The 72,089-nt window shown below is 39.6% G+C and overlaps 1 long non-coding RNA gene and 1 pseudogene across 1 annotated transcript; both read left to right on the top strand.

The window, feature by feature from the left end:
- The first annotated feature begins 36,413 nt into the window (after nucleotides 1-36,413).
- On the top strand, nucleotides 36,414-54,889 carry LOC122646761. The gene is made up of 3 exons (XR_006330692.1): nucleotides 36,414-36,521; nucleotides 37,836-37,839; nucleotides 54,879-54,889. It is a non-coding gene; the product is annotated as an uncharacterized LOC122646761 (long non-coding RNA).
- A 3,204-nt stretch (nucleotides 54,890-58,093) lies between these two features.
- LOC122644903 lies at nucleotides 58,094-69,776 on the top strand (annotated as a pseudogene).
- The last annotated feature ends 2,313 nt before the right edge of the window (nucleotides 69,777-72,089 follow it).

Raw genomic sequence — 72,089 nt, 5'->3', positions numbered from 1 at the left:
GGTTGGGAACTTCTCCTTTCTGATGAACCCTGATTGGCTTAACTTCTCGACCTCCTCCTTGATTGCTGCTTGTCAGTCGAGGGTGAAGTTACGTCACTTCTATTGAACGGGCTTCCTGGTTGGGTCGACATGTAGTCGGTGTTCCACTATGGAACGTGGTATTCCCGGCATGTCGGAGGTCGACCATGTGAAGACATCCATGTTCGCTTGGAGGAGGTGTCCAAGCCCTTCTTTCTGTTCCTTGCTTAGCAGCGAGCTGACCTGAACGACCTTGGAGGGGTCGTCCCGACTGAGGGGCCATGGGATGAGGTCTTCCACTGGCCTTCCCCTTCTCTCTGTCAGTTCATCTCTCTGGTCACTGACCATGCTCTCTAGGCAGAGTGCCATTCCACGGGTGTTATTATTGTTCTTTTTCATGAAGGTGGCGTAGCACTCCCTTGCTTTCTTCTGATCTCCTTGGACTTCGCCTACCCCATTCTCGGTGGGGAACTTCATCTTTAGGTGAAGTACCGATATGACTCCTCTAAGGGCTGTCAGTGATGGTCGCCCTAAGAGGCCTTTGAAGGATACCACGGACTTGACTACCATGAAATTCACCATGATGGTTACTTGTTGAGGGTGTACCCCGAAGGTGACGGGTAGTTCTATGGTACCTCTGATGGAGGTGGTGGCACCTGAGAATCCATGGAGGTAAGTGGGCTCTGGTTTGAGCTGATCGTCCCTGAACCTGAACTATCGATAGGCGTCCAAGGAGAGTACATCAACAGATGCCCCTGTGTCTATCAGTACCCTGTGTACAGGCCGATTGGCTACCTCCACCTGTACTACCAGGGCATCTTCATGTGGGAAGTTTAGTCCTTCCAGGTCTTCATCAGAGAAGGAGATCACCGCCTTGGTCTTGGCTATCTTGCTTGGCTTCTCTGCCACTCCCATGAACCTGGCATGAGCTTTAGCTTTTCTGGTGGACTCTTGCCCCAGTCCTCCAAGTATGGTGAGGATAGGAGGTCCCTTGGTGCCACTAGGTTCTGTTGCATCTCTCTGCTCTTCTGGGCGGTTCCTCTCTCGATCTGTTCTTCTTTCTTCTCATCTTTATTCCACTCTGTCTCCGTCGCGACCTCTATCTCCTGGGCCTGAGCGGTTGTCACGTCTCCCCTTCACATACTTGTTCAAGCTTTCTGCTCTTACCAGTTTTTCTATCTCTCTCTTCAATTGATAGCACTCCTCTGTGTCGTGCCCATTCTCTTTGTGGAAGAGACAATATTTGTTAGGGTTTCGCTTCTCTGGTCCTGCTAGCATGGGTCGTGGCCAATGGAGTAGGTCACGGTCTTGGATCTGCATGAGTATCTGGGACCTGGTGGTGTTCAGTGGTGTGAACTTAGGGGTGCTTGCCCTCTCACTTCTCTCTGGGTGGCGGTCTGTCCTTCTAGATGGGCGGTCGCTCTTCTCTTGTCGACGCTCTGTCCTCGACCTCTTACCCTCTTTGCGATCATCAGGTGCTGACCTCTTGTTGTCCTGTGGCTTGGCCTCGATTATTTTCATTCTAGCTCGTAGTACCTTGGCCATATTTACAAACTCGTTACACCGCTCCAGGAGCTCTTTCATAGTCCTGGTCTCATGACGTGCCAGGTCCTTAATCAGGTCCAGATCCCTGATGCCTCCTGCTAGGGCTGCATGTTATGTTTGGTCATCCAAGTCTCGAACCTCTAGGGACTCCTTGGTGAACCTGCTAACGTATTCCCTGAGAGATTCCCCAGGGTTCTGTACCATGTTCAGTAGATTGACAGTGGTCTTCTTCTGCTTGACGCTACTTTGGAAGCGGGTGACGAACTATTCGCATAGCTCTGCGAACAAGCATATAGATCTCGGTCATAGTCTGGAGAACCATGATGTGGCTGCTCCCTTGAGGGATGCAGGGAATGCCCGACAGGAGACCACGTCCGACCCACCATACAGCGTCATCATGCCATTAAAGTAGTTGATGTGGTCATTAGGGTCAGTGGTACCGCTGTAAGGTTCAAAGGTGGGTAGTCAAAACCTGGAAGGTAGCGTGGCTGACATGATCTCCGTCGAGAATGGGTGTTGTCCGGGTATAGAATGTGTCTCGCCTTTGGTCTGCTTCTTCAGCCCTTCCAGCTTCTCATCTAGGTCGCGGAGTCTTTGATCGAGCTCCTCGTCCCGTGACTGTCCCTCACGCCTGGCCGGACGTTCGTTGCAACCCCGTTCACGCTCTCACCTGGATGTCCCCTCCCGCCTTGAGTGTTGGCGGGATGGTAAATGGTCATGCAGTGATGAACCCTGTCGTGAAGGTGAGGGGCTTTCTTCTCTGTAGGTCCGGCTTCGTCGTGGTATGTGACCTTCTTCAAGTCGTCCATCGAACACAGACCTTCGGACCGATCTCTGCGGGCTAGACACCCTCGCCTTGGGTGTTGGCGTCCTCCCACGTTCTGACCGTGGCGAGGGGTTTCCTGTTCTCCTGGGATGCTGGGAAGGCTCCCCCCGCTGCGGAGTGGGGGTTGCCCGTTGCACAAGTCTCTCTTATCTCACGTCCCTAGGAGATGATCTCCTAGGGTTCGGCTCTTGTCGAGGTACGGACTCCACCCTTGCTGATGGTGAAGTCCTTCGACGGTGAGACGTCGCACGCTGTGTCAAGTATTCTCGAAAGAGTCGTTGTTCATCGAGGATCTGTCGTTGTAGGTCGTTGATCTGACCCACAGTGGCTGGAGCATTGGGGTCAGGTATCACCTCCACCACCACATCCTCTGCCTCGTCATTATTGGGCTCGTTGACCATGAACTAGTCATTAAGGAGGATCTCTTCCTCCAGAGGGACATGGTCCTGGTCGTTGGCTCTACGGCGAGAGCACTCTGGGGGTGGTGATCCATTCCTTGCTCCGTTGTTGGTGGTGGACGTCTTCCTTCGTGCCATTGAATGAATATGGAAGCGAGCTAGTAGCTATAATGGCTAGCGTCGTTCCCACAGACAGTGCCAATCTATTGCGTCAAGAAATCGTCGAGCGGTCCTACGAGTGCCGTCACCTGCAAGTGGACCAAGGGGTTAACAGAGAGAACCGGTGTGGTTTTGGCCTAGGGCTCTCCGATGCCAAAGTTAGATCTCCTGGCGCAAACAGATGAATAGTGATTATTCAGTATGAGTTTAGCTGTCCTTGATGGGGTTGTGTACCTTGCCTTTTATAGTAGTGTATGGTAGTGTGGAGAGTCCCAGTTTGATGGCGATTATGCCGTTGAGTGGATAGAGGCCCTAGGTAACGAGGCTCTATCCTGATTGACCATCTCCCCGCGGGAGGGAGTGTCCTGGTGGTATCAAGATCCTTGGTGGATAGATACCCGCGTGTGGTGATAACGTCATTGGTGCTTGAATCCGTCTGGGTGACGTGACTTCTAAGCGGTGGCCTAGAGTCCTGGTGGTGACATGAGTCTGTAGTGATACGATCGGGTCATAGGTGAGTAGTCCCGATGTTCGTGCACCTCACGTCTGTGCCCACGATGTCGTGCCTGGGTGCAGGCCGCGCCTGGGTGAGAGGCCGCGCCTGGGTGTGGCCACGCCTAGGTGAGGCCGCTCCTGGGTAGGGCCACGCCTGGGTGGGGCCGCGCCTGGGTGAGAGGCCGCCCGGGTGTGGCCGCCCCTAGGTAAGGCGGCGCCTGAGTGGTGGCCGCTGGGTGTAGGCTGCTCCTGGGTGAGAGGCCACTCCTGGGTGTGGCCACGCCTAGGTGGGCCGCGCCTGAGTGGTGGCCATGCCTGGGTGAGGCCGCGCCTAAGTGCTGGCCGCACCCGGGTGGTGGGATCCTGGTTCGTTCCCCTTAGTTCTAGAGCGGGTCACCCTGTGACACATGGCGGCTGATGAGCACATTTATGTGTGAAATCTTAGGGCATAAAGCATACATTTTATCACATTGGACAGAGTTACTCGGTGCTTTCTTGTGCTTTTCAGGTTGTAGGTGATTTCTTGTGAAAATGGAGGAGATGATGCTAAGAAAATGTTTTTAAGCTGTTTAAAGGTGTTAATGGCTTGGATGTGTAGCCCATCGAGTCAGCTTCGTAACGGTTCAAACGGCACATGATTCCGAGTTGAAACGAAGAAGTTACGGATGTTTCCGTAACGAAGCACAAAAATGGTCTGTAGGGGTTTATTTATAATTATTGACAGTCGGCTGGGGATAAAGTGAAACGAAAATTCAGATTGCAGGGGTCTTAACGCAATTATTAGAAGTTATATTTCTTGTACCCGAAAGATTCCATTTGGAGGGCTCTGGACAGTCCAACTTCAACTTGAGATATCTTGGGCTCCCGAACTCCAAATTGGACGAAATTTGGGTCTATTTTGGGTGATTCTTTGCAAGGAACACAATGGTGAGGCCTATATAAGCACCCCATGCTCCACGTTTTGAAGGACAGAATGGGTATTTTATTTATTCTTGAAGGAATCCTAGTCATCGCCCTTACTCTCTCTCTCTTCCAACTTCTTAAGGGCACTTCTGAAATTCTACTTGGGATAGATTTATTTTGAAAGATATTCTCTCACCTATGGAAAGTTGAAAAATCAAAGACGTTTTGATTTTATTGCTTGGAGAAGATATCTACAAAGAAAAGGAAGCACTTGTTAGAATTGGAAGTTTACTTTTCTAGAAATAGAAGGTCTATGTAAACAATCTTCTCTTCTTCTTCTTTCTATTTTTTTCTTTTTTCTTAGGATTCAAGGCATTGTAAAAGAGGAAGGAGAAGAGAATATTCTCTTTTCTTAGGGAATATTTCTCCTACACTTCCCTCTTCTCTCTTCTCTTTTCTTCCCCCTATAAATACCCCTTGCCCTTTGGGTTGTAAGAAGTTAGTAGTTTTTTAGTTCAGTTTTTAGTTAGTTTCTAGTTCAATTTTAATTCAGTTTTTTAGTGTAATTTTTATTTCATTCACTTAATGAAATTTTCTCTTTTTTTCCTATTTTTGGCTTAAGTTCTTAGTTTTGATTTCAAGTTCTTAGTTTTGATTTCATAAGTCTAGTTTAATGGTTGTAATAGTTTTAGTTTAAAGCTTCCTAGTCTAAGTTCCTATGTTGATGACAAGACATGGAGATTTAGAAGAGGAAGCCATGGTGAGTTTATTCAAGTATTCAAGCACATCAAGGTATCTCATTCTCTAAACCCTTAATCTCATTCTCCCTTTCCTCTATCTCTCTCTATCTTCTTCTTCTTCTCCCTCTATTTCTTTTATTTTTTTTATATGATTGTGGTATGTGGATGCACTTTTATTCCCTTATTTCTTTTTATGTGATTATGAAGTGTGGCTGCGTTTTTATTATTCCTTTCAATTCGCTTTAGTTTGATAGGTTAGATGCTCATGCGTTAGGACGCCAATTTAATCCATTAATTTTGTTAGATGCTTATGAGTTAGGATGCATTAATTTTCATTAGTTTAATTAGTTTAATTTAACATTTTAATTTGGTCCACTTTGCATTACTTTTAAGTTAATTAAATAGAGTGGCGTATATCTCCTCGTGTTCGACCCGTAGCTACGATTGACCCGTACGCTTGCGGTATTATTTTAACTCAAACAAGTTTTTGGCGCCGTTGCCGGGGAGATTATTGACCACTTTATTTTTTTTTATTTTTAAGTAATTCGAAGTGCTTTAGTTTCTTCTCTTTCTCCTCTTTCTTTTTTTTTTTTTTAAAAAAAATTTTGAAAACCTCCTCTTGTTTTTTTTTTGTTTCAATAGTGTGCGTCCAATCTAAAGTCCTTCATATGCCCAAACCCAACCAATCTTGGTGCCCCTTGATTCGTTCGGTGGTTTGGATTGGCATGTGACTTATCTTTGGAGGTGACCACTCTTGATAACAGGAAAGCGACATAGTGAGAGCGTTGGAAACATAAACGTATAGTAGTCCTCCACCCTACATCAGAATCCATTTGGAATCGCCCGTAGGTGGCTCGTGAAGACTATACGGGTTCCCTTGCTGTCAACCTATATGGCAACCTTACAGCTTTGGAACCATTATTTCGATTTCTGAGGGATAGATGCACTATCTACCTTGGGCTCCCTCTTATTTTTAGTAATTTTTTTTTCTAGTCTTTTATTTTTCTTTAAATTTTTTTTTATGGGAGACCTCAATTTGGGATAGGTGGTTAATTTAGAATAATGGGAGATACACTTCCAAATAAGACTTTGGGGGAAAGATGGACCTATGCTAAGGCAACCATGATTTTGGAGGAAATGTTTAAACAGGTTAGGGAAGCCAAAAGTAGTGAGAGAGAGAACAATTTTGCACCACCCCAGTACAATTTTGCTCCCCAACCCAACTATGGGCTTTCGGAAAATTTTGATTGGTCACTTCCCCAGACAATCCATGTTATGGAAGGATGCCCTAATCTTTATGGGGGTAGCTATGGTGATGAGAATGTGAGTCCTCAATTTCAATACAATTCTTTTGGCACTTACAATCAGGGGTGGAGTGATCATCCCGATTTTTTGTGGGATCAATGGAATAACCAAGCTGGACCACCCAATTTCCTATATCATGGTCAGCTTGGTCCTCCAATGCCCAACCCTCCATTAAATCTCAATGGGCCACCTCTCCTTGAACCATATCACCAACCCCTTGAGTTTCAGAACATGGGTGAGGAGGCCAGACTGAATGAGCTTGAGAAATACATAGACCTTCTCACAACAAGCCAAAATACCATGGAGAAGCAACTCTCTCAACTGATAACCATGGTACAAGAGGAGGAAACGGGTACATTACCTAGTCAGCCTAAACCGCCCCATCCCCAGTTTAATGATATTGAAATTCCACCACCCCAGTTTGAGGTTAATGAGAGTCATTCCCAACAAGCTGCTTTTCATGATGATTTATTTGTTGAGATTGAGTCTCCTCAGGACATTAGTGAAGCGAGATTTGATGAGCTACCTGGGGAAGTCCAACTTTTTCCTAAAATTTCTGATTTTAGTGAGCCTAGTGTTTTTATTGATTTAGAATCAGATTTTCATGATAACATAGAAACCCAGGAAATTCGATCTCCCCCTCTCTCTTTGGAAAACTTAGATAATTGTCATTTTGAGGATTTCATTGTCTCACATGTTGATTTGTCCAAACCTCCTAGGTTTGACGATTTTATTGAGGAGGACAATGTTAGTCATAATGCCTTTCAAGCATATTTTCATGATCCTTATTTGGCAAACCAAGTTATGCAAAGAGCGGATAGTTGTATTGCCAGGATTGATTTGAGTAAACCTCCAATTTTTGATGATTATTTAGATGAGGTTATTCATAATCCTTTTTATGCTTATTGTGATCCGTTTTTGATTGGTTTTTCAAAGAATGATAGGTGTTCTACATTGCAAACGGGAGAGGAGGGACGAATTTATGGCCTGAGTTTTAATGCCTTCATTTTCCACTGTCCCATGAGGATAGATTTTTCTATTGAATATTTCTCAGTTGTTCTTAACTTCCATATTATTTCTCGCTTTACTAAAATTCATGGTCGAGTGTTTTCGGTCTAAGCTATTTCTCCATTTACTGGCCATGGATTGAGATTTCTGTTGCTGCTCCTAGCACTTTTTGTAAAGCTCATGACTCTTCATGATTCTCTTTGTTGATTATATCCGGCAAGCCCCTTCATCTCCTCCCTTGTCCTTATTCTTTCTTTTATGCATGCATTGAGGACACTGCATGAATTAAGTGTGGGGGGGATGTTGGGCTTAATTGGTGAATTTTGATTGTGACAATAGTTTGATTTTGTGCATATGTCTCTTTGATTGCAAAGCGAGAGAAAGAGAGAATTAGGTATCCTAGCATGCGAAATAATAAAAAATTCATTTTCAAGGACGGTAATTGGTTTGTATCCGGTGAGAGGGATTGAATTGAAAAATATGAGCGTTATTTCATTTGATGGCTAGATTCCTCTATGTGTTTTATGGACCCTTTGATCTTTTGGCTAGTAGTTGAGACCAATTTGTTTGTGGCAAGGCAAGGCATGAAAGTGAAAGTGAATGAAAAAAAGAAAAAGAAAAAAAACAAGGAATAGAAAAGAAAGTGGAATTCCTTGGGACTAGACAGGGCACTGTGCCTCATGAAGCAGGGTGACTTGATCGAAATTCCTTGGAAGGAAACTCAAAAAAAAAAAAAAAAAAAAAACAAAAACTCTTGCATCAATGTCTCAAAGTCTCTATGGATATATGCAAAAAGCGAAGCTACCAAGTATTTGGGTGTCTGGTGTATGCTCCACCATGTCATTCAGAGAACAGTAGTGGAGTAGAAATAGAGTTTGTGGTTGAGAAAGAAAAAAACTTTTGCCTTAATGCCTGAAAAAAAAAAAAAGTATGGTCAACAATACTCAATGCCTAAGTCTTTAGTTCCATCGATGCTATGGGGGGGTTTACTTGAAAGTGAGTAGTGTTCAGAAAATATGAGGAGATCCCTTGAACTTGTTGCATGCTTGTTACTTGAATTGATGTGGGATGATAAAATTCAAGTGTGGGGGAACCTTTGGCTCCTTAATCTTTAGTTGAGTATTTCTTTGAGATTGTGTGCCCTATCTTACTTATGCCATGAGAAAAATTTACATCATTCTTTTTGATTTATTGAATTTTGGGTGTATATTCACTGTAAACACCCACGAGACACAACTCGTCCACTAGGGGTAACCTAGGGGTTGAAAGGCTTGTTGCACATGCTAAGTGCAACCGTGATTCCTATGAAAGTGAGTTAGGATTTTCTGCATTCTAGGTTAGTTTTCTTTTGCTTTACTTGAGGACAAGTAACGTTCAAGTGTGGGGGAATCTGATGAGCACATTTATGTGTGAAATCTTAGGGCATAAAGCATACATTTTATCACATTGGACAGAGTTACTCGGTGCTTTCTTGTGCTTTTCAGGTTGTAGGTGATTTCTTGTGAAAATGGAGGAGATGATGCTAAGAAAATGTTTTTAAGCTGTTTAAAGGTGTTAATGGCTTGGATGTGTAGCCCATCGAGTCAGCTTCGTAACGGTTCAAACGGCACATGATTCCGAGTTGAAACGAAGAAGTTACGGATGTTTCCGTAACGAAGCACGAAAATGGTCTATAGGGGTTTATTTGTAATTATTGACAGTCGACTGGGGATAACGTGAAACGAAAGTTCAGATTGCAGGGGCCTTAACGCAATTATTAGAAGTTATATTTCTTGTACCCGAAAGATTCCATTTGGAGGGCTCTGGACAGTCCAACTTCAACTTGAGATATCTTGGGCTCCCGAACTCCAAATTGGACGAAATTTGGGTCTATTTTGGGTGATTCTTCGCAAGGAACACAATGGTGAGGCCTATATAAGCACCCCATGCTCCACGTTTCCTGAAGGACAGAATGGGTATTTTATTTATTCTTGAAGGAATCCTAGTCATCACCCTTACTCTCTCTCTCCTCCAACTTCTCAAGGGCACTTCTGAAATTCTACTTGGGATAGATTTATTTTGAAAGATATTCTCTCACCTATGGAAAGTTGAAAAATCAAAGACGTTTTGATTTTATTGCTTGGAGAAGATATCTACAAAGAAAAGGAAGCACTTGTTAGAATTGGAAGTTTACTTTTCTAGAAATAGAAGGTCTATGTAAACAATCTTCTCTTCTTCTTCTTTCTATTTTTTTCTTTTTTCTTAGGATTCAAGGCATTGTAAAAGAGGAAGGAGAAGAGAATATTCTCTTTTCTTAGGGAATATTTCTCCTACACTTCCCTCTTCTCTCTTCTCTTCTCTTCCCCCTATAAATACCCCTTGCCCTTTGGGTTGTAAGAAGTTAGTAGTTTTTTAGTTCAGTTTTTAGTTAGTTTCTAGTTCAATTTTAATTCAGTTTTTTAGTGTAATTTTTATTTCATTCACTTAATGAAATTTTCTCTTTTTTTCCTATTTTTGGCTTAAGTTCTTAGTTTTGATTTCAAGTTCTTAGTTTTGATTTCATAAGTCTAGTTTAATGGTTGTAATAGTTTTAGTTTAAAGCTTCCTAGTCTAAGTTCCTATGTTGATGACAAGACATGGAGATTTAGAAGAGGAAGCCATGGTGAGTTTATTCAAGTATTCAAGCACATCAAGGTATCTCATTCTCTAAACCCTTAATCTCATTCTCCCTTTCCTCTATCTCTCTCTATCTTCTTCTTCTTCTCCCTCTATTTCTTTTATTTTTTTTATATGGTTGTGGTATGTGGATGCACTTTTATTCCCTTATTTCTTTTTATGTGATTATGAAGTGTGGCTGCGTTTTTATTATTCCTTTCAATTCGCTTTAGTTTGATAGGTTAGATGCTCATGCGTTGGGACGCCAATTTAATCCCTTAATTTTGTTAGATGCTTATGAGTTAGGATGCATTAATTTTCATTAGTTTAATTAGTTTAATTTAACATTTTAATTTGGTCCACTTTGCATTACTTTTAAGTTAATTAAATAGAGTGGCGTATATCTCCTCGTGTTCGACCCGTAGCTACGATTGACCCGTACGCTTGCGGTATTATTTTAACTCAAACAGCGGCCGCTGATTGGTCCGGTGAATATTGGATGTATCAGATACATAGTCTGGATTTTTAAATAGTTGCAACAAGTAAACTGTAAAGGGGTGAGGTCCCATTATCCACAATATAGCCTCATCCTACTTCTAGACATTCATAAATGTCCATGTCTATCTCATTTATAAAAATTGCGATATCTAAGTCAATCCTAAGAAGACTTTATTGTTACTGTCCATGTGTATTCTCTGTCCGGGAGTGTGGCCTATACCAGCACCCTCGTGTCTATTTCTCTCTTTTTCAAAATAAGAGGGCAGAGGTGTCTTTTCAAATGGGGAGGAAAGAGATAGACTCAAGGCAATGCTGGTATAGGCTACACTCCCGGATAGAGAAATTTCTCCTGTTAGCATATTAGCATTCCAAATCCATTAATCACAGAGATTTAGGGATTACCTGAACTGAATGGAATCGCAGCGGAAGGGACGATTGAAGGTGCCTTGCAGTTACGAGCACAACGCAATCTTTACAGGCTTCTCCATAGAGAACTCTAGACCACAAAACCCTAGGCAACGGAATGGAAACCCTAGGAAAACACAGAACTTGAAAGAGGGAGAGATCTAATTAATTAATACACGCCTAGTGTTGATGACTTATATCTATATATAGGCTAAAACCCTGGGATAGGCCAATCAGAGGAGGGATCGGTCACTTAAGTGACCATCCCTCTCTCTCTCTCGTTTTTAGCTCAGCCGACCTACCCCATGTGGGCGGATTAGCTGGGTCTCAGGCCCATCACCGATTTACATCTCCCACTCGCCCACACAGGGCACATATATTATGCATTCAAGTTTCTCTCATTCCACGTTATCCTCCATACAGGTAATGGGGCGTGCGACCTGTCGAGATGATACAAAGTAGGAGTACTATATCAAACTTCCATCTAGCCAACATAGTACATCACTCTCAAAAGTCTCGAAATACCCCAAACGATCCACTTACACCTGATCTAACACTCTCAACCCCTCATGATGAGCAGTGTTAATCCTTGGTATGTAATGTACTCATGACTGCGTCGATCACAAATACGACACGTCGCTCGGGCAATGAGTCACATAACAAAGGTGTAACTCCAATGGTTTTCCCTGAGCCCTTCATGTTAATCCAAATATCCCCAACAGCTTTCCCAATCGCTTCCCGCTGGACCGCATCATCCATGGTCCAAAGGAGAACGTCAAAGTAGCGTCATTGGGTGTCTTTTTCATGACATCGTCTCAGGTAATAAGGGTATTGTGGGATTAATATAATCCACGTGGCTCACACAGTGATGAAGCAGGGATTCATTTGGTCACTCTCACAATCGGTCGTCAGGAGCACATGCAGTATGATATCCATGCTATGGCATAACTCCCACTAGGGTGGGCTTGTCACTCGCAATAAATAAACGCTATACAGATCTTAGTCTAGTCGCTACTCTAAACGCCTAACCTGAGTCTCTAGCGTAGTCATCCTCATGGTTTCTGCTTAGAACCTCACATCTGACTTCTGATAAGCTACTTAGAAGTGTGGTATCTTCCAAGTTAGACCAAGTAAAGGTCTCATCTTAGCTCTAACTAAGGCGCCATAGAGCACACATGCTCATGGGCTCATCTCGCTTGCTACACCCCAGCGCCGAGGCGAATCATCCGTGTGAGTGGGTCGATTCTAAGCCTGGTGACATCTTTACAAACAATGAATGTATACACACAAGATTACTCAAACAAATATATGTTCATCAATAAATGTAAGAGAAATACAGATAAATGTCCATCACAAACAAAGTGTTCCCAAAGCAAATACATATCAGATCCGCCTGAGTCCCAAGTTCCTAACGTGAACTAGGAAAACATCTCTGGCAATGGGCTTAGTCAATGGATCAGCCAACATATTGCCAGTGGAGATATGCTGCAGAACTACTTCACCTCACCCTACCATGTCTCAAATGTAGTGATACCGTATGTCAATGTGCTTGGTTCTACCATGGAACTCGGGGTCCTTCGCAAATCCAAGCGTTGTTGTGCTGTCACAGTGTATAAGCACAGCGTCGTCTGAGTGAGTAGAAACGCTAAATCTCTGCAAGAATCTCCTGAGCCAAATGGCCTCCTATACTGCTGCCAAACATGCGACGTACTCTGACTTCATCATGGACAGGGCGATGCAGGTCTATTTCTTGCTACTCCAAGTGACAGCACCACCTCCCAGGACAAACGCATACCCCGAAGTGGACTTGCACTCATCTCTATCACTAGCCCAATCAGCATCACTGTAGCCTCTCAGTCTCAAGTCTGAACCACTAAAGGTGAGTGAGAGGTCTGCAATGCCACGTAGGTATCAAAGTATCCTCTTTATTGACTGCCAATGAGCTGGCCCTGAGTTACTCTGGTAACGGATCACCATGCCAATGGCAAAGCAAATATCTGGACGCGTGCACATCATCGCATACATCAGACTGCCTACTACCGCTACATAGGGTATTTTGGACATTTGGTTTCTCTCTTCATCACTCTTAGGGCATTGGTCTAGGCTCAAAGTACATGCCTTGTCCATTGGAGTGTCAATGGATTTCGAGTTGCTCATATGGAACCGCTCCAGGACTTTCTTTATGTAAGTCTCTTGAGACAAACTAAGAAGTCTCTTGGTGCGATCCCTCACAATCTTCACGCCCAACACAAAGTTGGCCTCACCCATGTCCTTTATCTCAAAAGTGGAGGACAACCACTCTTTAGTGGCTACAATCATTTCAATGTCATTCCCAGCCAACAAGATGTCATCAACATACATTGATAGGATAAGGAACCCCGCCTTGGACCATTTAACATACACACAGTGATCCTCTTCAATCATGTCAAAAAATCCGTAGTGGTAATAGCATGGTGAAATCTAATGTACCACTGCCTAGACGATTGCTTAAGGCCATAGATGGAACGTTTGAGATGGCATACTTTGCGCTCATGTCCCTTTTTCTCAAAGCCCACAGGCTGAGCCATAAAGATCTCCTCGTCCAGTTCTCCATTGAGAAAATCAGTTTTAACGTCCATTTGGTAGAGCTCCAAATCCAACTTTGCGACAATGGCTAGAATGAGACGTATTGAGGCCATTCTCACCACAAGGGAGAACGTCTCATCATAGTCTATACCCTCCTTTTGGGTATATCCCTTTGCCACAAGACGTGCCTTATACTTGTCAATTGATCCATTTGCCTTTCGCTTGACCTTCAGAACCCACTTGTTCCCGATGGCCTTGTGCCCAGGTGGAAGATCAACTAACTCCCAGACTTGGTTCTTACTCATAGAACTCAACTCATCTTCCATAGCAGCTTGCCAAATTTCCTTAGCTAGAGAAAAGAGTGTCTCACTCACTGAGGCTGGCTCATCCTCATCCCTCAGGGCACAGACGAGGGCAGCATCCCCTTCAATCTCAAAACGACGTCGGAGAACTTGCGCTCTTATGCGCAGAGGGTTCTTGACCCGCGGGTTGTGCGCTTTCATTAGGTAGCGCACTCCCACTGGGTTGATGATCACTCTCACCCTCTTTGGCGATCTCTTGATGAGTGTTTAGTTCCTCACCCTCGCCAAGAGTAGGTGAGACACTTTCATCAGTCTCTATCGCAAAAAGATCAAGGTCTCTGCCAGCGTCACTAATGCTAGGGAAATCGATCTCAAGAAAATCCACATCGCGGGACTCACTCTCTATCATTCCTCCATTTTGATGTTCACCGTACACTACATAGCCTTTCGAGGTACCGAAATATCTTATAAAGATACTCTTTTTAAATCTAGGGCCAAGTTTCCCAAACTTATGGGAGGTACTATGAACATATCCTGCACATCCCCATGGTCGCATGTACCCCAAAGTGGGCTTTGCACCTTTCCACAATTCATAGGGAGTAGAGGGAACTTACGATGATGGCACGTGGTTAAGGACGTAGGTAGCGGTCAACATAGCATCCCCCCATAAAGATATTGGGATGTTGGCTTGCGCCATCATCGATCTAACCATATCTAAAAGCGTCCTATTCCTCCGCTCTGCTACACCATTTTGATGTGGAGTGTGCGGAATAGTCAGCTGCCTAGTGATTCTTTTTTCCTCACACATCTCTTTAAATTGATCAGACAAATAGTTGCATCCTCGGTTAGTGCGTAGAGTTTTTAACCTCTTGCCTTGCTGATTCTCAACCTCTGCTACAAAGTGTTTGAAGCAATCTAGCGCTTCGTAGCTGTGAGCGATCAGATACACATAACCATATCGCAAATAATCATCGATAAAGGTGAGAAAATAGGAAGCACTATGACCTGCCTTCACGTTCATTGGTCCGTAGATGTTCGAATGGACAAGCTCTAAGGTCTAGGTTGCCCGTTTAGCGTTTCCAAAAGGCTTTCGGTGGGCTTTATTCGCTAAATAGGCCTCACATGTCGGGAGGTTGACTTTAGCGAGTGAGCCAAGAAGGCCTTCTCGAGCTAGCCGTCCCATCCTATCTCGACCTATGTGTCCTAGTCTAGCATGCCATGTAACTGAATCTAGGCTAGTATTAGAATCAACTACAAAAGATGAAAAGGAAAACAACAGGAATTATTAAATCTAATTTAACAAATCCATTCTCAAGTCTACAACATCCAAAACTGCTACCATCCAAACGAATCTCAAAAGAGTCACTATAAAAAATAAAGGAATATCCTAAAGTCAATAATGCAGTAACGGAAAGTAGATTATGCTGGATTTCTGGTGCGTATAGCACATCATTAAGTAGCAAGATGCACCCAGTGTGCAAGGTGAGCTGGTAGATACCAACTCCTCGAATTGCTTCACTTGTGCCTTTCCCCATGTATATATTTTGGGCGCCATCCAGAATCTTTCTATAATCTACGAACCCTCTTCAATCTCGCGCTATGTGTCTTGTTGCACCTGTATCCACAATCCAATAAAATTGGGTTTGGGCAACGAAAACATGTGTACATACAAAAGTACAAGGTGAGAGAGGCAGAAATGGTACCTGCTTCGCTTCAGTGCAGTCACGAGTGAAGTGCCCCATCTTCTGGCTGTTATAACACTTGACCTTAGTGATATCTTTATTTCCACCTCGCTTGCCATGTCGGTGCTTGGTGGTCTTACGCCCAGTTGGCGCAGCTTTTTGAGCTTGATCCTGATTCCCAGTGGTCCTTTGTCTCTTGCACTGCCCGGCTTGGGTGACAAGGGCATGTGATTGGGTCGCCTCTAGGCGCTCCGCCTCTAGTTCCACATGAGCGGTAATGTCATTAAATGTCTTGACAGTGTCATTATGTGTCAGAACTATCTTCATTTGCCCCCAGGAATCAGGCAACGTCCTGATGACGGCCTGTACTTGCTGCTCATCGGTAAGGTGTACCCTAGCATCATCCAATTTTCAGATCATGTCTTTCACGACCCTGAGGTGTTCATGTTAAATCCGTGCCCATGGTTTAAATTGTGTAGAATCGGCGGCAGAGTACTCTAGGGAACTATGGGCAATGATACTCAAGCCGTCTCACAAGATCATTAACCGTGATTCGGGGGAGGTCGTCGAGGAGAGGTTCATTGACAGAGACAGGGGGAAGTTTGTCAACAAGGGAGTGTTCTTGGCGTTCCCTCCGCAGACGGACCCACAAGGCCCTACCCGATTCGATGTACCACTTTGGGATGACTGGGGGTAAGTCATTACTCACATGTTCTATTATTATATTAACATTAAGTGGGCCTAGGACTGCAAGATCACCCTACCTAGGAATAAAGTCTGGCCCATGGGCCTAAGTGAACTCTAAAGCCAATAACCCAAAGGGGCCTAAGGGTTAGACCTATCCAAACAAGCCCTAGGTAAATAGACCTAAGTAGTTAGACCTACCCCAAACATACCCTAAGGCACAAATGGGTAAAGTAAATAGGAATCCAAGGATTCACTATTCACTTCACCAAGAGGAAACCTAAAACGAATTTGAGAGGAAGAGAAGGAGAGAAGAAGAAGAGGAAGAAGGAGAAGAAAAAGGTGGGAGGAGCACCCTTTCACCTCACCTCACCATTGAAGGTACACTCTCCTCCATCTCAATTTCTCTCTCTCTTTGTTGTCCTTGGAAGGGATCATGGAAGAGTAATGTCCTTCCATTAATGGAGCTCTACCTGCCAATGGCCTCTTTGTTTCCATCAATGTTAACCTAAGACCATTTAGGTAAACCCTAACCTAAGAACTTGTGATTTAAGGTTTTCCTTTGGGACCTTGAACTATACCTAGATGGCTGTGTGTCAAACAACTCATGGAGATTTGATTTAACATATCTTCCCCTCTTGTGCACCTCCATGTACCAAAAACCCCTCTTTGTGTATGATGATCCATTAAACCCTTGGGTTTGTAGATCCATGTGATTGGAACCTATGAAACCCTAACTTGTGGTGTCCCTCTTAACCAATAGATCATAAAGAGCCATTGGTATAAACCATTTTGGATTAAAAGGCAAAAATCACAAAACTAAAATGGCATTTGAGACTCAGATAGACACCGGAAGATGCCATCGGGCAGACAGGAAGATGGAGCCCAGGTGACCATCTTCCGGTCTGGAGGCCTCCATCTGTTGTTTCCTCTCGGGAAAATACCGAAAGATGACACAGGAAGATGGGTGCAGGAAGTTCATCTTCCTGTGTCCTATTTTGGGTTTTTAAAACCTTATTGATACCCCTCCTCTTTTGAACACCTATGTGTGGGCAATTCATGCATTTTAGTGTAATCTTAGGGCACCCAAGCACGGAGGCCGTACCACGTTCTAGGACGCCAGACCCCTCTTAACGTATATTCGGTCCAGATCTCAAGGTGAGAAAATCAGATACCCGAACCTACTTGCATTTCATTATATGATTGTCATACTCGTACATGTATGTTTTCTTATTGAAAAATCTATTGTTTAATGATGAAAACTCTTCCATGTTGAGTGTAGACACTAGGTTGCACTTTACTTTCAATTACTGTTATGATGTGATACTTGACTAAGAATATGGTGATGTATATTGCGAATGACAATGTTGTGCGATTTAACAATGATGGAATCCATATGTTATAATGTACGTACACCACTAGACAGTAGGTGTTGTGGCTAGGCATTGCGTATCCAGTGCTACGACCCTTGCCAACAAGGGTTTACGTGTTGGATGATCCCCCACGGGGAAATCAGCGATTCCGATTGAGGACTGGGATCGGCAATTCTGATGGAGGACCGGAACCGTGGCAGTGGGGTTAACCTTGAGGGTTTGCTGGGTAAACTAGCGATTCCGATTGAGGTACTAGGTCCGGCGAGTCCGATCGAGGATCTGGACTGGTAGGCTCCCTGCGCAACTCGGGTTTGACATCGCCAGATAAGCCATCCGTGAGAAATGGAGGGCCGGGGATGCTACCTAGGGCGTTGCAATAGTACTATACCTGACTTAGAGGTTAGAGTTAGGTGCACATTGTTATTGTTTATTTTATCATGAATATTGTCATCCATGCATGTAGTAACAAATTGCATGATTCGATTTGCTCATTGGGCTCAAGGGAGCTCATTCCTCGAGGAAAAACCTTTTTTTTTAGATTGTGATGCATGTGTGGAGGAGCCGATTGGCTCTAAGTGCGTGGTCCCTCATGGTGGCAATGGCGAGGATTAGTGGGCCCCTGAGGTAGGGGAGCATGGACCTGACTGCTACTGCGAGTCGTGCTACCTGGGAGAGTAGCGTTATTGGGTTATTTGGGCCGATGGCCCCTTTTTGATACATTATATTTTGCTACATTGATTATGCTACTATTATTTTGATTTTCCGTCATGAGCGATGTATTATCTAACTATTATGTAATACATAAGTCCTGATGGGAATGGTCGGTATCAGCCGATGTTTGGATGAGTTGAAATGTTAAACTTTGATGAACTGTCGCAGTTATATATTAAGTTATAACATAGATTCTGCTACTCTGATTTTGGGTAAATATATATATATCTCATCTTTATCTTTGAATTATCGTGTGTGGTTTGGATGAGTTAGCTTAACTACTGCTTCTATGATCCTGACGGAGGTGTGGGAGCGTAGTTGTACGCTCCGATCATAGATTTCGGTGATTTGAAAATTAGGGTGTGATAGTTCAACCATAATGTGCTTGGGGTCCTTACGGTACATCTCACCAATACATGATTTATTCAATAAAGAAACTGCATAAATAACCATATCATTGACAAACCCCAATGCATGCATAACAAAAATAAAGCATATGCATATAGAACTAGCCAAAAACACATCACATGCATTTTGTTATAACCAAAAAAACACCAAAACTACATATATTTCCAAAAGTATGCATATATGCATATATGCAATATATACTTCCAAAGAAAATGCAATCGGTTATGACAAAAATTTTAAAAAACACAACCAACAACATTAGGTTTTCTTTTTATTGTTTTTCCTTTCCTCTTTCTTTTTTTTCTTTTTCTTCTTATTCTTATTAAACGTGTTGCTGCCTAGGTAGCAACTTCTTTTTTTTTTTTTTTTTTGTTTTGTTTTTTTTGTAAACTGATGCAGCATTGTGCTTGGCATTGCCGAGCATGGCTGCTGCCGTAGCCTGCATCCTCTTTTTTTTTAAATTTTTTTTTAAAACTGCTGCAGCCTTGCTTGGCGCTGCCGAGCATGGCTTCTGCTCCAGCCTGTTGCGCGCACGCGGTCGCGGCAGCCATGGGCTGAGGCCTACTGCTGCCGCTGTCGCATGCGGTTGGCCCCTCCCCTTCTTCCCTTCGGTTTCCTTCTCCTGCGTGCACTTGCACACAACCGCAGTAGCAGCATGCACACAGCCGCAGTAGCAGCCGCATGCTGCTGCCTCGCTGTGCGCCAAGGGCCGCGGCGTCCAAGTGGTTTCATCGTATGGGAACAACAGAAAGGAAGAGGGAAAAAAAAAGGAATAAGAAAGAAAGAGATGCGATTACCCATCTTTCAAAAAGTATTTTTTTTGTGTTGATCACCATTAAAAATATATATATATATCATGTGCAAACCGCAAACCCAACTGGCTCTGATACCACTGTTAGGGAAACATGCATCTAATTCCAGATAAACAAAGAGGTTTGGGGATTACCTGAACCGAATGGAATTTCAGTGGAAGGGATGATCGAAGGCGGCTTGCGGTTACGAGCACAACGCAATCTCTACAGGTTTCTCCACATAGAACTCCACACCACAAAACCCTAGGCAACTGAATGGAAAGCCTAATTAATCAATACACGCCTAGGGTTTATGACTTATATCTATATATAGGCTAAAACCCTGGGATAGGCCAATCAGAGGAAGGATCGATCACTTAAGTGACCATCCCTCTCTCTCTCCCTCTCTCATTTTTGGCTTAGCCGGCCTGCCCCATGTGGGCGGACTAGCTGGGCCTCAGGCCCATCACCGATTTGCATCTCCCATAAATAAAATTGATGATTTGAGTCCTTGAGATTTAGGTTTATCTATCATAGGGCTGCAACAGGGTCGGGTTGGGTCGGACTTTATAAAACCCTAGCCCAACCCGACCCTAACTCAAGGCCTGAAAAATCCAATCTGACCCACCCTCAGGGTTGGGCTGGGCTGACCCTGATTGGCCCTGATCATGGGGAAGGGGAAGGGAGATGCTTGGGCTGGAAGCCTGAAATTGACCGAGAAAAAAATTATCAATTTTTTGTAAAACAACACTATAATAAAATGTATTATATCACTTATTTTCTTCATATAGGGAAAATATCATCCTCCTCTCCTCTAAGTTTCCTAAATATCAACCTAACACTCAAGTTTTGAAAAATGATAATGCCCTCTCCTATTTTTTAAATATTCTATTTACAGTGTCCTAACCGTTAAAAAACACCATTAAGTGATGACGTGGCATGTACAAAATTTCTAAAACTCCAAAATACCCTTAATATATTTTTATTCCAATTGTTGCCCTCCCCTACTTTCCCTTTTGCGTCTTCTTCTTCCATTTCCTCTTCTTCTTCCGCCAGCACCACCATCATCGCCACCACCCCCTCAGCAACCCCTTTCCCCACCATTCCTCCACAACGCCCCAGAGCAGGTTGCAATAGCTGCAACACCCATCTTCCCACAGACAATACACAACAGGATCGTTTAAGAGCATCTTCTCCAGCAATACGGTAAAGAAAAAGAAGAGCGAGAAAGAGGTTTGGAGAACATCAAACAAACGCAAAAATGAGCTGAAAAGTAAAGCATAAAGAAGAACACAATAGATGCCATAGATTTTTAGAAAACTTGAAATATCCCTAAGATTGCAAAACATGAATAGGGTTTTGGTTCTTCTGGTTCTCTGGTCTCGAAGACGCAAAGAGGGTTTCGATTGTTTCAAGGCAAAGAGATTCGGATTCATCGACATCGTCATCTTCGTTGAATCCTTTGACGTGGGTTTCGATTGAATAGGGCTTAGCCACTATGGGTTTCGATTTAAAATAAAATAGAACACCTTTCATCGCAGTATCACACCCTCCCTTCATCACGTTCTTCGTGCTTTTAAGAGTTCTTATTTTTTTCTTCCAAGGGTTTTTTTTCTGGGTTTTGCTCGTCGAACCATAGTCCCTCCGCCCTGTTTTTTCTCTCTCTCTCTCTCTGATCTGTGTTTTTAGTTTGGTTTGGTTTGATTTGTTGCGAAGGATATGCACATCGATCTCTTTGGTTTTGGACGAAGTCGAAGTCTCGAACAGAAATCGAAGGGACTAGAAAATGTTAGAGGTCAGAGATCCTGCCATTAAGCTCTTGGGAAGACTATCCCGTTGCCGGAGAATCAGATTCCAGCTGAACCAGTGGAGAAATCCTCCCACCACCGCCAGCACTACCATCACCACCGAAACCCCTCAGATGAAGTTAGAGAGCAGTTCCATGTTGCTTTAATACATACTTATCAAATAACAGTATAAATTAAACGAAATAAAATCTAATTTAGTAGAAGAAACGAAATCCGAAACAATTCTTCGAAGCTAAAGATTAGGAAAATCAGATTCTTTCTTTTCTCTTTTTTTTTCTTTATATTTTTTTATATTTTTTTTTATACCAGACCTTTTCAGAGAGTCTATGCTTTGTTATAAACTCGTATTCGGTATTGAGATTTGTTTCCATGGAAGGAGGTGGATGAAGGTGAGGAGTTTTCTTAACTTTTCCCCCTTTTGCTCAGCATTTGATTTTTTCTTCGAAAAAAAAAAAGGTTCGTTATTTATTTCTTCTGTGATAAACCAAATCTCTGTTTCTATAAATTTCAGTATGTTTTATGCAATGGAGCTAATGGAATCTATGAATTACGCTGGTTGCAGATCTGCTCATTCTTAAGGAATCAAAGAATTCATCTTTCTCTGTGTCTCTCAGTTTGAAGAACTGAACGAAGAAGAAGAACAGACATCAAAGGTGAGGGTAATGTTGTTTTTTCATATGCTGTTTTAACAGAGGTAATCACTCAGGTCATGGTTGATAGAATATTAAAAAAATAAGAGAAGGCATTATCATTTTTCAAAACAACTTGGGTATTGGGTTGATATTAAAAAAATTTAGAGGGGAGGGGATGATATTTTTCCCTTCATATATAATATATTATAGGGTTAATTTCATGGACACTCCCTGTAAGTATCCAATATATCACGGACATATCAAACTTTGGCAAAATATCACAGACTACCCTTACTTTATGTTTTTATTTCAATTTACTCCACCCCGTTAGGTCTGTGCAGTTAAGTTGCTATTAATTTTTTTATAATGACAAAATTACCCTTACCATAGGGTGAACTTCCCATAATACCCTTAAGGGTAAAACCCAAATTACTTTTTGTTTTTTTGGTAGAAGGTAAAACCCAAATTACAAACCATTCTTTTCATTCGTTGGGTCTAAGGTAGAAGAAGTAAGAACTGGGAAATTTCAAGATGAACTAGAAAAAGAAAGAAAAAGGGAGATACTGTATTTGAGGTTTGAACGAGTAAAGTAAAATCTATTTTCTGCCTGGAGATCGTCATCTATATCTTATTGTTTTGCACACAAAACAAAAATCCAGATCTGGGCTTGATGGCCTGCAGTCAAGAAGTTGCGGATCCTCCAGCTATGCAAATCCTTCTCCATGTCTACCTAACCGGCTTGATCTTTCCCAAATCTAGGTAAAAGTCTTCTTTATCTGAAAAAAAAAAAAAATAGTTTTCAGAATGGGTGAAATCATAACATTGCAACAACTTCACAGTTTTGAGCATGGTGAAATCTTTCCCAAATCTGGGTAGAAGTCTTCTTTTATCTAAAAAAAAAATTTAGTTTTCAATCAGCTTGATCTTTCCCACTAGTCTCTAATCACGAATGGCTTTATTATAAATTGATGCAGAGAGGTTTGGAGTTTGATCAAATTACTGAAGTTATTCATTCCCAATCATAAGCAAATTATTTCATATTCAGGACAGTGCATCACCATATAATCAGCCTAGATCTAGGCATCCAATCCTCTAAATATTACGCTAACCTCCGTTGCAGCAATGATATGTCTGTAGGAACTAGGAACCCTTGCCGCATGGCTGGCCTCGAGAACCCTTGCCACCTGTGGCTGTTTGGCCGTTTGGTCGGCGACTGTTTTTTTCTCTTACCCCTCGCATACCCTGTACCAGCAGCCCAACCCATGGCAACGGCAGTTAAATCCATCGCAACCCACGATCGAGAGGGCTGCTAGCCTGCGGTTGCTTGACAATCGGCCAAGGGCGATTCAGTTTTTTTTGCTATTTGCGATCGGCGGTGACCTGCAAAATCTAAAGTTGATATTTTAAGAATTTGAAAAAAAAAAAAGGAAAATTGAAGAAGATGGGAGGATGGGATTCCATTCTTTATTTTATTTATTTAAATAACTACTTGGGGGTTAAAATGGACATTTTAACTTTAGGTGCTAACTGTGCATAACGCCAGGAGAAGGTTGATATTTTGACATAGTTTTGCATGTCCATGATATTTCATATACTTACAGGGGGTGTTTGTGAAATTTTCCCTATATTATATAACAAATTGTGGGTGATATTTAAAATTTATTATATATAAATGCGATTAATATATATTTAATAGTATAACATAAAACTAGTTCGGGCCGGGCCGAGCCAGGCTTAGGTTGAGACCTCAACCCTGACCCGACCCGACCTTGACTCAGGGCTAGAAATTTTCAGTCTTGACTTGCCCTCAGGGCCAAGATATCTCAGTCCAGGCCCTGTTTAGGCTCAGGGCGGGCCAGGACGGGTTCAAACCGACAGGGCCAAACTTGCACCCCTAATCTGTCATAAAGGCCCGAGTTTCACCGTTGCTGATTCATGTATCTCATCAATGAGAATTCTATCTCCATCTAAACCCCTTAATTATCATAAATTCTAGTGATCTTATGGAAGGTAGCAAAAAGGAATAAAGACTAATTTTCACATAAGAATCTTAATCCGCAAGTGTCAACATTCCTTTGGCCGACATGGGCTCCGGTTCAGGATCACGTCAGGGATTTTTTTATGCCAAAATCCAAATAGACGCCCCTGAGTCAACCTAATGAAATTAAAAAAGTGGGGTCCACAATAAAGACAACAAAAGAAAGAAAGATTTGCTAGCTTCAGCTTATGGTTTCTGCTTTTGTGTCCCCTAAAATTTTATTTGTGATGGCACTTCAGCCAATTCTAGTTTTCATTCTCTTCTTTGGAAGCTCATTCATGAGTCTAGTAGTAGAATCAGTCACTGATGGTAGAAGGATGATCATAGAAGGGAACAACAATGAGATAGATCGACTTGCTTTGTTGGAGTTGAAGAAACAAATAATTGATGACCCGTACGGAACGTTGAGTTCTTGGAACAATTTCATCCATTTCTGCAACTGGGTAGGGATCACATGTGACAATCGTCATCGACAACAAGTTATCAGCTTGGAATTAAAAGGGAAGACTTTAGGATGTTACATATCTCCGTGCATAGGGAATCTAAGTTTTCTTCATTCCCTCAACATTGGAAACAATAGCTTACAAGGAAAAATCCCCCAAGAGACCAGAAATCTGATTCAACTACAGTCCATTGTTTTGGAAATAAACATTTTCGAAGGAGAAATTCCTACCAGCTTGGCCAACTGCACTCGTGTAAGAGATATTTATTTTGACAATAACAATCTTGTCGGGAAGATTTCGGTTGAACTATTGAAGTCTTTATCAAAGTTGGAGCGTGTATAAATTGACATGCATTCTAAGTTCGGGAGCATGGACCCTGCGACAGCATGGGACCAATAAGAATGCGTGTGAAAGCATCAACAGGAGCAAGATTTTCGTGGGTAAGTCATTTCTTTATCAGTTTGGCTCACAAAGAAACCTGTCAATTTTACGTTATGTAATACCAAATCTCTTCTTAATATCCTTCTCATAGTCCAACTCCAATAGCATCAATTTGAGACAATAGCTCACTCTCTGCAAAGTGTACAAGAAATGAAATCTGTTTCGCTTTTGCAAAAAAAAAAAAAAAAAAAAACCAAAACTTAAATGGTGTTATGGCTATGATCCTTTGATTTCTATTCGCTTCCGACTACGTCACGCCAGAAACATGATCGGAGCTTGGATTTGAAAATTTTGTCTTTAATATTTGAAACTTTGATCGGTTTTTACCACCAGATTTGGAATGGAAGAACTTTGAATTCGTCTATTTTTTTTTTTGGTTTGGGGGAGGAGATGACTATTTGTTTGGGCCGATCCAGAGGCCATTACCAATAACTCATTCTATGAAGGCTTCACAGGGATGCAGACGTTATCCATAGAGTTTAAGGCTTTGGGCATGTAATACCCTACACCATTGCCACCACCAACATTCTCGGGGAGAGATGTTCCAAACCAAAACACCGGCATCATCATCCAAGAACTCCTAGCTTTGGAGAAGAACGAGTGGAGTTTTAAGTTTAAACTTATAGGGGATGAACGATCTTTTCATGCATAAAGGAAGTTTCTCGTTTTAAAAGAGAGATTAAAAGAAAAGGAAAAGTAAAGAGAGAAAGAGAGAGTTGTTAAAATGCGTGGGCTACTTCGTTCGTTCTCCCCTGAACCTTCACTTAGTCACAACAAATATTTCTTGATTAGGATTAAAGAAAAAGAAAAAAAAAAAGTATGATTAAAGGCTTACTATCTATAGAGAGCGGTTTTATAGATATTGGTTTCCTCCCATGTCTCAATGTCATCATGCATAACCCTACATTCATAGACTTTCATGATATGCAAATGATAATATTGGGGTATTTATAGGCATCTCATATTAAATGAAGTGAACAAGGATTAATTCTAGGAATGCTTATTTTGTGATGAAAATAAATCATCACTTTGATATGCTCCAATCTCATGCTTGGTAAATGTCTAGTTAGGAGGAGCTGTTCGGCTCTTCCTTCATTCCTTCCCTGAAGGGTTGAAAGATTGAAATAGTGAATCCTTTCTATGTAGGGATGTAAACGGATAGTTAAGAACCTGAATTTGATCCACATCTATATCTGTTTAGATCAAGGTATCCATATCTAATAAGAGGATATCCGGATCCGAATTCAGATTATCCGGAAAATAATATATCCACTTCAAATAGATATCTAACTAACAATACAAATTTAAATAACTAATTATCTTGAGGGTTCTTGAAAATTGGACAGGTTTTAGACAATGAGATAAAGAGCTAACACAACTAAGAGACATGGATTGAGAGCAAATTGTATCCAGCTGGAGAAGGAAGCTCTCGGTTATACAAATCAAGGATGTAAACAGATAGTCGGAAATCTGGATTCAATTTGCATCTGTATCCATTTAGGGGTATCCGTATCCGGTTACAAGATACCTAGATCTAACATATTCGATCCTTTTACATCCCTATAGTTCTATGGTTCCAGAATTTGAATGGGGCATGCATGCCGATCCCGTGATATCTCATTCTCAAATCTAGTCTTTACTAAAATTACCGAAACCAAACACAGGAAAATATCCTACATAGAATCAAATCCATTGCATATGAGAATTATGTTTTCCTAGATTAATTTATCATTTTACTACGTACATTCCTACACATTAACATATGATTCAAAACTTGAGACTTGATTAGTCTAATAACTAGTTTTCCTTATGCAATATTAGCCTCACATGGTGTGAGAAGCCTTGCCCAACAAACAACGGATGAAAAATGTGCCCATATAAAAACCCAAGGTCCCTAGTAAAATAGGGGTGGGATTTTTTCATTTCAAGGTACGGGGCGATCATTTTGCGCGCTCCTATGTCTGGACACAGACCGTGGCAAAGATTTTTTCTCTAAAAAATGTAGGGAAAAATAATGCTGCCCTGGAAGCACTTCCCTACGCCCTCTCATGTGGGACAATGAAATGACTTACCCCGCCCCTCTTGGATGCCCGTGCATACGCTCATGCAGCAAACCTCTTCACTTTTTTATGGGAAAAAGAATGTTGTCTAGTTGCGTTCTCCTGCACTCACACACAAGGGGTGAAATGACCACCCCACTCCTCCTGTTTGGATGCCCCTGTGTGCCTCCTCACTGGCCGCCTTATTGGTGCAGGGACTGGGCAGCAAGCTCTTCCCTTTTTTTAATTTATTGAAAATTGAATGGTGGAGAGGTGACTGACAAAGGGTGATGATAGTAATGCTTGAAGGTGTCTAGTAATAAGGTAGCATCGAGCCAATGATCACGAAATGGAAGAATTGAGAATTTACCAAATTGGTAGAGAGTGGGTCTCATTTTCATTCTCATTGTCTCGTGTTTACAAGAAGATAATGTTTTTGTTCCACATGAGTATTTATGAAGTAAAAGTTTATTTTTATTTTTGAAAAGTACTTCTGTAAGATAAAATATGTTTGGTAACAGTGGGGAGTGGGTATCTCTATCCCATTTTTCCCTCTTCAACTCCGACACTTCTCTTACGTGCTACTTGATCACTCTGTTTGCCCTTTTCCCTCCACAACAATCTATCTGATGAAGGTGAAAGACAAGAGTACACATCGAAAAGCTGCCAAGCCATATCGAAGAGATACAACCATTTGGGTGAGTGTACATCCAATGCCACATTCCAAGACACCTCCCCTTTTTGCTTATGATGAATATCTGGTTTGATATTCGTTGAGGCTCAAGCAATCCCCACTAGAAGGAAGAATTCTGTTACGTATGGTTGTGCAGTGGCTCCACCACCGATTCTCTTGAGGAGACAGTCGGTGGAGTAGCGGTGGCACCGCTTGAGGTCTTCGTCACTAACAAATGAGATTGGGCTTCCGACAATCCAAGGATGAAAGATTGGATGGACCAGAAAGAGAGAGAGTTGTAAGGATCCAAGGCGTGAGGTGTGTGCACAAAATACCCCAAACAACCAAAGTTATGACTTCCATACCCTTGTTATTTCTGCCCCTAATCCCAAAAATTTCCATTTGCTTGAGCATCACTTCTTTGGAAAATCTGGAAGACCAGGAATCAAGCCATTTTTCATCATTTGGGCCTGTTTTTGGTTGGCACGATGGAGGTTTTTAGGCGAACTGTTGAAGCCAATCATATTGGCCTTCTTCCCAAAACTCTTGTTTCTGAGGCTATTCCTCCGCCAGTCACTTCCATTGCCCTTAGAAATTCTTTACCCACCCCTAACCCCACCCCCCCCCCCCCCCAAAAAAAAAAAAAAAAAAAAACCACACAAAAAACAGAAAAAGAAAAAGGGTTAATTATAAAGTAACTGAGTAAAAGGTTTGACTGCCTCTGCAACTCTTTAGTTTTGGGACATGACCATTCACTTTCTCTGTTATAATGCTGTGGACCCCTTACCTTCTTTTTTTTTTTTTTTTTGTGGATGGAAACATACTAATATTACCATTAGAGTGAGAAAAACATATTTACATCATATAGTAAGGGGGGCATAACATTTCTGTTTGTTATAGAGCAGGTGGCTAGGGAGCGTAGTCTACGAGTCCATATGTTATTTTTATGTTTAAACTGTACATTTATAAAGTTTGAAGTTTGTTCAGCTAGTTCAAAAAAATTGGGGATAATTTACCAAGAAATGGTTATGTTTTGCTTGGCAGTCAAAAAGTCATAGAAACGCTGGTTAGTGATCCAAATTTCCTTTAGTTGGATTCCATCCTTCGCAGCATGCTTCCACCCCTGTAAGATTCCAGTTAGTTCTGTCTTCATGTCATCAGTTGAAGATGCAAACCCTGTAGATGTTAAAACACTCTGGTTGCCTAGCAAAATGCAATAAGCCCATCCTACTAGGCCTACAGTTGGTTCAGAAAGACCTGCACAACATAGAATAGGTGAGTTCATAGTATGGCTGATATTAGTAGAGGTGTCTAATTCATTGTGTATATATACAATATTTTCAAAAGTTTGGTTGTGCATCAGTGGTGGTTTTAATTGAAGATCAATAATCCATTTGGTAACAAGTTTGAGTATAGGGGTAGGGTCGGGTGTTTCCAACTTGTGTATTACTTTGTTTCTTACATTCCAAATGAAATAACAGGTAATAATGAAAACTGAAAAAAACCAACTGGCTGTTGGTTTATCAATGGTCTTGGATTGAAGGAGGGTGGCACAAAGTTGTTCTACACTATAACTTCTTAGGTGCTCAGTTCTAAGTCCGAGGGGTCCGCATGCCCAAATACGCTTAGTCCATTCACAAGATAGAAAGAGATGCCAGTGGGATTCATCATGAGCACCACAGAAAACACATGTAGGCTCGATCGATGTCCACTTTGAGAGAGTAGTCTTGACAGGTAAACCTGCATGCAATACACGCCAAAAAAACATTTTAAATTTCGGATGAATATTTAGTTTCCAGAAAAAGCGCCACCACTTGGAAGCAAAGGGCCTTGGTTTATAATGTGGACTTAAAAGGTTTGCAACAGTCCAGGTAGAGAAGCTACCATCTTTTGTTAGAGAGCATCTCCATTTTGCCACCGAGCCTTCTTCACGAGGACAGAGTTGTCATCTCACGGTGCCTTACCTTCTATTTTTGGTTAGTAAGGTCAGCAACAGTAAGAAATTGGATAAAGAGGGACGTTAACTTTTAACCATTCTTCTTTGTTGGCTTTATGTAGTTGAGTTGGTACAAGTAAGATCTAATGGCCCATCATCGAGTTGCTTTGAATTACCATGCCTGTTTTTATGTTGAAGTAAACCCATAATTAGTTTTTCTGTAAGGGTTAAGGATGTCAATTTGGGATCAAAATGGGGAACCGTACCGCTACAACCTAGTACCGAATTGTTCCATTAATAAACGGGACGTTACTGGGATCTGATTTTGGTATCGAATGACAAATGGGATGGGATGATTTAGGGACAGGATTCCCAACAGTACTAGTACCGAAATACCGGTTCCATACCGATTAGGAACCGGATGGTACCAGAACTACTAGTACAGTTTTAAAAGAAATATATAAGATTTACGGCTCATTAGGGTTTCACTCAATTCACTAATTGTCCTTTAAAGCTTAATAGGAAGAGGAACAACCATAGTAAAACTATGATTTCATATTTTAAGTTGCTTTATAAAGCAGAGACAACTTAGATTTCATTATAGTGAAAAAAATCCTCAACACTAACAAACCCGCCTCTCTAGGAACCTTTAAACTACTTCTCCCTTTTTCTACAGTGCCTACAACCGTTTAGGAACCGGTACCGTCTCGTCCCATTAGTAATTGGGGCTGGGATCTAGGTTTGGTCCCGTTAACTAAATTGGACGGTTCTGGGATTGGCATTAATTTTGGTATCAGTACCAGTACGGTCCCATCCCAAATACCGGGAACCATCCCAATTGACACCCTTGGTATGGGCATTTTCTAGGTAAACCCACAATTCTTCCATCATTTGTTAAAAAAAAAAAAAGAAAAAATTATGTTAATCTGATTAATTTAATATTTTCAGCCCCAATGATTCAGATAATGCTTAGTTGCTCTGAATTTTTACTCTTAATTAGTATACAGTAACAAAGGGTTTACCTATTGCATGAGGCTCCCGCCACTCCAGGGTTTGGGGAGGGTCGTAATATGTGCACCTTTACCCCTGCTTCATGTGAAGGTTGTTTCGGGGGTAAGGCTGTGTACATTATGACCCTCCCCAGTAACATAGGCTGTTTATTTTGTGGGAGTTTAATGTGTCCTTTAGATATTCTTTTTTTGGTAAAAATCAATTTATTCAAAGGCAGAAGAACAGCTCCTGGAAGTGGAGGAACAAAGGTCTCTTAACCAGGGATCAGATAAAGGCCATACTGTCGTATGCTGCGTAGACAGGGCCTGCCTGGCTAGGGAATCGGCAACGTGTCATTTAGATATTCATGTTGACTTTTGCAAGGACCATTCAATCTTTATGTGGATCCATTGTCTCTTCACAACAACTCAAGTAAAGAATCAAAGATTGTTGGAATTTTTTCAATAATTGTGTGGACGGTTTTGGATCATTCTTTGGTTCAATGTTGGTCTAGTTTTTTGGCAGTTTTGGGTCATTATTTGGTTCAATGTTGGCCTGATTTTTTGGCTAAGGGACATGTATCTTCAAAGAGACATATCCATTTGTATAGGTGCATTCATAGCACTTGGATTAAAATCTTTTAACCTAATCCATTGATCCAAGAGACACATCTACACCATGGGGTATCTTCAAGAGACACTTACATATAAGTGCTTGGATTAGAATCTTTTAATCCTGTCCACTCATGTCAATGGGCACACCCATTCCATGAGGTGTCTTGAAGGGGTACACCTACCACTATAAATAAACGTGAAATGGACAGTCCAAAGGATTCAATTTTTGTGGTACGATTTCAGTCAGTCAGGTATTAACAAAATCTCTGATAGTTTCAAGTGATTACTGTCTCTGCAAATCAGTAATCAGTCCAGCTTGTTTTATCTTGGGAGGCAGATTTGTTGCAACCCAGTGCAGTAATAGGGTGCAAATACTGTCTTAAGGATAGAGCGTTCTTGTTCGACTCAGGCTATCTTTCTATCCTCTTCCTTTTGATTCCAGTATTTCTAACAATCTTAAGACAATATTTGATCAATGGAGGATCTCGACAAAAAGTACAAAATTGAGGATGCTGGCAACAAGAAGTTTCTTATAAGTAAGTTATTTGATTACAGAATGGTAGGTGATAAGTCTATTATTTCACAAACTTATGAGTTGCAAGATCTCATGAATCAAATAATCTCTGAGGGCCATTCTCTTGATGAGTCTTTCCAAGTATCTACAATTATTTCTAAGTTACCTCTTGTTTGGAAAGACTGTCGAAAAGAGTTGAAACAAAAGAAAGATGCAATGACTATGCAAGAGCTAATAAAGTATATCCAAGTTGAAGAAAATTCTCGCAAATTGGATAAACTTGAATTGGAGGAAAAATCTCCAAAGGTTCATGTTATAGAAAATGCATCTTCTAAGGCCAAAAAGAAAAAGTTTGATGGGAAAGGATCTGTTTCGAAAAAGAAGAAGGATAGTTTTACTAACCCTAAAGCGGCTTGCTGAAAATACGAAAAAGCCGATCATTTCAAGAAACAGTGTAGAGTCTTTCTCAAGGAGAAGCAACAGAAGGACCAAGCCAACATGGTTGAAAATGATTATTGAACTGCTATGATATCTGAGGTATATATAGTGGATGATGATGAGGAATGGTGGATAGATTCTGGTGCAACCAAACACGTTGCCAAGAACAAAAATCTGTTCAAAGTTTATGAACCTATAGCAGATGGACAAGATCTCTTTATGGAAAATTCTTCAACTGCTAAGGTCATAGGTAAAGGCACAGTGGTTCTGAATCTCACCTCCGGAAAGAAGCTTACTTTGAATGATGTACTTCATGTTCCTGATATTAGAAAGAATTTAATGTCTGTAAGCTTGCTTGACAAACATGGATTTAAAATCCTATTTGAGTCAGGGAACATTATCGTGTCCAAAGAAAAAATTTATGTTGGGAAAGGTTATGCATCGAATGGCATGTATAAGTTTAATATAATTAATCCATCTTCTGTTTACATTATTTCTACTTTTGATACATGGCATTCTAGACTTGGGCATGTTAATTATAAGTGCATGAGAAATATGGTTAAATTAGACCTATTACCAGAATGCACATCTTCTAGTCAAGACAAATATTCTATATGCATCAAGTCTAAAATTTCTAGGAAGTCCTTTAAGAAAGTAGAAAGGAATGCACAACTCTTAGAATTGGTACACTCTGATTTGTGTGAGTTAGAAGGTATTCTAACTAGAGGTGGTAATAGATATTTCATCATTTTTATAGATGATTGTTCAAAAGGAGAAATTCAAAATCTACAAAGCCAAAGTTAAAAATAAATTAGATCGTAAGATTAAAATCTTATGAACTGATAGAGGAAGAGAATACTTCTCTACTGATGATTTCTGTGAAGTTTATAGAATTATCCATCAAACAATGACACCCTATAGTCCTTAACAGAATGGACTAGCAGAAAGGAAGAATAGGATTCTAACAGAAATGGTGAATACACTTTTACTTACTTCTGACTTACCAAAGAATTTATGGGGAGAAGCATTAATGACTGCTTGTCATATACTTAATCGTATACCCCATAAAAGGACTAATATTACTCTCTATAAATATTGAATGAAGAAAAAATCTTCTTTTGGATATTTCAAAGTATGGGGATGTAGAGTATTAGTAAGGTTAACTGATCCTAAAAGACCTAAATTAGGTGAAAAGGCAATTGAATGTATTTTCATTGGCTATGCCCAACATAGCAAGGCCTATAGATTCCTAATGATGGAATCTACAGAGACTATTAGCCAAAATACAATTTTGAAATCTAGAGATGCTGAGCTCTTTGAGGATTCATTCTCTAGGAGATGAAAGAATGAAGAGACAAACAAGGAGGATCAAGAAACTGTTCAATCAAACTCTGAGAATAATGAGAGTGTTGAACTAAGAAGAAGTAAAAGAGTTAGAGTAGAAAAATCCTTTAGCCCAGATTTCTATCAATTCTTGGTTGAAGAAAATAGAAATGAAGTTACATATTCTTGTGTGTATAATGTTGAACATGATCCATTGACTTTTCAAGAAGCCATGAATTCTCAAGATTCTGCCTTTTGGCAAGAAGCTATAAATGATGAAATGGATTCTCTCATGGGTAATAAAACATGGATTTTAATAGATTTACCTCCTAGATTTAAACCTATTGGTTGTAAATGGATCTTTAAGCGAAAGCTTAAAGCTGATGGAACCATTGATAAGTTTAAAGCTAGGTTTGTAGCCAAGGGTTTTAAGCAAAAGAAAGGTATTGGCTATTTCGATACATATGCTCCAGTTGCTAGAATTAGTACAATTAGATTGTTAATTGCTTTAGCATCGATTAATAAACTTGTTATACACCAAATAGATGTTAAAATTGTTTTTCTAAATGGAGATTTAGAAGAAGAAGTTTACATGGAACAACCTGAAGGGTTTGTTTTGAAAGGCCAAGAAAGTAAGGTTTGTAAATTAGTCAAATCTTTATATGGTCTAAAACAAGCTCCTAAGCAATGGCATGATAAATTTGACCAAAAGGTTGTAGCAAATGGATTTAGAATAAATGAATCTGATAAATGTGTTTATTCTAAATTCAAGAATGGACATGGTGTTATAATATGTTTATATGTTGATGATATGTTAATCTTTGGTACTAATTCAAGCATTGTTTTGGAGACAAAGACTTTTTTATCTTCATGTTTTGATATGAAAGATATAGGTGAAGCAAACGTAATTTTGGGAATCAAAATTGTTAAATCCTTTGATTCTCTTTCTTTATCACAGTCTCATTACATAAAGAAAATCTTAAAGAAATTCAATCATGAGGATTGTAAACCAGTTGCTACCCCATATGATCATTCTATTAGATTAACTTCTAATGAAGGGAATTGTATATCTCAATTGGAATACTCTAATATCATTGGCAGCTTAATGTATGCCATGCAATGCACTCGTCTTGATATAGCTTTTGTAGTTGGTGTTTTGAGTAGGTTTACTCATAATCCTGAATAAATTCATTGGAATGCGGTGTCTAGAGTACTTAAGTACTTAAAGGGCACAATGAATTATGCATTAAGTTATAAGAAATTTTCCGCAGTACTAGAAGAATACACAGATGCAAATTAGATTATAGGATCCGATGAATCAAAGTCCACAAGTGGTTGGATATTTATTTTGGGTGGAGGATCAATATCTTGGGGATCCAAGAAACAGACTGTGGTTTTACACTCCACTATGAAATCTGAATTTATTGCTTTAGCAATGACAGTAAAGGAAGCAGAATGGCTTAGGGACCTATTAATAGAGATTTCTCTGTGGCCTAAGCCAATGCCTGCTACATCAATATCTTCTGATAATGAAGCAACATTATCAAGAGCTTATAATAAAATTTACAATGGAAAGTCAAAGCATATCAGTTTAAGACATAGCTATGTAAGGGAACAACTCATCAAGGGAGTTGTGACTATTAGTTATGTAAAGTCAAAGAAAAATTTGGCTGATCCATTTATAAAAGGCCTAGGCAGGGATGTAGTATGGAAGACTTCCAAGGAGATGGATTTAAAGCTTTTAAATGAGAGGTAACCTGCAAGTGGAAACCAAATAGATACTAGACCGACATTTAGTCATCTAGTTCAATGGAAAAACACTTGTAGTAATAACCGGTTATGCACTTAATTAGTAGAGATAATATCTCTTGTCATTTCAAGGTAGTATATGTATGTATGGAGAAACAGACAGAGGATAGGATCAATCCTTTAATGAATCTATGTCCTATAGAAAATGCAAGTCATACATTTGCATATTATTATATTTACCTATATAAGTGCAGGAAGTGGGGCCGCTTCTACGAGATTCAAAGCTTGTCTCTAAGGCACTTATGAAAACCTAAGATGAGAGCACAAGGTCATAAATGTTCGAGTATTTTTGAAACTATGTGAAGTAAATCATATGTCTAGTATATGAGATTTATCGCTATAAATTCTAAGTTCAAGGCCTCGTCCACTTCGATTTTGACAAGTCCTAATGTATTTTGACAACATGAAGGTTCAAGTCGAAAGACACCTTTATGTACATATGATTTAAAGGTACAGAGAGGTTATTGACTGAGACTCAATTATTTTAAAAATTGGGAGAAATTATTGGAATTTTTTCAATAATTGTGTGGACGATTTTGGGTCATTCTTTGGTTCAATATTGGTCTGGTTTTTTGGTGATTTTGGGTCATTATTTGGTTCATTGTTGGCCTGGTTTTTTGGCTAAGGGACATGTATCTTCAAAGAGACATATCCATTTGTATAGGTGCATTCATAGCACTTGGATTAGAATCTTTTAACCTAATCCATTGATCCAAGAGACACATCTACACCATGGGGTATCTTCAAGAGACACTTACATATAAGTTCTTGGATTAAAATCTTTTAATCTTGTCCACTCATGTCAATGGACACACCCATTCCATGAGGTGTCTTGAAGGGATAGACCTACCACTATAAATAAAGGTGAAATGGACAGTCCAAAGGATTCAATTTTTGTGGTACGATTTCAGTCAGTCAGGCATTAACAAAATCTCTAACAGTTTCAAGTGATTACTGTTTCTGCAAATCAGTAATTAGTCCAGCCTGTTTTATCTTGGGAGGCAGATTTGTTGCAACTTAGTGCAGTAATAGGGTGCAAATACTGTCTTAAGCACAGAACGTTCTCGTTCGACTCAGGCTATCTTTCTGTCCTCTTCCTTTTGATTCCAGTATTTCTAACAAAGATTTTGCACTAGCATATACATAAGAGTGAGGAGTAGCTCATTTTCATTCGATCTTTTTGAGTATGTTCAAGTTTGTACTTCCACTATATATAGTACTTATGGGCCCATGCAAAAGTATGAAGAAGCTTCTGAATTCTATTGTATGGAGATTACTCCAATCCCCAGAAATACAGAGAAACAAAAGAAATAAGAGGGTGGTTTATTTAGAAGAGATGTATAATGTGTCTAGACCCTATTTTTGTGCATTTAGTTGAATTTTTACTTCCAAGAAATAATGGAAGCTGATGTTGAGACTTAACATGAATGATGGGGAATCCAGAAACGGTAATATATTCCTATCTTGTAACTATAATAGGGATTTGATGTTTATATACAAGTGTACAGATCCATAACCAGATACATTTTACATGTAATTTTTATTATACTTTTTGAACTAAAGGGAAATGGATGCAAAGTAAATCAAAATTTAATGACCAAACATGGTATGATTTGGAGTTAGTGAGATAGTCACATGGGGTAATGATTATGAAAGTTTCTTTTTTAAGTATGAAAATTTCACTTCCCTTCCGTTTAATTCCCTTAGCAACCAAACGAAGCCTATAGGATTCTTGGGTCCAAATTGAATCAGAAGTCCCTAACATCTACAACTTGGTTTTTGGGTTTTCCAGGCCGATTCCAATCAGGATGGGATCGGATTGGAATCATCTGAGATCGATCCATATCATAATTCCGGGTTTTTAAGCCCTTATCTTGTCCTTACAATGCATATCATTGCAGAAGGATTTTCACTATTAAAGAAGTGCTAGATGCAAATGGCCTTGTTGATGTTGAGATTTTCTATATGACATGCCTCATTCTTTATACCTTTAAAATTTTCTGGTTACAAATAAAGTCAAAACTTTTCTTCATGGGTAGACCAGGAAAGAGTCTCTCAAATCGAGAGATCTAGGATCTTGAGGAAATTGACAGGCATGCAAATTGAGGTGATATTAATCCGATTGCCAGACCAAAAAATCCTCTCCTATAAATAAATGAGCACCAACATTTCCTAACGATCCATAAGAGAAGTTTAGTTTTGGTCACCATGGATATCGATCTCGATATCTATCCATATCAACCATATTAGTTTGTATTAGGCCGATGGATCAAGAAGTCATTTTTTTTCCACAAAAAATCCAGGGTTCAAGCTGAATCACTGATACCATGTTGGTCGGTATTGGGAATGGTTGATACCGATACTGATCGGCCAATAAGTCCAATACAGATTCCTAAAACGCTGGATATATGACATTGATCTGGAATCTTTTTTGCCAATGTAGATAGCACTATTTACTAATCTCATATGATTTGGTTTCCCTTACTCATACCAATCTTTTCACAAAATAAATATAGAAAAGGAAAAAAAAACTGCGAATGATAGAGGTGGCAATTCCAAACCTTACCGCCCCAAACTCAACCTGGTTAGGGAAATTTGTCCTCTCAAGGCAATGCACCACACTTAAGAATCCAAATGTCCACCCAACACTTGAAAGGATAAAAAGACGCAATGGTTCGATGTTTAAGTGTGGTGCACTGGTGAGTGCACCGCATTTGAGAGGATGAAAATCCAACTATTTAGGGTCCGTTTGATTGCAAGGGTATTGCAAGTGAAAGTGAAATTTTTAAATTAAAAAAAAAAAACCTTTGTAATTATTACCTCTTATGTTCATCAAACTAACTCCAAATCATTCTTTATTTGGTTATTAAATTTCAGTTTACTTTTAATCCAAACCCTTTTGGATTTAAAAAGTAATAAAATCACATCTAAAAACTATCATTACTAAATATAATAAGAAATTGTATTAGTTTATACAACCATGTTATATAATGATTACAAAAATTTCCTATTTAGGTTTGAAAAACTTTACTCCCCTTCCCTTAATGCCCCTTGCAACCAAATAGATCATTAATGAGTTAACCAGGAGATTGAATTTGAATATTCTTCGGAGAATCAAATGAGTTATTGCGGCATGTATGACTATTTCTTGAAGTGGCTGGGGCGGCAATAGAAATGAGAAAAAAGATTTCTGACTTCATAAGTAATGACTTCCGAGTTTTTGGAAATTCATACCTTCTTTTATTCTTTTTCCATTAAACATGATGAATCAGAGCAGTAAAGGCAACGACTTTTCCATATCAACTTATTTGGTATGGTGTTGTTCATACTTCATAAAGCAATTTGGCTTTGAGTTAGCTTTATTAATTCTATTTTAGTGGGTTCTCTTTCCCTATTAATTATTTCCAAGTTAGTGACACTTTACATTTTCAGTAGTTTAAAATCGTTTCATATTTGAATTAATTAGTGAACCAATTATAAGTATATATAGTAGATTCCAATTTTGAGAACTATAAAATCAAATTTCTATTTAATGAGCAAACTGGCAAAGTGGAATTTTAGTCAAATGAACTCGTAAAAAGATAAGATAGCTGTGATCCATCATGTGAGCGGCTAGTATCACTACACAATTAGCTGAGAAGTCCAAACTGATTGACCGACGACGACCCATTGATTAAGACCTGTCTATCTTACCATATAATACGTTAGGGGCAAGAGAATGGCTTACCGCTCATGTAGCACCTGCACTAGTGTAGCCATATAGGGCCCAATAAGAGTGCATGTGGAAGTATTTAAGTGAATGGGATTTTTTAGTTCATTAGAGGTTGAACGGTAATTTTACACAATCCAATGTCTAGGCACAAGAACTATTCGACCGATTAGCGTTGTTTTTCCCATAAGGGGTATAAGTGTGTCCATCTCAATTTCAATTGAAGCCAACCCGTGAAAATAACTGACCATTTCAGTGTCATAGAAGGCCCGACTGACTGAAACTGACCACTTATGGCCCAGTCTTCTTGGGTTCAGTTTGGCCCATTTGTACTTTGTTACAATTTGCTAAGTTCACGGTATCATAACTGATCTGATACTGATCCTAGATTGGCCAATATCGGTTGGGATTGGGTGATTTTGCTATTGTTTTTCTTTAAAAATTGATTTTTAACTTGTTTAACCTTGGTACAAAAATTGACATTTACCCTTGGTACGTACCACTACTCCAATATGGGATCAATCAGGAATCGAAATCCGGATCGGTGGGTGTTGATACCAATCCGGATAGGCTATTCTGATACTAGGGCTGCAACAGGGTCGGGTTGGGTCGGGCTTTTTAAAACCCTAGCCCAACCCTGAGTCCCCTTAGCTCAGCCCAGACCCGCCCTGACCCTGACTCAGGGCCTAAAAACCCTGACCCTGACCCTAACCCTGATGGGCCAAGCCCAGCCCAAGCCCACCCTGATTGGCCCTGATTGGGCCAGGCTTGGCCTATTGACCCTGGCCCTGACCCTGACCCTGATAGACTATATGCTTTCATTGTATAGAGTGCAAACAGACTATATCTATAAGCCATGACCACGCATGCTTTCCCACAAGCCATGACCACGCATGCTTTTACACAAGCAGGTAGCACTCTCTCATTTTATGATATAAAGTTATAAATTTTTCATTATCAAATAACAACATGCATTACCTGTTAACTGGTATAGAAAAACAAATTTAATGAAAGTAAACCAAACTCCAACTGCTAATACTTTTATAATTATAACTATAATAATCAAATAATGAAAATTTCCAACAAAAATTGTTGTTGTTATCAAATGAATGATCAACATAATAGCAAATACTAACAATGACATTTGCTCCAACTACAAATTTTATCCCATTACTCATGACAAAGCTAATTAATATCAAACCTACTTGTCAACATTTAATAAGTTATCTAGTTTTTACATTAAAAAAGTTCCATCAATGTAATATCTCCAACAATAAACAAACATTTCAAGATAGATCGCATACAAAAGATGCCAAATTTTGACTCAACAATTCTTCAAATGAGAAAGACTAAAGAGTACTCCCTTGAATGTGGAGATTTGCTTCTATTTTATTTGGCTTTTTTTTTTTTTTTGCACAAAATATTTTGCATCATGTTGGAATAATTGTCTTCATCTAAGAACTAATTAATTTGGTTTTTGCTTTGCATTGTGATGTTGCTTTGCATTTGTACTTAAGAGGTCAAATTTTTTCTTGTGTCCCGCTCAGACCTCTAATACCTCTCAGTCACTCACTCTCTCAACCTTTTATTTGTTCAATGAATTTACACATTAATTCTTCCCAATCCTGATTATAGATTATATAATATATAATGTACTTAAAAGGCTAATTTATGAACCCTTGTTGTTATTTGTTACATTAATAATTTCTTATATAATATAATATCATATTATCATTATACATAATCAGGTTTAAAACCAGGGTCTAGATCAGGGTCAAGATCAGGGTCAAGATCAGGGCAAAGATCAGGGCCAAGATCAGGGTCAAAATCAGGGTCAAGATCAGGGACAAAATCAGGGTCAAGATTAGGGTCAAAATCAGGGCCAAAATTAGGGTCGGGCTGAGCCCGAGGCCTCAACCCAGACCCGACCCAACCCTGACTCAGGGCCAGGCATTTCTGACCCTAACCTGCCCTCAGGGCTAGAAATCTTTAGCCCAGGCCCTGTTCGGGCTCAGGGCGGGTTTGAGCCAACAGGGCCAAACTTGCACCCCTATCTGATACCAAGAGGAGAGGGGGAGGGGGGGAGGGGAAAGGGGTGCCTTATAGCACAAGTCAAACACATGATCTTGCGGAAGCCTACACTTTACTAGTAAGGCACCAACCAAATGAGCAAGCAATTGTTTTCAGTGACAACAAGTGGCCACTATGTTTATCTCTCTTCCTCCAGCACTCCTTTGAAATGATCTCCTACCCCTAATGTATGATACCTTGTCCACGTTCCCCAGTGGTGCCTCCCACTAGCTCACCACACGCGAGTAGTGTGCCTATCCTTCTCTCATAATTAAGATATGGTTCTAACAATCAAGTTAGCTAGTAAATTTCATGATAAGTTATGGCTCAATTGAGCATCTGTATCTCAACCAAGCAACGGATGAGCCCAATGGAGAGTCAGGCGTGTGCCCAGCAAAAAAACCAAAACTCAACAGGGGTGCTAGTGGTAAATCAGCTCGACCATCGGGAGAGAGTGGTCTACGATCAGCAGCAAGAAAAGGTTGGTCGTAGATCACTAACCAACAACGTGTAGAATTCGACCCAAATCTTCGGCTAGTGTCACCTTAACCCAAAATCTCTCCAAACAGACCACGATATGCACCGGGACAAAGCCAGCGTGGATACTAAGGTCGGACCCACAGATAGACAACTAAACCATAACTTTCACCGTTGAAATGCCGGTGAGATTGGATATCCGTCTTGCTTCCCTTGCTGAGCTGATCTACGACCACCCTCTCCCGAGTTTCCCTTGTTGACCGAGCTTGGGTTTCATGGAGTAGCTAAGGCTAAGCGGTAACCTACCGATTCCCTTTCCGCGTTAATCTAGTTGGATCAAATACAAAGCTTAAACCGAATGAGTGAATTTAAAAATTGATTTCGTCTGGGATTTAAGGACTGGTTTTAATTGATTGATTGGGTTTTGGTATCAGCCCGTTTATCAGACCGAACAAAATTGACTAACTATGTTTACCCAATAAATAAATAAATACATAGACTAACTATAGAGGCCAAGGGACCAAATAAGGTGGGTAGCCACGTTGCTGATCTGCCCTTATTTTGGTCTGTGGGAGGTATGATATGATTTTTTATCAGGTAAATTGTTAAGCATATGATATGGAGATATGCAATATTGGATTAAATGGAAACTTGTGTGTGTATTCCATTGATATGGAGGGGTAAATATATACATGATTACAAGAGATCAATTATCCCAAATGAGAGACTAGTTACATCCTAAGATTGTGCTGGTTAAAATGGAAAGAATCAAATAAGGATCAATTAAGATCAATTTATATAATTTATGATATGAAAACTCATATGGTAAGACTACCCCTCAAGTTGGAGCGTGAAGGTCACAAAAGCCCAACTTGGAACTGAGATGACAAAATTGCTCACGATTGAGTGACTTGGTGAAGAGGTCAACCAATTGGTCTGAACTAGTAATTTTGATAGGTAGTAAGAATCCTTGTTGAAGTTTCTCACGAACAACATGGCAGTCAATTTCAATGTGCTTTGTGCGTTCGTGAAAAATAGGGTTAGATGCAATGTGAAGGGCCACTTGATTATCACAAAATAATGGTGTGGGGGAAAAAGATATTATCCCTAAGTCTTTCAACAAATATGAGATCCAGACAAACTCGCATGTGGCAATGGCCATAGCCCTGTATTCTGCTTCGGTAGAGGAGCGTGATACAGTGGTTTGCTTCTTGGTCTTCCAGGAGATAGGGCTAGAACCAAGAAGAATACAATAACCAGTCTTGGATCTTCTCCATCACTCCGTTGCTACTTCTGATCATTCCTCTTATGACCTATGGCATTGTCGCCTCGGTCACCCGGGTTCTTCCATTATTTCTTCTTTGAAATATTTGGACTCTAGTATTTTATTTTACAAGGACTGTTTATGTACTGTTTGTCTGTTGGCAAAATAGACTCGTTTACTATTTCCTAATAGTTCTATATCTATACTTGCTTGTTTTGATATGATTCATCTCGATGTTCGAACGGTCGAATAACAATCATTGAGGCCTTGTAAGAAATCTATAAGAGAATCAGATTCAAACAAGCCATGAAGTGTAGTAACAGTGCCGTAAGTGCACGTCGATAGAGTGCGATAAGAAGAAAATTCATCACAGAGACCTTTGAGTTTGGTATAGTAAGTCAAAATAGAGTCATGGCCTTGGCACAAGGTGGAGATTGAACGTCGAATTTCAAAAATCTGAGGAGCATTCTTTTAAGAAAACCGAGCCTGTAAGTCAAGCTAAGCATCACGGGCAGTGTCGAACCAAAAAAAACTGTGAGCAAAGTAGGAACCGTGGAGTGAACAATCCAAGAACGAAGCATATGGTTGCAACGAATGCAAGAAGAAAAATCAATCGAAGTAGGCTCCGGTTTGGGCAAAGAACCATCAAGAAATTGGAGTTTGTTCTTGGCTTTAAGAGCCATTAGCATGGCGCGAATCCAAGTGGGAAAATTGTCACCATCAAGCAGCGGGGTGACAAGGACTGTACCCGGCTGATCAAAACTATAAAGAAAATAAGGAGAGGTGGGTGAGATGGTAGTAGCAGCAGGGAGTGGAGCTGTGGGATCGCCCATTGAAAAAGAGAAAGAAGAATGCCCAAGAACTGTGTCTAGGCTGATACCATGTTAAGCATATGATATGGAGATATGCAATATTGGATTGAATGGAAACTTATGTGAGTATTCCATTGATATGGAGGGATAAATCTATACATGTTTACAAGGGATCAATTATCCCAAATTAGAGACTAATTACATCCTAAGATTGTGCTGGCTATAATGGAAAGAATCAAATAAGGATCAATCAAGATCAATTATCCTAGTCAGCCATATATACAATCTATGATATGAAAACTCATATGGTAAGATAAATAATGTTGGGTATAATATTAAGTGAGAGGCTTGGATATGTCGCCAACTTTTGATAAGTTAGTGGCATACATCAATCATAGGGTTGAACATAGGAGGATAAGGGGGTCTTTTCCAAGGGAGAGGAGAGAGGTTGACACATGTTAGGCACCTTGGCTGCATGCCTAGGCTTTTCCCTAATATTAATTTGAAAGATTCAGTACATTAGCATTACTCCACCTCACACCATACCTACCTTGTAACCATTGTAAAATTAAATACTAAGGGGTGTGAACTGATGTAGATATTTTTATCATTCTATATCCAAGTTTGAAATTGAAAGATGACATTTATATGTACTGAGAAGAATCCTATGAGGATGTCTATTATCCAACTAAAGAAAGGTAGAAGAACTTGTATCAATCTTCATTTTGATAGCATGGGCAACCAATGATCTATATTTTACAATCTTCCTCCAAGGCCAAGAATCATCAAAAGGGCATGAGATAGTCTACAATGAATCATGTTTGAGAAACCAAGGGTAAATCCACTCCACCCATATACCATTACTCCTAAAAGATAACTTTCACACAAGCTTAAGAATTCCTGCTTGATGATTAACCTCCTTGATTCTTTTTAGACACAAGCCCCCTTCTTTCTTGGGGAGATAGACTAAAGACCACCCAACCATGTTCATAAACTTATTATTGTTAGAGCCTTTCCATAGAAAAGCTCTCATCTAAGACTCCACCTTTTGTATGAAAGATTGATGCAGCCCAAATATATCTGTCCAATAAACATAACTCTAGATAATTACCCTAACCAATACTAGGCGGCTTATATAAGAAAGAAGCTTTGACTTTCAGAGTTGAAGTTTTTTTTCCTCAGGTTGTCCAAGATAGGAGTACAGTGATGGGCAAGAAGCTCGGCCAAGATAAGATAGAGACCAAAATGCTTCACCGGTAGATACCCTTGGCCCCCTCAAGCATTCCTTCTCCTCTTCAGATATGTCCACGAAAATGATCATAGATTTAGGACTGTTCCCATGAAGACTTTGATAAAGATACAACAAGTAACATGGTATTATTGAGTCCAATCCGTATGCGGAAATTCAATTGGACCTATCCTTGTCGCTTGCTCCCAGTCCCGCCATCTCGCTAATCAATCTTGGGAAAACTTAGAAAATCTTAACACAAGAGGGCTTCCTGGTTTGTTGGTCTCTCAGAAAATGATGGAGTTTGATAGGATTCTCCTCCATATATATATATATATATATATATATATATATATATATATATATATATATTATATAGTCCAAACCAGGTCTCTCTCTTGGACCGTCTTATTACTCCTTCCTATCAATGAGAGTAATTCAACAGCTTATAAACACTCATTCAACCAAAACAAAAGAGAATAACTCAATAGTTACATTAGTCTCTTTAATAAAGGAGAATAATCTCATATAACTAGTCACCATTACTCTTTTTAATAAAAGAGAGTAACTTCATGTAACTAACAACTATTGCTCTCTTTAATAAGGGGAGTGATTCCATGGTAGTTTCATAGCTACTACATTTCTTATGCCACTTGTCCCATGACTATCCCAACCATAAGTATTAATTGTCTAAAGATAATAAACCAAAGTAGTGAAAATGTGAGTTGAGGTGGCACATGGGCCACACCTACTAACATTCTCCTGCTTGGACCATGATGCCACTAAGCAACAATTCATTTGGTTGGTAAACCTGATGTATGGCCATACAATTAATCACAATCATGACTTTTGGACAACTGATTATCAAAATAAAAAATTTCAACTTACAAATCATGGCGGTACATGTCCATTAACAGGAACACTTCCTTTCATGTATTACAATGAGTTTTTCTTTATCAAAATGAACTCTTCATGTGACGAGACTAAGAATTAACTCATATTAATCCTTGTTAGTTTAATTGCCTTTTCAAACTAATAGGCACATATCATTCCAACTTAATTTGCATAAAATATATGAATGACATTTATCGAATAGGGGAATACATCAACTTAACATTGCAATACATATACAATAAGGTGTTAGGTACATAAAAATTTACAAAGACCCATGCGACCTACATGCTCCACAAATACTTTGGGTGGAAGCCCTTTTGTGAATGGGATGACAATCATCTCCTCAATACCAATATGCTCTATCGTAACACGATGATCCCCAACGTCCTCTTTCACAACAAAATACTTAATCTCCATGTGTCTACACCGACTTATAGAGCATGTATTGTTAGAGAACCGTACGGCTGCAGTATTATGATAGAAGATTCGTATCGACCTCTCGATAGACGGAACCACCTTGAGATCTGTAATAAAATGTTGTAGCCATGAAGCCCAAGAGACAGCCTCATAGCACGCCACCACCTCTGCTTCCATAGTAGAGGATGCAGTCATTGGCTGCTTAACACTTTTCCAGGATACTACTCCGCCAGCTAGCAGAAAGATGCATTAGAATGTCGACTTTCTTGTATCTCCACACCCAATATAGTCCGAATCTGAATATCCAACTAACTCCAAGTTATCAACATGCCTATATGTCAGCATATGATCCTTGGTGCCTTAAAGGTATATGAGCACTTTCTTTGTTTCTGTCCAATGTGGCATACCAGGGTTCTTTTGGAACCTTCCTAGAACTCCCACTGCAAAGGCGAGGCCAGGCATAGTACAGACCTGTGCATACATCAATTTGTCAACTGTAGATGCATACAAGATGTTTAGCATCACTTGCTCCTCTAAGACATTCATTGGGCATTGTCTAGACTAAGTCTGTCACCCTTCACAATTGGTGCTACACTTGACGAACAATTCTTCGTTCTGAAACGCTCTAATATCTTTTCGATATTTTCTCGTTGCGATAATCCTAAGATCTTCTTAGACCTATCCCGATGAATCTCTATGCCTAAGATAGAAAGCTTCACCCATGTCCTTCATATCGAAATGACGAGTCAGATGCTGCTTCGTGTCATATAACAAGCCAAGATCACTGCTAGCTAAAAGTATGTCGTCCACATGTAGTACCAAAATGATGAAACTTCATTTGGTCTTGAAGTAGATGCATTGATATGCATGATTCTCCACAAATCCAAATATGATAATCATGTGGTCAAATTTCAAGTACATTATCGGAAAGCTTGTTTCAACCCATATATGGACCTCTTAAGCTTATAGGTCAAATGATCTCTCTTGTTCGATGAAAAACCTATCTCTCTTGTTCGATGAAAAACCTTCTGGTTGATCCATGTAAACCTCCTCCAAAAGGCTTCCATTTAAGAAAGTCATTTTTACATCTATTTGATGTAGCTCAAGATCAAAGTGAGCTACAAGTGTCATAATGATTCAAAAAGAATCCTTTCTTGAAACCGGTGAAAAGGTTTCCTTATAATCAATATCTTCTCTTTGATTATATCCTTTCGCCACAAGTCGAGTCTTGTATCTCTCAATGTTACCATTAGGATCCCTTTTGATTTTGAAAATCCATTTGCATCCAACTGTAGATGCACCCTCGGGCAACTCAACAAGTTCCTAAACTTGGTTTTTAGCCATAGACTCTGTTTCCTCTTTCATGGTATTAAGACACAAGTTCAAGTCTTAACTATTCATGGCTTGCGAGTATGAGATTGGATCTACTTGAGTTCCAACTCCACCCTCATACTCTTGGAGATAGACAAGATAATCCGAAGGTATTACTGATTTCTTTTCCCTTGAGGATCTTCTTAAAACTGATTGTTCAATATTTGTATTTTCATATTGAACAATAAGCTCAGCTTGAATAACAGGCTCGATAACAATTTCATTTTGACGAGGTACCAATCCACTAGATGATCCCTCATTAAAGGGAATAAAGGATATGTACCCTTCACTCTCAGATGTGGAAATAGTTGTTGGGATAGGTAGTTCAATGAACTTCACATTCCTCAACTGTGTACTCCCACTGATGTTGCCATCCTCTAGAAATCTTGTATTATTAGATTCTACAATGGTAAGCGCATGGGATGGGCAATAAAATCTATTACCCTTTGACCTTTCAGCATAGCCAATGAAAAAACCACTGACTATTCTCATGTCCAGTTTCCCTTCATGTGGGTTATTTACCCTCACTTCGCCTGCACAACCCCATACTCGTTTATGTCTTAAACTTGGTTTCCATCCTTCCAGAGCTCAAAAGGAGTCTTTGGAACAACCTTTGATGGTACCCTGTTCAGTATATATACTGCCATTTTTAGGGCTTTGCTCCATAAGATTAAGGGTAGATTTGAATTGCTTATCATACTTCTAACCATTTCCATCAGTGTTCTATTCCTTCTTTCACCTAGGTCATTCTGGTTCGGAGACCCAGGCATGGTGTACTGTGGTACTATACCTTGCTCTTGAAGGAATTTAGAAAATGGACCCTGTTTTTGTCCAGAATTTGTGTACCTCCCATAGTATTCAGCACCTCTGTTTGAACATATAATTTTAATTGCTTTGTTGATTTGTTTCTCTATTTCTACCTTATAATTCTTAAAGGCCTCTAGTGCCTTGTCTTTATGAACTAAAAGATAGAGGTACATAAACCTCGTATGGTCATCAATAAATGAGATGAAATATCACTGATCATTAGACAAGGTGTAGCAAATGGTCCACAGATATCCGTGTGTATGATCTCTAGCGTCTCAGAACTTCTATTAGCACCCTTCTTGATTTTGTTGGTTTGCTTTCCTTTGATGCAATCCACACAAACACCAAAGTCAGTAAAATTTAGAGTTTTAAGAACTCCATCTTTTACGAACCTCTTGAGTCTGTCTTGTGAGATATGACCCAATCTTTGGTGCCACAATTTGGAAGAATTATCATCAATCATATTTCATGTAATGCCAATACTACTATTTGAAGTAAGTAAATTACTTTCAAAACTAGGATCTAAACTCAAGAGGTATAAACCATCAACTAATAATCCAGTACCAACAATAACATTGTATTTAAACAAGGTTAAATTTATTTCATCAAAATTAAACACATAACCCTGATGTGCTAATTGTGATATATATACTAAATTTCTTGTGAATGACGGAATATAAAAGGCCCTCTCCAGATCCAGGACATGACCAATCTACAAAATAAGTCTATAGACACCAACAGCCTCCACCTGAGATTGCACCGTATTTACGGAGTACACACGAGTCTCATTTTCCTTCGGCGGCCTTGTCTCTGAAATCCTTGTAAGGTATTGCCAATATGGATTGTGCAACCCGAATCAATCCACCAATTATGCTTGAAATCAACCAAATTAGATTCAAAGCAAACATAACTAAATGACATACCTTTCTTCTCCTTCTATCCCTTGAATTCTAGACAATCCTTCTTAAAATGACTTCTCTTTTTGGAAAAGAAGCATTTGGGTTCTAATTTGCCTTGTTTCTTCACAGGCTTTTTCTTATTCTTCTTGTGCGGAGATTTACTGGATTGTCCTTTCTCATAGGTTGTCAAGTGTGCACTTTCCACCTTCTCAGATCTCAGCCTCTCCTCTTCTTGAACACACATAATCAATAATTCATTGATTGACCATTTCTCCTTTTGTGTGTTATAGGAGACTTTAAAGGATCCATATTCCTTTGAGAGAGAGTTGAGAACAAAGTGCATAAGGAAAGATTTCAAGATGTCTATGTGCATAGCTTTGAGCTGAGCTGCTATATCTCGCATTCTCATTATGTGCTCACACACTCCTTTACCTCCACTATATTTTAGAGAACAAAGTTGTCCCATCAAAGTGCTTGCTAGGGCCTTCTCAGAGCTCACAAACTGGTCTTCAATAGCCTTTAGGTAGTCCTTGACATTCCCATTATCAGGTATTGATCATCTGATGCTCTTGCTTACATTTGCTTTGATAAGCATCAGACTGAGACGGTTAGACCGTTCCCAGCATTCATAGTGAGCCTTCTCTTCTGGTGTACTAAAGTCCGTGAGAGCTGTAGATCGACTCATCTATATGGATTGCCAAATCTAGGTCCAAACACCCCAAGGTAAGGAGAGCTTTCTCTCTCCAATCGGCGAAGTTATCACTAATAAGCGTAGGAAGTCTAAATTGATTATCAAGTAAAACTGCATACATATAAATTTAAATAATATTTAATTACATGGCGTACTAAATTTAGTGCTAAAACAACCCATATTATTTTCAGCCACAAACTAGTGTCAACTACAACCTTCCTGTGGGCTTCACTATAACTGACAAAAGTTTGTTCTTAATCAATAAGACTAAGGTACTTTACATCTATATAGGAGAACCCCGTACCTATGGGCCAGAAGAATTCCCCATCAAGATTCTAAGTATTCCATCTTATCCCAACTTCATACATGAAAACTAACACTTTCCTGTGGGGATTGTACTCTTTTTCACATATTAGTTGCAAGTTTTAGATACCAAGTCCTTACATTTTCATAATTGTCAAAATTTGATCTTTAGTGTGCTATGGCAACTCCTAGAGACCACTGAAGGACAATTTTATAAATTTGACATCTTACTCAATTTAACTTAAAGTGTCACATGAATTTGTCACACAATTGAGTTTATATTGGTTCAAAATATTGTGTCTAATGAGCAATTAAATAGGGCCCAAAACAACGAAACTAATGTAAAAGGCAAATTCCAATTTAGCCTTAATAGAATACAGAATCCAACCAAAACTTTATTTTTATATCAGAACTAACATGGCTTAGAATTCTTTTCACAAAAAGGCTAGGCAAACTTGAACAAAACAGTAGCATGGGAAATATCCTCCCAATGGTGGTGCATGTTAGCATGTGGGCCCAGTGTATGTTAGCACCCATGTTCCTTGTGCAAGATAGCAAAATCCACAATCTAGTTGTCTATAAAAGCATTTCAAAATAGATTTTAAATTTAATATTTTATAAACAAGGATTTTCTAAAACCACTTTAACTTTCATTTTTTTTTTTAAATGTAGCATTGATCACAATTTTTTTGTCTATTATTAATATAAATCTATGTTCACCATCATGGTTTCTCATTATTATAGTTCTATCAATAATATATTTCTATATCATTAATAAATTTTTATGTTCACTATTATGGTCTCTGATTATTATAGATCTATCATTAATATGTTTCTATGTTCACCAAAACATCAATGATACCAGAACCAAAGTGGTCAATTCTAATTTCAAATATTAACAGTCAGCAAAAGAATTGTCTTTGCACAAGGCTGCACCCATTTTTGTTGTGGCTATTGTTCATGGCTTACCAATCTTAAAAATGGCTGTCATGCCATCATGGGTGCAGCCAAAACAAGGCACAACAAAATAAAATGATAACTTTATTATTGGCCATGTGTATAAACACTTTCTCGACCAAGGTAAATAGCGGGTGGGGGTCCTACTTTGATACCAACTGATAGAAATATATCAAATAACATGGTATTATTGAGTACAATCCGTATGCGAAAATTCAATTGGACCTACTCTTGTCACTTGCTCCCAGTCTCGCCATCTCACTAATAAACCTTGGGAAAACTTAGAAAATCTTAATACAAGAGGGCATTCTGGTTTGTTGATCTTTCAGACAATGATGGAGTTTGATAGGATTCTCCTCCATATATATATATATATAGCTCAAACCAGGTCTCTCTCTTGAACCGTCCTATTACTCCCTCCTATCAAGGAGAGTAATTCGACGGTTTATAAACACTCATTCAACCAAAACAAAATAGAATAACTCAATAGTTACATTAGTCTCTTTAATAAAGGAGAATAATCTCATATAATTAGTCACCATTACTCTCTTTAATAAAAGAGAGTAACTTCATGTAACTAACAACTATTGCTCTCTTTAATAACAGGAGTGATTCCATGGTAGTTTCATAGCTACCACCTTCCTTACGCCACTTGTCCCATGGCTATCCCAACCATAAGTATTAATTATCTAAAGATAATAACCCAAATTAGTGTAAATGTGAGTTGATATGGCACATGGGCCGCACCCACTAACAGACTTGACATAGCTACAGGCAAGTGAGACTTTTGGTTAAATCCACGAACAGGCTTAGTATAGAGAAGAATGTTATCAGAAATATTTCTGGCTTCAATGAAAGCAGATTGATTAACATTGACCAACCCATCAACCACTTCTTCCATCCTTTTTTCCAAGACCTTCATAATTAACTTATAGATCAGGTTGTAAAGGGCATTGGGTCTGAAATTAATAATGGAACTCGCATCTTCATCTTAGGAATTAAACAAATGAATGTTTGATTACCTCATTAATTTTGTGAAAATCAAAGAAAAAACTCCAAACAACTAAGATAAGATCAATTTTGACTATGTCCTAAGTAGAAATAAAAATTCATGTTGAATCCATCTAGCCTTAGGAATTTGTTTGCTTTAATGGATTTGATGGTAGAAGGATTCCCTTCATCAGAAGGGAAAGCCTCAAGCCTCAACTATTTCTCAGAAGAAGGAAACTTGTTGATCAAACCTTTTGGGATAACCTCTCTAACAAGGAGATTATCAAGGTTAAACATCCCCTTAAAGTACCTTGCCACTCCATCTTGATTTCCTCTGGTTTGAGAAGAATTGCCCCACTTCGAGCTAAAAACTTAGCAATAGAGTTACTATTAATCCTCACTGTCAAGGATCTGTGAAAATAGCTAGAATTAGAGTCCCCAAGTTTCAACCAATTAACTATAGTGTTTTGCTCCCATCAGCGCCTCCACCACCACCACCGTTGCTGCCGTCACTCCACCTTCACCATCACCATCGTTGCTGCTGTCACTACCACCTCCACCACCACTACCTGCAACACCCTCTCTCTCAAGCTCCCTTTCTCACTGTCCTCTCCCCTACCCCATCCTTCCCCTATAACCCCCTCCCCCAATTGTGTTCCTCTTCCCCTTCCTTTCAGTTTTGGATGTCCATGGTGCTCTAGGAGTAGGACGAATTTTGTGAGTATCTCGGGGAGGCAGAATTGCATCCTATCCCCCCTTCATTTGCTTTGTCTGGTGCGGAGACTCGGAGCAGGTCTTGGTCTTCTTTCTTTGGCCCTCCCCCTTCAGCTTAAGAGGGCATCAGTCTCTTTTATTCCCAGTCTTCTACTTTTGATGGGAAACTTGTGATCCACTGCTCTGCCAATGTTGTGTCTGAAGAGCTCCATCTTTGGAACAATACGTGCATTGGGTTCTTCATTGGTCGCAGGCTGTCCTTTGAGTTCATCAAAGCTTCCCTGTCCCGTTTGTGGAAGCTTTTTAGTCATGTTGATATCATGGCTGTAGACAACAGTTTTTGGTCTTTCAATTCAATAGCGAGGAAGACAAATTGCGGGTGTTGGAAGAAGGGCCTTGGAATCTTATGCGTAGACCTCTAATCATAAGGCCATGGGATCCTAATCTTCTGCTGAAACAAGTGGAACTGTCTTCAATTCCAGTGTGGGTGAGGCTTCCAACATTGCCATTCCATCTATGGACTCCCACTGCGTTGAGCATGATAGGCAGTGCCATTGACATCCCTCTCTACTCGGAACAGAGTCACGCAGTTAAAAGATTGTCTCTCCTTCGCTTGTATTTGTGTTGAGATAATGGCGTCTTCCGAACTGCCAAGGACAGTTTCTATTTGCCCTGAAGGGAGTTCTTGTTTTGAACAGGACATTACGTATGAGTGGGTGCCTTCATAATGCCTTTGCTGCTGCTCATTTGACCACAATGCTGCCCAGTGCGGAAAGACTACAACTGCCCCTTCGTCTCGTCCTCAAGCCCCAAAGCTAAGCCACCGGAATGAGACTATCTGACCGCGCTCGGCTGGTCAGCAAACGAGACTCTAGGGTGATGGCATCCTCCCACCACCGAAGATTGGAGTGGGACCACATCTAGACACTGCAAGGGAGTCGACCGTTGCAACAGGTGCTGTTACCGAGCATTGCCATTTTAGTGACTCAATGGCTTCTGAAGTCACTGCGGACCTAGGAGGGCCTTCTTCAATTGGTCTCCATGTGTCAAACCTCTCCTTGTAGTCCACCGATACTGCAGCCTGTGCTCCTCAAGCCAACCAGGAAATCTTGAGTCTGACCATGAATTGGACCTAGCTTGTGGAACTTTGGAGTGTATTGTTGAAGACCCGCCCCCAACACTATCTCCCTTGCGATGGTGGTGGTGCCAATTTGGTTAATCCAGTTAGGCCTCCTACGCCTAAGAAGTAAGGGATACAACAAAAAAGAAAAAAAAATAAAAAAACCAGGAAGCATGGGAATGGCCCCCGTCAGATGGAAACTGAAGCAAGTTCTCCATATGGGTTGGAATTAATTGTTGATTTGGGGGGAGAAACATCTCTCAGTCCGGTTTTGGAGGAGCATGGAAGCCAACCTTTACCCACCTCATTAAGCTCGATGGATGTTGAGATGGTTGCCGTTTTGGGAGCTTCTTTGCAGGCTTCGTTGACTCATTTGCACTGTCAATCCAAGTTGGTGCGGGATGCACCAATTGATAAGTTGAATGGGATCATGGTGACTACTACTCCTAATATGGATGATAGTGCTGTTGACATCAATGGTAGGGGGCTATATGAATCTAATGGTGCTTTTTGGGATCAGGAGAATCTTTCCTTAGCTTCTAAGAATCAAAGCGGGAGTTGGGTGATCCCTTCCATTCCTCCCTATAATCCTAATGGGAAGAAGGTCAATTTTATATATAGGTGACTGGTTGTTTAGGTCTTATTATGTCCTTTGTTCTTCTTTGGGTGGTCATCCTTCAGCTTAATTAGGCTGTAGGTTAGTTTGTTGTTTTGTTGTGCAGTTATTCTCCTTGTATTCTTCCGTGTTCTCCCCCCTCTTTTGTTATTTGGTAGGGGAAGGGGGGAGTTTCTTTGTGCTTCGTTAATATATTTTTCATTCATCCAAAAAAAACTCTAGCATTTTGTCTCAAACAACTCTTTTTTGGGAGCATATATCCAGATACCTCCTGAGATAAGATCTTCTCATCTTCAACCAACCTAGTGTTAGACCATCATGCAGGTTTTTCAAAATAGCCTAAAAGTCAAGTTTACACTATTGAACCAAAGATTCATTGTTACAAAAGCAGGTGGCATTCCAATGTTTTAGAGAAGTCTAAACTTCTTTAAGTTTGATAGCAAGGACGTCAAGGGAGGGGAGTTTCTCAAGCATGGTTTGGTCTAAGTTTCTCTTACCACATGACAGAAATCCTCACATGTTTGTTCCACATCTCAAAAAACTTAAAGAGCTTATTAAGCCCAAAAAACATATACGGCTAAATGAAGGTTATACTAAGGCAATGGTCAAAGATTCCTGACGCAATGAAGTGAACTTCAAAAGAGCTTAAGGAGGACAACCACACATCGTTAGTAAGAACCATATCTAGGTTGCAGGTTGCACGATATGCGTTCGGGTCCTATTCTCTTAATTGTTCCAAGTATGGAAGAAGCCCATACATATTAGATTTGTCATTCCTAAATCATCCAGGAAAGAATTAAATGCTTCCACCGCATCAACATCAAGATTATCACCATCCACCTTCTCCCCTCGCAAACTGGACCACATTGAAATCCTCGGTATTGACCTAAGGCATTAGAATTGCTTTGGCCAGCCAAAACCCGTAGATCATTCCAAACTTGATATCTATCTCGGGCCACATTGAATCCACAGACAGAAGTCAAGAATGTTCCATGAAGCTAATGAACATACATAACACATAAGTGAAGGAGTTGGGCATTGAATTTAACAATAGAGGCTTTCACTTGGGCACAATTCCAAAGACACTATAGGTACAATGGATCAAGTAGATCCGAACTGCATCCGTGAGGGAAAATCAAACTGCTTTGATTTTATGGTAGTACTCTCTCATGACACAAGAGGGTGGATTGGAAAAAAGAGAGTCGCCACCTAGGTTAGGATTTAGGATCCCCAAATGAGGTCCCTCTTTTGTAGGAGGGACACTAAATTAACTCCAAACTCAATGGCAGGTCTACCCAGATCACTAGATAAGTGTCAAGTTATGTTTGGGGAAGGTGTTAGGCACCACCAGAACACTTGGCCGGAACCAGTCTTCGTAGACCTTACACTTGTTGTTTTATACATATTATGCACCTAACTAATTTACTTTTGAAGGTTTAACTTACATTGATTATGAACCTAATTAAACTAATTAGAACGAATATCTTAATCCTAATTACTAACACTAGGTTAGGTACTTATGCACATTATGAATCCTAGTTAATCTTGTTAATGTATTTTACCCTAATTCGAAACCCTAACTCGAAGGCCAAAGTCCCAAGGTAAACTTTAAAGATTAATCAAACAACTAATATAGGTTTAACATGATGAAAAATGTTACAACATTTACCTTGTGGTTGAAGTGAGCATTGATATTGTAAAATGTCAGAATTGCCCTTAGGGGGATGATATGCAAGAAAAATGCATAAAACCTTATTTGGATGCAAAAATTTGTTAATACATGCTTTAATGATATTAAAAACATGCAAGGAACATGAAAAAGCAAATTCTGACAAAAATCATGCGTGAAATTAGAAAAATGCCCGTTGAGAGTAAAAGCAATAGAAAAGACCGCTAAGATGCCCTAAATGCATGGAAAAGGATTTGGATGCCTAAACATACCCATAATATGTCACTGAGAATGAATGAAGAATATTTCATGAGGTGCAATACAGAGATAGAGGTCAAATGATTGGCATGCCCTTGCATAGCAAAAACGGTAAATACAACCAACATCACTTTTTTCTTCCAAAAGAACTTGAAAAAAATCATAAATGTTTCAAAACATTTTCATGCCAAAATATGCAACATTTGAGGTTAAAATCAAAATCTCCCCAAACCTACCAAAATTACTAAAATACCCCTCTAGGATAATGGAATACAATTTTATGCAAAAAAGCTTTGAATGAACATATAGGTACATGAAAACTTTCCAAAATAATTTTAAGTATGATTGAATAAATAAAAAATAATTTTGTTTTTTTTTGGGTTTTAACTGCATTTTTAGGAATTAAAAGGCCAAATTACCTAAATGTCCTTAAGGGGAAATTACAGAGAGTATTCATGCATTTTTCTTGAATTTAAAAGCATTATCAAGTAGTGTTTACTAATTCCCTAACAATAGTAGCCATAAAGGGCAAAAGTAGAAATAGACACATAAAATAATACATACATTAGAAAATTATGTAAAATGTACAAACTGATATATACTATTATTATGCATCAGGCATATTAGAGAGTGCAATTTTCATTCTAAGCATGCTATATTTTATACATAAAAGTAAACCTACCCTAAATGCATGCATTAAATAATTAAACAAAAATTACATAATATCAAAAAAATACATACTAACACCTAAAACAGTGGGATATGGCTTAACACATGAGTACATATAGTGAAAAATGTAAATCCTACTGTAAACAAATTTTTTTTGTATTTTTTGGGATTAAAATGGTCAAATAACCAAAACGCCCCTTGGAGAAAAACACAAAAAATCATTACATAGACATGCAAACAGAGGTATATATATAGGGATTTCTCATATTTTTCTAAATTTAAATGTAAAAGACCAAAATACCCTTTTGAAGGGAAAAATAGTAAAAACCATTCGGTAGCGAAAAGGGGAGTTCAATGACGAACTTAATTTTGCCAGTGAATTCTGGTTTTTCATCGGTGAATTTCAATTTCGCCAGTAAACTTTTGATGGTGATACCTCCCTATTTGACGGTTCGATTTTGACAAACTGTATATCTTTCCGCACCAAGTTGTGTCTGGGCACAGCTACATGTCCACACACAACACCGTTTAGTGTTCTTTTTCCTTATAAATAAATAAATAAAATTGATGATTTGAGTCCCTGAGATTGAGGTTCATCTGTCATAAGGGTCCGAGTTTCCATGTTGACTCATTTCTCTGATTCATGTATCTCATCAATGAGAATTCTATCTCCATCTAAACCACTTAATTATCATTAATTCTAGTGATCTTCTTATAGAAGGTAGATAAAAGGAATAAATACTAATTTTCACATAAGAATCTTAATCTGTAAATGTCTACATTCCTTTGGCTGACATGGTTGCGGATCAATGGGATAGGGAGGCTCGGCAGTTGAGTATCCAAATTTCTGATATTTAACACACACAGTTTTAATCTATAATAATGTACTTTACACTCTTCTGATCTCAAGAATTATAAATACCCTTCATTGATATGGTCACACACATTGAGCATATGGCCATGGGCAAGATGGTTTTGTTTTCTTCTGCTTGGTTTTCTCTCTTTCCTTTATGGGTTCTGCAAGTACTCTCCATCCTCTTTGTTCAACAACCCAAAATTATTCTCTTGTAGGCACATCTGCACCTAAAACTCATCCTTCTTCTGTTACCTATCTCTGTGATCCTGTTAGATTCAAGGCACAAGCATTGGATATCACAGAATTTGGTTACTGTGACAAGTCCTTACCCTACTCTGTTAGAGCTAAGGATTTGATCGATAGAATGACATTAAAAGAGAAGGCTAGACAACTTGGTAATCATGCTCATGGAGTTGATCGACTTGTTTTACCCCATTATGAATGGTGGTCAGAAGCTCTCCATGGTGTTTCTTCTTTTGGTTATGGTGTTCACTTTGATGAAGAGGTTCCTGCTGCAACTAACTTCCCACCTGTTATTTTAATGGCTGCTTCATTCAATGAGACCCTATGGAAGACTGTAGGCCAGGTAATGCATTGATCCCATACTCAGTTTCTTCTTTTTCAACATTGAATTTGGCATCTTTCTTCTTGACAATGCTTGTTTTCTTAAACATCATCCTTGAGTTTGAAAGTGTTAGATTAAATCGATCCGAATAGGGACAAAATCCCAAAAGCCAGGATCTCCATAAGGCGTTCAAGAACACAATCAAATAAATAATAGAAAAGAAGGATAGAACCACCAACTTTGTTTCGCATCCATAGTGATGATGATTGCAGCGGAAAATAAAGAACAAAGATCTAGGTGCTTCCCCTCTATTCTCAAAGTAACTGGCCTGATGAGAATACCGTATGCACAGGGACGATGAACACTGAATATCTCCCTCTCTTTCCACAATGCACTCCTCAATAGTGATTGAGAATAGTTAGTTGTGATGGGTAGAGGGGGGACCTAGCTCTCCTTATATAGTAATCCCTATAGGGTCTGACTCATCACAGTCCCAATAGGAATCTATCTGGCCCACACTAAGCCAGTCCAGAGCCTCCATAGATCCGTTCTTGAACCTATATGGATTCAAAATAATAGAACATAATAAGGGAATCGAAAATTTTTCGATTCGAATCAAGGTTTTTAGGGTTTTTTTCAGTTTTCCAAAAACCCGTACGGACATTGGCATTTTGCCGATTTTTTTAGTCTGCGAAAACAGAATCTGACCACATGGGTGCGTAGAGCACAAAATTTTAGAAATTTTAGCGGGTGGATCGCCGCCGGCAGCGGCTGGTGATCTCACTCGCCGTCAGGTTTATAAAAAAAAAAAAGGGAATTTCTGGGGTTTTGCTATCGTGCGCCGCCAGGTCGGGTCTACCCAATTTCTGACCCTGAGACCCGACCGTTGACCCGAACTATGACCCGGTCAAACTTGACCCGACCCGGTTTGTTCGAACCGGGGTTGAGCCAAAGTGATTTGGTTTACCTTTTAGGACCGGTTTGACCAGTACAGTCAACCAGATTTGGACTTGAACTTTGACCGGGCTTTCTAGGGGCTACGCGACTCCGTTTGGGGTCCCATTTTTTGCGTTGGCTCTATTTTTCTGTGCTCTACACAGTGGTGCCCTCTGTTTTGATCAGATATGCATATTTTAAATATTTTTGGTATTCTTTTGATGCATGCCCTATTCTGGAATTTGTCGATTCTTCCATTGGGAACTGAACTAATTTTCTGACTTGCTGGAATACCTACCTTGATGAACAAAATCGTTGGATTTTGTGTTAGTTTTAAGACATTAAAAATAGGTATGCATATTTTAAATATTCTTGGTATTCTTTTGATGCATGCCCTATTCTGAAATTTGTCGATTCGTTCCATTGGGAACCGAACTAATTTTTTGACTTGCTGGAATACCTACTTTGATGAACAATACTGTTGGCATATTTGTGTTAATTTTGAGACAGTTAAGCCCCTTGTCATAAATTAAAAAATAACACAATTTGTTTAAGGATGTAAGTAATTTTGGAATATCCCAAGAGAGGGTTCCATGGGTTCGATAGGATGCAGCCGCCAAAACGACCTTCCTTGTTGGATTTGTGAAACACCAGTCTCATACAGTTGTGGGATGTCCTTCAACTCTGATGTGTGGTCATACACCCAAAGGTGGTGATCATGTATTGGTACTTGAAGGGGTACATATATAGTATGCATGTGAATAAGTTGACCCTAGAATTTTGCATACCCAAAGGTGGTGGATTTCGAAAGTTGAGTTGAATTCCATGGCCACTGGTATGTAGGGATTTTTACAACTGCATGTTGGGAATTCAGCCCAAAGGTGTTTTCACAACGATGTATGTAAAATTCTCATTAGCTTATAAGGTTTCAAGCTATATTTGCATCATGCTGATTATTGTACTGTTCATTGTTTAAATTTTCAGTCACTTTTTCTGTCAACAATACTATGGTCACTATTGAGATTCTTACTGAGTTAAATTTTAAGAAGTGGAAAGAAGACATTATGTTTGCCATGGAGATGACAAATGTGCATACGTCCCTTGTTATAGATAAACCAATGGACCTAACAGCTCTGATAGTACTGAGGATGAAAGATCTATGCATTTTGCATGGGAAAAGAGTAACCGCTTAGCTGTACTGTCTGGAGGTCCGTACCAAAACACCTAAAGAATGGTTTGCCTGATAAATATACTGCCAGGGAGTTGCTGGATGCAATTTCCAAGAGATACAAAGTTTCATCGAATGCTGAGATTGGGAGACTTCTGCAAGGGCTATTTAATATGGAATATCATGGTTCTGGGGGTGTTAGGGATTATATTGTTTGGATGGTTGGCTATCAAACCAAAATTAAAGCCTTAAATGTTGCTCTTCCTGATGCCTTCATTGTTCATCAAGTTCTTAATACCTTACCTTCTGATATTGACATTATCAAAACCAACTATTTTTCCTAAGATGGTGTCTGGAGTATTAATGACCTTATTTCTAGGGTTGTATCCAAGGAAGAGAAACTACTTGTTATTTCCAAATCCCATAAGAGTGAAAAATCTAAAAACCATACTCATAAGTCTGTCAATAAAGAGTGCGATCGGATTAACAATTTGGGACCTAAGAAAGACTCTTTCAAGAAAGAGAGTGATCGCTGCTTCTTTTACAAGAAGAAGGGTCACATAAAGAAGGACTGCAACAAATACAAGACTTGGTTATCAAAACCCAGGCCATCAGGTAACGATTCTTTGGCTTTTGTTTGTGAATCCAATCTATCATAAGCCTCATCCAGTACTTGGAGGCTAGACGGCGGGGCAACTAACTAAGTTGCTTTTACCATATAGGGATTCATAAATCGGAAGAGGCCATATCAGGATGAATCAAGGCTTGTCATAGGGAATGATGGATATGATTGACGTAAAGTTCGTGGGAGATATCATTTTATTACTAGTTTCTAGTTTTAATTTGACTGTAAAGAATACTTTTTATGTACCATCCTTCAGGCGGAATTTAATTTCGATTTCAGTGTTGGACATTGGTAGTTACCATTTTGAAATAAAGAACAGTATGATAAATTTGTTTCAAATAAAGTTGGTTCCTGCATTACGTCTAATGGATTGTACAGACTGTGTTTATCTTCCAATGATATCTACGCCTTCCATAATGTTGAAAACGTTGTTTCCAAAAGACCCTTACCTAAAGAACGATCTTTCACATTGTGGTATAAGATGTTAGATCATATTTCTAAGGCAAGAGTGGAAAGGCTGATAAAGTCTGACATCCTACCTACTCTCAAAAGTGATCTAGAAACTTATGTAGACTAATGTAAGGGAAAGATGACCAAGATAAAGAAGAAAACTAGAGTCTATAGTTCTGACCTGTTGGAGGTCATTCACACTGACATCAGTGGTCCCTATTCAGCCACATTGTGTAGAAATTTTTTATTTCATCACTTTTAACAGACGACTACTCCCGATATGGCTATCTGTTCTTAATTAAAGAAAAGTCTGAATCTCTTGACAAGTTCAAGATTTTTGGGATTGAAGTTGACAAACAATTGGGGAAAGTTATTAAAATTGTTAAATCCGATCGTGGGGGTGAGTATTATGGTAGACATGGCGATGCTGGATAGCTTAAGGGGCCTATTTGCCAAATACTAAGAGGACTCTGGGATAGTTGGTCAGTTTACAATACCAGGAAGTCCTGAGAAAAATGGTGTCGTCGAAAGGCATAACTGCACTGGTGAGGAGTATGATTAGTAAGACAAATTTTACCTAAGTTCTTATGGGAGAAGTTTTTGAAAACTACTTCTTGTATCCTTAACCATGCAGTTACTAAACCCAGAAACCATCTTAGAGTTTGGGGTGCCCTGCAGAAGTAAAACTATATTATCCGACTTTGAACAAGTTGGATCCTAGGACTACTCATTACTATTTTGTTAGCTACCCAGATCATTCGAAGGGATATAAATTTTATAATCCCTGCGGAGGCACTAGGATTGTGGACTCATAGACAACGAAGTTTCTGGAATTTGATGTGGCAAAAAAAAATGATTGTTCTCAAACTGTTCAAGATAGTGACATGGTTGGTACATTAGTACCTGTTCTTCTACCTATTCAGACAGATGTGGGGCATACTATGCCATTGGTTACACCTGCTGGAGTTCAGGATCCTGATATTGATACGGTCCTTAACATTCATGTAGCACCTGATGAGATTCCTCTTAATCAGGATGCGGTTGAGGATCCCATCATTGATGTAGTTCCAGCTGAGATTCCTCAGATTCAAGGTGAGGCAGTGGTAGCACCACTACGAAAATCCATCAAGAAGAGAAATTCAGTTATGCCATCTATCTATGAGGTCTATCTGGGAGAACATGACTACGACATAGGTTGTGTGGTTGATCCAGATACTTATTCGGGCATTGTTTCTAGTCTTCAGTTAGATTTGTGGTTTGATGTAATGAGAGATGAGGTGAAATCGATGAAACATAATGATGTTTGGGAGCTTGTTGAATTAAACCTGAGGCTCTTGCGGTGGATGGTTGAGACCATCTTGCATGGACTCAAGAAGTCTATTTACGGTCTCAAACAAGCTTCCAGGCAGTGGTATTTGAAGTTCGACAGTGTCGTGACTTCATTCGGTTTTGTGAAAAACAAAGCGGATCAGTGTATATCACAAGGTCAGTGGGAGCAAATTCTGTTTTCTCATATTTTATATGGATGACATCCTGCTTGCTAGTAGTGACCTAGGGATGTTGTATAAATGAAAGCAACTATTATCTAGGGAATTTGACATAAAGGACCTTGGTGAGGTTTCTTTTGTCCTTGGTATTGAGATCCATAGGGATCGTTCTCGTCGTTTACTAAGTTTTTCTCAGAGGGCTTATGTTGATCGTATTCAGGAGAGGTTCAGTATGCTGGATTGCAAACTTGGGAATGTTCCTGTTCTTAAACTGAGCTCGACATAGTGCCCAAAAAATGAAGCTGAGAAGGATGACATAATGAGGTGCGTTATGCTAGCGCACTAGGTAGTATCATTTATGCTCAGGTCTATACCAGACCGGATATTAGCTTTGTGACGGGTCTTCTTGGTAGATATCAGTCAGATCTTGGTCTTAACCACTGGGTTACTGTCAAAAAAGTATTATGGTACTTGAAGGGGACAAAAGATTATATGTAACATAAAGACACATTCCTGAACTCAAGCTAATGGGTCATACAGATTTCGATCTTGCTAGCTGTGAGAATGATAGGAGATCCACATCTGGTTATGTTTTCCTGATAGCAGGAAGGATAGTATTATGAAACAGTACAAAACAGATATTGGTAACCACATTGACTATACAGGTAAAGTTTGTAGTATGCCATGGGGCTGCAACTCAGGTTATTTGACTCAGGAATCTCATAAAGTAGTTGACCATTTTAGATTTTGTGGATAGACCCATCTAGATATATAGTAATAACAGTTTTGCTGTGTTATTTATAAACAACAATAAAGAACTTAGAGGGTCTAAGGACATGAAGGTCAAGTGTTTGACCATAAAGGAGACAGTAAAGAAAGGTGACACTGCAGTGGAGCATATTGGTACAGATGATATGGTTATAGATCCCCTAACCTAAGGTTTTCGCCCTTGTGTTTTGAAAGACATGTCATAAGCATGGGTTTAGGTGCATCATGGGATGCGGTTGGTTAGTGGGAGTTGTTTTACTCCATTGTAAAATAAAGTTTATTTTCATCTGTAATTTTTACCGTGTGGTAAATCTTGGCTTATATGTATCAGTTGTCATTGCATGCAAAATTCTTTTGAACACTTGAGTGTTTCATTTATTGACATGATGCATATATATTTAGTTTTAAAGACTTACGGAATGTGTTAACCTTAAGCAAGGCTGGGGCATTAAGTTATTAGCCTAAAGGTATGTCTTGTAACACATAAAGTAAATCTCGAGTTATTCAAGATGAGACATACAGATTCGTTAGAACCATAAAGATTATTTCTCTAGTGAGCTTGTGCCACTTAAAGAAGAGAAATTTTGGATTGACAAATTGATAATACATAAGGAATCACTATGTGAGTATTGCCACACTACCACATTACATCCATGTTAGTAGAGTTGAGGGCTCTCATGACCATGGAAGGCTCTGTGTCGCTTGATCATAGATGCAGTTACTGCCATGATTCGGTGTCTAAAACTCTATGGGATAGGATTGACTTTCTAATATGACCTCTAGACCAATTTATTTTAAAAATTGTGCACATAAAATTTTCTTGAAGAGTTGTTAGCCTGTGATTTGTTTTGGTCAAAACTGTTTTTAAATCCTTTCAAAAATAAGGAATTTAATGTAAGTCCAAGTGGGAGAATGTTAGAATTTTAGTTCTAATAAAATTCCATATGGACATAATTAAATTCCTAAACCAGGCTAATTAGGGTTTTGGTCTAATAAAGTGGGGTCATTAAGTTATATTAGAAGTCTAATGTGGACTGGCTTAGTGTGGGCCAGATAGATTCCTATTGGGACTGTGATGAGTCAGACCCTATAGGGATTACTATATAAGGAGAGCTAGGTCCCCCCTCTACCCATCACAACTAACTATTCTCAATCACTATTGAAGAGTGCATTCTGGAAAGAGAGGGAGATATTCAGTGTTCATCGTCCTTGTGCATACGGTATTCTCATCAGACCAGTTACTTTGGGAATAGAGGGGAAGCACCTAGATCTTTGTTCTTTATTTTTCGCTACAATCATCATCACTATGGATGCGAAACAAGGTTGGTGGTTCTATCCTTGTTTTCTATTATTTATTTGATTGTGTTCTTGAATGCCCTATGGAGATCCTGGCTTTTGGGATTTAATTATGTTCATGTGAAATTTTATTAGAACTAAAATTCTAACAGAAAGAACCACCACTTCTCTCCATTTTACTTGAAATAATTTTATGGGATTGAGTTCACTGTCCGGCTGCGTAGCGTGTGCTAGCGTCTATCTGTGTCTATCTCTCTTCTCCCACGGCAGAGGGCAGATATGTCATTTTATGAGGGCTAAAAGAGATTGACACAAGGAGGCGCTTGTGTATGCTATACAACCGGATAGCAAATATTCACCCTAATTTATATTCTATTTATGCTTTAAGTGAGACAGATTTGGAAAAAAATCCTCTCCAATTCCCTGATTGCCGAGTGCAGTGTAGTTCGGGATGAAAAGGTCGACACCTGGCAAGTGCGACATCCAATGGTCCGAGCTCGAGAAGAAAGAAAAAAAAACTAGGTCAATGAGCTCGGACAGCTAAATGTCGCGTTTGCCAGGGGTTAACCTCTCCACCCTGAACTGAATCGCACATGGCGATTAGGGAATTGGAGAGGATTTTAACCTTTAGGCCAATTAAGTAAAAAAAGAAATTAACTAACAATGTTTTATTTCTGTTGAAGGCTGTTTCAACAGAAGCAAGAGCCATGTACAATTTAGGGCATGCTGGATTGACATATTGGGGTCCAACTATCAATGTAGTAAGGGATCCTAGATGGGGAAGAATTACAGAGACACCTGGTGAAGATCCTTTTGTTGTTGGTATTTATGCTGTAAACTATGTGAGAGGTTTGCAAGATATTGAAGGTGAGGAAATTACTGAGGATTTGAACTCTAGGCCTCTCAAGGTTGCTGCATGTTGTAAGCACTACACTGCTTATGATGTTGATCACTGGGAAGGAGTAGATCGTGAATATTATGATGCTAAGGTAATTAAGATTCAATAATTGGAATAATGATTTAGGCAGCCTTTGGTATGCATTCTAGGTCGATTTCGCATTCTTTAATAATAAAAATAGTTGTTTTTATCGTCCGAGAATGCAAAATTAACTTAGAATGCATACCAAACACAGCCCAGTATCTTTTTTCCCAAATAATCTTTGTTCATGTGTAGCAGGTTTCACAGCAAGATGTAGTGGAGACATTCTCTCGTCCCTTCGAGATGTGTGTTAGAGACGGGGATGTTAGTAGTGTCACGTGTTCTTATAACCGTGTTAATGGTATACCTACATGTGCTGATCCAAAGCTTCTGAAAGAGACCATAAGAGGAGGGTGGGCACTTCATGGGTACTAAAATTGTTTTTGTCTTTTTCTTTTTTGGATTCTCTTTATAGTTGGATTACAACTTCAATTATATTTTGATTATGGGAAACTTCTCACATGGGTTTGTTTATTGTTTTCTCTCTTTTTCTGACCATATGGACCCCATGTGGATGATATCATTATCGATACCTCTATTGGTGTGTGACGTGGGAGGTTTTCCCCAAACTGACAACATGGGGAACCCGACCTCTCTCCCTTTAAATATAATAATGGATGCTTTTCTCTTATAGGTACATTGTCTCTGATTGTGATTCTATTAAATCAATGGTTGAGAAAAGAAACACCAATGGCTGGGTTTTGGCTATGAGGAAGCTGTTGCACAGGCAATGAGAGCAGGCATGTGTAGTCCTTGATCAGCCCTCCTGTTGGATGTTAATCCTTATAATTTACTTCTATATATTTTTTCTTTTTATTTTTATTTTTATTCTTGTTTCAGGATTGGACTTGGATTGTGGAGATTCCTACACCAACTACACTAAGAGTGCAACATTAAGTGGAAAAATTAGAGAATCAGATATAGACAAGGCTTTGAACAATCTTTATGTTGTGCTTATGAGGCTTGGCTTCTTTGATGGCACAACTCCTTCTTTGATGTCTCTTGGGAAGGAGAATATCTGTTCTGACAAACACATTGATTTATCAGCTGCGGCTGCAAGGGAAGGAATTGTCTTGCTTAAGAATGACAATACTACTTTGCCTTTGAATCCTCATAAATTCAAAAAAATTGCAGTGGTTGGTCCACATGCCAATGCTACCTCTTCCATGCTTGGAACCTATATAGGTATGTATATAGGTCTGATTTGGTATGATTTCTATTTCAATTTCAGGGGGTAATTTCTATTTCGGAAATTGTTTGATTTGATTTACACGTTGTTTCAGTGAAATAGAAATCAATTGGAGTAGAAATTCTGAAATAGCTGAGGAGCTGTTTCTGAATTTCTATTTCATTTGATTTCACTTTTGCTCTTTAATTAGCACATGGTTAATTTGATGAGCAAAGTAGTAATCACATGTTAAAAATAAAACATCACCCTTCTTCTCCTAATGATCTCACCTGCCACCATCAACCCCATCACCACGACCCAACCACCATGGCCACCACTACCCTGCCGCCATGACCACCACCACCCTTCCCAAAGAAATATAGAGAATTTATTCTAAAAAATTGAACTACCATATGAATTTTTTTATTCTTGAAATATTTTATATTGATAAAACCATATACAACCATAACAACTTCAATTTTTTGATAATTAAGAAATCTTTGTTGACTATTTCATGAAATCAATCCAAAATTGAAATACAAATCATACCAAATCTGGCCATAGTCCATACAAAATAATTCATAGCTAATTTTCTATTCCTTCTCTCTTGTTGGATTAAAACCATCTTTTTTGTGAATAAATGTAGGTGTTCCATGCAAGATTACATCCCCTTTGGATGGTCTTTCTACTTTTGCAAGTGTGACATATGCAGAGGGATGTGATGGTGCAATATGTAAGAATGATAGCTTGATATTCCCTGCCATGAAAGCTGCAAAAGATGCAGATGCAACTATCATTGTGATTGGATTGAATACAACAATTGAGAATGAGGGTTTGGATAGAATTGACTTGAACCTCCCTGGTTATCAAAACCAAACCGGTTGATCAAACAAGTCACTAATGTCTCCAAAGGTCCAGTCATTCTTGTGATCATGTGTGCTGGTGGTGTTGATATTTCTTTTGCCAAGAGTAATTCTAGAATTCCATCAATCCTTTGGGTTGGCTATCCTAGTGAGGAAGGTGGCCGTGCCATTGCCGATGTTATCTTTGGAAAATACAACCCGGGTAAGTGTAACATAAAAGTTTGATTCCTTTAATATTCTAATGGGAAAATCTTGTTGTACCCATGGTTGGTTACAATTGGATCTTTGTCCCCTTCAGTTTCTTGCATGGCCCAGTTCCCCAGTCCCCCTAACAGGGGGGTACAATGACCACCCTACCCTTACTTGAACACTATGTCCGGGTGGGGTCCACCCACCCCATTATTAGAGGGACTGGGGACCTGCGCCGGGCAAGGAATTGGAGGAGATAAGTTTACGGTTACAATAATACTTTTTTTGTCTCTTATAATATTCTCAAGAGTTATTTTAGTAATGAGTAAAAAAGGGTTTTCAAAATAAATTTAAAGTGATGTAGCATTATATCATTGTCCATATGAAATGACAAGATTACCCTTACAATATTTAACTTTTGGAAATTAGACAAGGCACGGAAAATTAAGGTTACACCTACTTAGTTCATCTACTTTGGTCACTCTTACATATCATTGATATGTGGTATTTCTATATTTATTGATTAGGAGGAAAGCTACCAATTATATGGTACAAAAATGACTATGATGTATAATTATGTCATTGTCAAAAGTTGTTATTGTCAATATGAAATGACAAGATTACCCTTATATTAGATAGCTTTTGGGAACTAGATGAGGCATGGAAAATTAAGGTTACACCTACTTGGTTCATCTACTTAGGTAACTCTTACATCTCATTGATATGTGGTATTTCTATATTTGTTCAGTAGGAGGAAAGCTACCAATTACATGGGACAAAAATGACTATGTTGATATGCTACCCATGACATCCATGTCACTAAGGCCAATTGATGAGTTGGGTTACCCTGGAAGGACTTACAAGTTCTTCAATGGTTCTACTCTTTACTCATTTGGTTCTGGCCTGAGCTACACCAATTTCAGCTAGAAGATAGTGTCTACGCATCGGTCTATCAAGATTAAATTGAACAAGAACCAGCATTGTGCTCGAACTATCCAGAGGATGTAGGGAGACCCTTGTGTGAAGCTGTGCTTGTTAATGATTTGGATTGTTCACCACTGAACTATGAATTTGAGGTTCAAATCCAAAATGTTGGAACTATGGATGGGAATGATGTTGTCATAATTTACTCAGCTCCTCCAATTGGCATTATAGGGGCTCATTCTAAGCAAGTGATTGGATTCCAGAGGGTCTTTGTGCATGCAGGACAGAGCAAGAGTGTGAAGTTCAAGTTCAATGTATGTAAGAGCTTGTTTTTGGTTGAGAAGACTAGCTATAAACTATTGCCCTCTGGTGAACACACCATCTTGATAGGGAATGAAGGAGTTTTTCTTCCTCTTTAATAGTGTGAATATGTATCCTTAATTCATTATAGTTCAAGAGGACAATATATATACAAGTGTGTACATGTGATGAAAGATATGGTAACCCAATATTGGGTTGTACAAGAATATTGGAAAATATGGTAACCCAATATTGGGTGATACAAAGATATGAATGGCAAGATAATTAACCATATATAACCATAGGAGATGCCCAACCGATTGAGTTTCCATAGTAGACTTGATCCATATCACATGTGATCATAATCCGAGAAAGGTAAGTGTATCGTGATCTTTCTCTCTATACACCCCCTCAAGGTGGAGAATCGGGAATCCGAATCTTCAGCTTGTCCCTTAGTGTCTCAAATTTGGAATGTGCCAATGGCTTAGTTAGAGTGTTAGCCAGTTGATCTTGTGAAGAAATGAATTGGACCTGGAGCTGTTTCTTGGCCACACGATCGCGTACAAAATGGAAGTCGACCTCGACGTGTTTGGTACGAGCATGGAACACAGGATTGGCTGACAGGTAAGTGGCCCCAAGATTGTCACACCATAAAATCGGTGGACTAGATGTAGGCTGGCCGAGCTCTTTGAGGAGCGATTCTAACCACACCAACTCAGCCGAGGCATCAGCCAAGGCTTTGTACTCTACTTCAGTGGAGGACCGGGCCACCGTTCTTTGTTTGCGTGAGACCCATGAAATCAACTTGGGGCCGAGAAAAATTGCGAAACCCCCAGTTGATTTTCGATCAGATCCATCCTCGGCCCAATCTGCATCTGTGAAGGCTTGAAGGGTATGCACTGGAGACCTTTCAATTAATAATTCGGCCGATTGAGTGCTCTTCAAATACCGAATAATTCTCTTAGTAAGCTGCCAATGTTCCTCTGTTGGTGAATGCATAAATTGACAAGAGCGATTCACCACAAAGGAAACATCCGGGCGGGTCAATGTGACATATTGCAAGGCACCCACAATTGGCCTATACTTTGTCGGATCAGACATTAGCGCACCCCCTGAGTCCAAAAACTTTGTAGTGGTTGCCATCGGGGTTCTAACAGGTTTACACTCTTTCATACCTGTTCAGTCCAATAAATCTGAAATGTAATGGCCCTGAGATAGCACAATTCCTTTGGGATGGCGTTGAACCTCTATCCCAAGGAAGAAGTGAAGGTCACCCAAGTCCTTAATGGAAAACTCAGTAGACAGACGCTGCAAAAAAGACAGCACCATAAAGGGATCACTACCTATGACAATTATATCATCAACATAGATTAAAATATAGCATATATGGGCCCCGGTGCACAGAATGAAAAGAGACGTGTCCATCCTGGATCCAGTGAAGCCCATTCCAATTAAAAATTCAGATAACCAATGAAACCAAGCACGAGGTACCTGTTTTAAACCATATAAGGACCGATTGAGCTTACAGATGTGATCTGGAAAAGATGGGTCCACAAAGCCCTGAGGTTGAGACATAAACACCTCCTCATCCAATGAACAATGGAGAAAAGCATTCTGAATGTCCAATTGCCTAATGGGCTAGTCCTGAGAAACGGCAATGGACAAGACACATCGGATCGTTGTTGGTGAAACCCTTTTGCCACCAAACGCGCTTTGTAGCGCTCTAACGAACCATCAACTTTCCTTTTGATTCTGTAACCCACTTATTTCCAATAAGATTCCTTCTTGGGTGACGAGGCACTAGGGACCAAGTGCCATTGCGAAGTAGTGCATTGAACTCTTCACTCATAGCATGGCGCCATTCTGGAACTTTGGTAGCCTGCGAAAAAGATGTAGGCTTAGAAATAACTGTATTAGTAGCATGAGCTTGGGGCTTGGTGCCATGTGATCTGAGGCGCATAGGATGTATAGATGAGGTTGTGGTTTAGGTTGGTTGGCCTTGGGGCTGATGGGTGGATGGATTTGGTTCATATTGGTAAAAGTCATGGAGTGGTCAATTCTCAATGGTGGTGACGGAGATGAGGTTGGTGATTCATGAATGGGACTAGGGAAATCCGTGTAGGTGGATTCGGGTTGATGGGTGACCATGGGTGACATAGGGAAGGGCGTCACTGGTGTCCCCATTGGAGTTGGGGACGGTGGGGACAGTGTTGCATACGATAATGGTAATGGTGGAGATAGTGAAGATGATGCCCAAGGAGTTAGAGGATTTCCAGATGGAGGAGCCGAAGGTGATGGTAGAGGATTTGAAAAAGGGAAAGCATGCTTATCAAAACGGACATGTCTGGGTATAATTATTTTTTGGGTACCCAATTCGAGACACCTATAACCCGCATGAGAAGGGCTGTAACCAAGGAAGACACACACACTAG

Source organism: Telopea speciosissima, chromosome 11 (genome assembly GCF_018873765.1).
Source record: "Telopea speciosissima isolate NSW1024214 ecotype Mountain lineage chromosome 11, Tspe_v1, whole genome shotgun sequence".
NCBI lineage: Eukaryota > Viridiplantae > Streptophyta > Magnoliopsida > Proteales > Proteaceae > Telopea > Telopea speciosissima.
Note: the sequence above shows the minus strand (reverse complement) of the source record. Positions and strands in the feature narration are given on the sequence as shown.